The sequence below is a fragment of the Rhineura floridana genome, chromosome 7 (assembly GCF_030035675.1).
Source record: "Rhineura floridana isolate rRhiFlo1 chromosome 7, rRhiFlo1.hap2, whole genome shotgun sequence".
Classification (NCBI taxonomy): domain Eukaryota; kingdom Metazoa; phylum Chordata; class Lepidosauria; order Squamata; family Rhineuridae; genus Rhineura; species Rhineura floridana.
The window spans coordinates 2827006-2899094 of NC_084486.1; the positions used below are offsets into that span (position 1 = coordinate 2827006).

Here is a 72089-nt window from a genome sequence, read left to right on the forward strand (position 1 = left end):
TAATACCTATTATTAAAATGTATTCATTTGTGTACATTTGTATCCCAACTTTCCACCAAATGTTGTTCAGTGTTGTTGTTCCATCAAATGTTGTTCAATGCAGCTAAGAGCAATTAAATACACAGTAAAATATAAAATAGAAATCAAAAACATAAAAACAAGTGGAGTAAAATGAGGGATAGGGAAGCAAATTTGATTGTTTGTATTTATTTTATTTATTTTTTATTTATTATTTGATTTATATCCCGCCCTTCCTCCCAGCAGGAGCCCAGGGCGGCAAACCTACCTAATTCACACTTTCCAAAGCGATGTACCTCTCGACCCTTGCCCTTCTTGGCTTATTAAAGCTTGCTGAGGAGGTATGACCAAGTGGATCCAGGAAGTGGTCAACATGTCATTGTGGGAGGGAGTGGTCCCAGCCACCATGAAAGAAGTCCTGAAAAGCCCCACCCTAGACACAGTGGTTTGTTTGTGACAGCTACTGCCTGGTTGCAAATACCCCCTTTTTAGGGAAGGTGATTGAGAGGGTCGTGGCACAGCAATTGCAAGTACTCTTGGATGAAACGGATTATCTTAACCCATTGCAGTCTGGATTCAGGACCGGTTATGGGACTGAATCAGCATTGGTTGCCCTGTTGGATGACCTTTAGTGGGAGAAGGACAGGGGAAGTGCAACCCTGTTATTCTTATTTGATCTCTCAGTGGCTTTTGATACTATTGACCATGGTATCTTTCTGAGCCAACTTGGTGAGATGGATATTGGAAGCACTGTTGTACAGTGGTTCTGATCCTATCTCCAGGGTCGTTTTCAGAGAATAGTTTTGGGTGATTGTCTTTCACCCACTGCTGAAAGAATTGCACTGGCTGCCCATTAGCTACCCGGCTAAGTTCAAGGTTCTGGTTTTGGTGTACAAAGCCCTACACAGCATGCGACCAGGATACCTGAAAGATCGTCTTAGCCCTTATATACTTAGTCTGTCACTGTGCTCTGCAGGTGAGGGCCTCCTGCCAATACTGACTTATCAGGAGGTCCATTCTGCACAACATAGGAAGTGGACCTTTAGTGTAGTGGCACCTATCTTTTGCATGCAACCTCCCCTCTTCAGCCAACCCATGTGGCAGTCTCCCACTTATGAAGGATTGCACCTTATTCATACACATAGGACCATTTTTTCCATGAGCCTAATTGCTGTGCATAGGGGGATTTCTGGTGGGGAGGGGAGAGGGAGAGAGATGGGGCAGCAGACAGAGACAGAGAGAGAAACGGAGTGGTAGAAAACATGGGGGGCTGACTGCCATCATGGGCCTTGGCCATGTTTGGCTTCAGCCACATCCACCACTAGGGATGGATGAGAAATTCAATTCAGTTTGCATTTCAAGCTGAATCTATCAATATAATATAAGAACTGAAACACAGGCATTCTTCAGAATTCACATTTATTTGAATTTTCCAATGAGGTTCAACAACCAAACAATGTTTACAAAAATGCATTTGTTAGGGGAAAGTGTGCATAAAAATGAACATGTGAGCGAAAACAACATACAAAAATGCATTATATGTTGAGAAATTGCTAGCAAAAATGTGTGCATTAGTCAAAACTGCCTAACAAAAATGTGTTTATTAGAAGAAATTTGCATTAAAATGCTGGAGAATTTTCATGAGGATTTTTAAAAAGTAGTCAATTGCTGCAGAAATGTGGAGAACTGAATTTAAGATTGAAAAAATGAGAAACTGAGATAACTGAAATTGACAGAACTTTCCATCCCTATTCACCACTGACTCCAACTCCGCCCACCCCAGTTTGTACACCCTGACTGATTTCCCCCGAGGAAATGCAGCCCTTGACATTAAAAAGGTTCCCCACCTTTGCTATATACCACACTGAAGTGCTTCTTGTGAAGGTAGCAATCAAAGTTTGGTTCACTATTGGAGGTGGAATGCCTCTGAATGCCAGTTGCTGGGAACTACAAGTGGGAATTGCACTGTTGTATCCATGTCCTTCTTCTTGACTTCCCAGAGGCATCTTTTTGGCCACTGTGAGACTGGGATGCTGGACTAGATGGGTTTTTGGGCAGATCCAGCAGGCTCTTCTTATGTCATTTCATCTCTATAAAAATGTACAGTTTCTAACATTTCACTACCCCACAGACATATGTGATTTGTATATGGAATGGCATTAAATCTTCCTTCCAAAGCTGAGGGGATAACATTGATGTGAATCAACATAAATTCTTTCCTATATTTTGAAAAAAATAAGGAACTCAAAAGTGTGTTTAGAGTGGTATGCGTGTTTGCCATTCCATTTTTGGATATCAGTGAAATGTAAAATATTATTATTTTATATTATCCTGTCATCAACTTGAAGCAAAATGTGTTCACTGTTTCTATTTAAAAAAAATAAATAAAAAATATTCAAAAAACATAATGAATTCTAGTAATTAAAACAGTCTCCTTGTGGATCCACATAGCAACCCACAAAAATATGATGGAGAACAAGTCTTTGGGGCAGATGTTAAGATTCTGATCATCAATATCTGTGACGTAGGTACCAGAGAGTGGCATTGGGGGATGAGGGTTCGGATCCTTGGCCTCTCATTTGTGGGGTGCCACAGGGCTCCATCCTCTCCCCGATGCTATTTAACATCTATATAAAGCCGCTGGGGACTATCATCAGGAGATTTGGCCTGCAGTGTCACCAATATGCGGATGACACGCAGCTCTATCTCTCATTTAAATCTTCACCGAAGTTGGCTGTAGAAACTCTATCCAAGTGCCTGGAGTTGGCTGGATGGGAAACTCTATCCAAGTGGCTGGATGGGAAGGAATAAGCTGAAGCTGAACCCTGACAAAACCGAGGTACTGTTCGTGGGAGACAAGAAGAAGCTGGGGGAAGTTGACCTGATGCTCAATGGGGTATGATTGCCCCTGAAAGACCAGGTCCGCAGCCTGGGGGTCATTCTTGACTCCCAGCTGTCCATGGAGGCTCAAGTCTCGGCTGTGAGCCGGGTAGCTCTGTATGAACTCTATCTGATACAGAGGCTGCGCCCTACCTTCCCAACCATCTGCTCCCAGTGGTGGTACATGCCCTGGTCTCCTCTCGCCTAGACTACTGTAATGCACTCAACGTGGGGTTACCCTTGAAAACGGTCTGGAAGCTGCAACTGGTACAGAATGCGGCGGCTCGCCTGATTAAGCGGAGTCACCGGCAAGATCATATCACTCCAGTGCTGAAGGAGTTGCACTGGTTACCAGTTGCTTTCCAGGCCCAGTTCAAGGTCTTGGTTCTGACCTTTAAAACCCTATACGGTTTCGGCCCAGTCTATCTAAAGGAGCGCCTCCAGCATCATCAGCGATGCCGCTCAACAAGATCAGCCTCAAAAGACCTTCTCTCCATCCCACCAGTTAAAACAGCTAGACTGGTGAGGACTCGAGAGAGGGCTTTTTCAATTGTGGCCCCCACCCTGTGGAATTCCCTCCCAAATCATCTCCGCCATGCCCCCTCTATGATGAGCTTCCGCCAGGCCTTGAAGACCTGGCTCTTCAGGCAGGCTTTTGGGGTGGGTTAGGTTTTATTATCATTGGTTGAGATTTTTTAATGATCTAATGTAGATTGTATGTTTTTATGTTGTATGTCACCCAGAGTGGCTGGATAACCAGCAAGATGGGCGACTAATAAATTTAACAAATAAATAAATAAATAAAAGATTTCGTATTATTGTAGGCCAAGGAAAGAATGTCTGGTACTGACACACCATAAGTACAAAATATTTTTCCTAGGGAATTCTTCCAATCACATATAGGAATTTCCACACACTAAATACAACAAGTTGTAATATCCTCCAGAAAATATAAACTGCAGCCAATAAGTTCCAGCCGAAAGCAAAGACATTTGGGCTCACCAAGCATTTTAGGACAAAAAAACCTCTGACAGTACCCATTGAAGTGTAAAATTTACGCCAATGATCCACACCTGCACCCCAAACAAAAGTTGGATTTTGTACTGAAGACCTGAAGGATAGAAAGACAAAAATTGCCCCCTTTTGTAAAATAAAACCAAACCTGACTAAAGCCTTGACACCACTGGTGACAGCCTTGTGTAAAGCAGGGGTGAGGAACCTCAGGCCTGGGGGCCAAATGTGGCTCCTACAGGCCTCTCCATCCAGCCCTTGGGACGCCCTCTACGCCACACCCCTCTCCCCAAGCCACACTCGTCCCGCTCCATGCCCCCCTCAGTTGCTTTCGTCTAGCTGGAATGGGTCAGTGGCAAGGGCAGGGAGCCAGAGGTCCTCCAGATATTGCTGAACGCCAACTCCCATCTATTGCAGCCAGCATGCCCAATGGTTAGAAATGATGGGAGCTGCAGTCCATCAGTAAATGTAAGGCTACAGGTACTCCACCCCTAGTCCTGGATTGTGATCATTTATCTTGCTTGTTTGGATGGGAGATGTTTATGCATGTAGAAACCTCTGGCTTCTTTGTGGTGGTGGAATGTAGCCTGCTGTACAAAAGGAAAGAATGCCATCCAGGCTCTGCCCATTTTTGGTTCTGGTCTGAGCCATCTGGCCCCCCTCTGGCCCTGTTGACCACCACTGCTCTGAGGCTCCTGGCAGATTGCTCATGAGGGAATGTAGCCCTGGGGCTGAAAAAGAAAATGCTTATGAGCCAACCGAAGTATGAAAGACTGAAAGATGGAGGAAAAGTACTTAAATCTTGCACGGGATGCCCATCCGAGGCCAATTTGCCTTTCACAACACTTTTGGGAAGTATTGTAGTCTTCATTTTATCATAACTGATGTTTAATAGTTCTTTGTGACAGCAAGAAGAAGAAATATTAAGGCATGCCTCAGCCCTACCCCGTTATTGACAATAGTACTGTAACATCTGCAGATGGCCTTTAGCCCACTTTCACGTCTGGTCCTTAGAAAGGTGGAGGCTGGCAGGGCTGGGCAGAGGGACACCTTTGTCCAAGGAGCTAATCCCCTTCTGCCCACTGATACGAAGTGGGTTTGGTTTGCAGGGTTCATAATTTAAAATACAAATTAAGCAACATTGGTACAGCAGTGGCACACCCTTGCCACAGGCACATGAAGAGCACTGCTGGGTCAGACCAAAAGCCTTTCTAGTGCAGCGTTCTCACAGTGCCCAGCCAGATGCTTGTGGGAAGCCCACAGCCAGGAAAATGAGTACAAAAGCATGCTGCTGCTCATGTGCCTCAGCAACTGGAAGTGGCACATAGCATTATCCTCCATGAATTTGTATAATTCCCTTCTAAAGCTGTCCATGGACTGCGAAAAAGACAGATAATTGGGTGTTAGAACAAATTAAACCAGAACTGTCACTAGAAGCTAAAATGATGAAACTGAGGTTATCCTACTTTGGACACATCATGAGAAGACATGATTCATTAGAAAAGACAATAATGCTGGGGAAAACAGAAGGGAGTAGAATAAGAGGAAGGCCAAACAAGAGATGGATTGATTCCATAAAGGAAGCCACAGACCTGAACTTACAAGATCTGAACAGGGTGGTTCACGACAGATGCTCTTGGAGGTCACTGATTCATAGGGTCGCCTTAAGTCGCAATCGACTTGAAGGCACATAACAACAACAAAGCTGTTCAAGTCGGCAGCCATCAGTTACATCTAGTGGTAGTGAATTCCATAGGTTAGCTGTGTGTAGTGTGAAGAAGTACTTCCTATCTCCTCCTCTACTCTCTTTCCACTTTCTCCACACCATGAACAATTCCTCAGTCATATCTTCCCTTGCCTTTTTTTCTAAACTAATTTCAAAAGTCATATCGCAGCATATCCTACTTGTGATGTTCATACCAAGAGCTCTTGTAAGAAATAAGAGCCTTTTATCAATTGAGAGCTTAGACCACTTGTCCCAAAGCCTCTTCCTAGAAACAGAGTCTAGGGGTAGAAACATACTCACTGTTCTGCTGGTTCCAGTGCGTCTCCACCTCATTCTTTTGAAAACAGGGGCACATTATGCTAGTCAAACCCCACCCCTTTTTACTGTAAAACCTGGTGGGGGCAGCTTGAGTGCATTTAAAAAAAAGTCTTCAAAGAGATTCCACAAGTGATCGGCAGATCAACCCATTCCCCCTCCTGCTATGGCTAATGGAAACACTTTGATCTGATGATTAGTATGTTTACAGCGTAGAATATAAAAAAGGCTACAAAAAGTCTTGTCCTAGACGATCTGGAATATTTCTCCATCAAATGGGCTAAAACTACACAATAATCCACTGTGGATCTCCCTTGCTGAAATCTATTCCAAAAATACCAAGCTTCAATATTATTATATACAAATTGTGTACATAATATACCAATAACAGACAGAAGACTAATTTACCTATAATTATTGGGATCTGATTTAGTTCCTTTGTTAAAAATAGGAATAATTATTGCACCATTCCATGTCATAGTACCTTGATCCATTCTTCTTATGTGTGTAGAAAGAAGGGCCAGTGTAGAACCCACCATGATATATCCACTTTTAAGATTTCTAGTCAGATTTCTGGATCAGGCCCAGGCACTTTGCCTGTCTTTAGCTGCGATATAAGCTCTCTGGGTTCTTCTGTTTACATAGAAAGCAAGTTAGAAAGTATTCCCAGATTGGGAGCTGTTCCATTTGGGTGAATAGGGCACCATCCCAACCTTGCTGTGTTCTCTCTTACAGCCATTCCGGAGGGTGGCACTGCCTGTCAGCTTAGTGTTGCCCTTCAGGAACTGAGGAGAGAGGAGGAGGGAGACAACACTATAATTAGTTGGTTCTTTCTGTCATTGGCTCTGCCTTCCACACTACTGGTCCCAATGGGCATCCGACACCACTGAAGTTGTGGAAGTAACATTTGAATCGGAAGATTCCATCATTCTGTTAAATATTGTCTGAATTTTTTCCCCCAGACCTGCACTGAAATGTGATAGCAAACTGCCTGAGCATTCACTTAGAGACCCAGAAAGTTCCTGAACTAGTACTTATAGTGGCATTTACAAATATCTTCCACTGTTCTAATTGGACCTTATATTCCTTCCAACACATTGCTTTTTACATGAGCTTTTGTTTTTATTTTAGTACACATAACAATTCCTAAAGGAGTACTTCAGGTTACTTGATCTGCACTTGTGATATATTGTTTATGATTGCTTCTTAGCTAGGTCACATTCCGTATCAGACTCTTTACTTTTCCTATGCTGATTGCCTCTATCATTTAATATAAGATTTTTTTTCCTGGAGAAGCTGAGAATAATTTATTACAAACAAGGCAGTCTCTATGTTAGATGCCTCCATTACAGCACTTCTGTAGAAGAGTCTGAGAATTCAAAGTGAGAACAATAATGCAGGAACTATAGCATAACCCCACAGCATTTCAGCTGCAGGATCCACAATGGATCTCGTTCATAAAGGATGCTTTGGGCAATGGAGGCCACCAATCTCATGAAATGAAGGCTGAGATGGTATGATACATCCGTTTCAGACATCAAAATTCAGGTCATTGGTCCTCCATACTGTATTAATGAAACCATTTATTCTGCTCAGATTCAGAAAGAATGATAGCAGAGTGTGACAGACTTCAGAGACAGCCATCCCCCAATATCTAAGGTGGGCCAAAATACCCCCTTTTTTACAGCCTGCCACAGGGACACATGGTTAGTTGCACCACAATTCTCAAACACCCATCTCTTAAAGCATTGATGAAGGATTTATGTTATTTTGCCTTAACAGGGAACTTTCACTACAAGGTGAGAAAACCCTGTAGTATTTTGAGGATTACTTTCAAACTGTCCCCTTATTTGGTGAAACAGGGATAGTGTCCATTTTCTCAAGAAAGATTTCACACAACATGTTTCAGTAACTGTGCTTTTATAAGAACAATGACCAAGGAAAAATTGCCCTTCGCAAATTCAGACATGTCCAGAAAACTCGTGCTCTTTTCTAATATATTCCAACCCTTCATAATTGTTCAGAAGTTGTCAGGCTAAAAATCTAAATCAATAAATACTGCCAGACACCTCAACATTTATCAAACACACAGCTTTCAATTTATTTATTATAAGCTAGAGGTCTATTGGCCAGTAACAAGGAGCTAGAATGGCTGTAATACTGAAAATCAACAGCAAAAGCTGAAGTAACATAGATAAATTAATACCCTTAGGATTACCCATCTCAGTAGACCACATCCCATAGGAAATTTCCTGTGTACTATGACAAAAGTTGTGTTGTGTAACCCATGCACAGCAAGGAGCAAAAAAGGTTTTCTGTCCACAGTTACAAAGTTTTACTGAGGCTAATGAAGATATACAATCTAGATGGGCGAACAGTTATGGGTATATCACAGTTAAGTGTCCAATAAATAAAACTTCAAAGTGCTTTACTCTCCTATTTACAAACAATTAAATACCTTACTAATGTTATCCATGCCATCTACTAAGAGGAAGGATTTTGTAAGTAGGAGGAATAAGAAAGAGACTTTTAATAATATAGCTTTCATCATGCACTGGAATGACTGGATGGGAGTTGGGACGTAAGTATGGGCTGTGATTTTTCAAACTCCACTATCCAACCAATGTAGCAGTCTGCTTATGACAAACTGTGCCAGCAGTTGGCTCTCAGAACCACAGCTTCCAGATGCTTATAAGTCCCAACCACATCTCAGTTTGTTCTTCATAATGCTTGGCAATACAGACTAGCGGGGAGGGGACAATGCTCCTGTGACCAGTTCCTGGGAAGAAGCTGAGGGCTAGTTCTGTAATGTTTCTCTGGAAGATAAAGGGAGGAGAGTTGGTGAGGACCTTAAGGACAAAGAATATGCACCACTGAAAGCAAGAATAGATGCTACAGATGCACTGCAAAAACATGAGAGTGAGTCATGGGATCTCTAAATCAGTATGTTTGAGACAGCAGCTCATGAAGAAGGTCAAATAACACCCTGAAATTTCCCAGCCAGAGCCTCTAAAACCCTTATTCACACTGCACTGCACTGTTGAGAGCTGCAGAAATGATTAAAGAGGCAGAGGATTCTACTCAAAGACTAGCACAGAAGGTATGCCAGCCAAGAAGGGATGATAAGGGAGGAACTGCTGAAAGAAAAACCCTTATAATTCTTATAACAATACACTCCAAATATTAGCTAAATTTGGTTAATGTTTTTGGATCAAACTTTCCTTCTCAGAAGATGATATGAGATGTGCAATTTGTCTTTTTCATTTTCTGCTGAGGGCTTTCCAAATGATCCAAATTAGTTTTTATTCAGAACTACACTTTTGCTACCCATAATCTATCACCAATAGTGAAATATCTTATCCGTACATGATAATGGATAGGTGTGGAGCAGCCCTTGGTGAGGGAGTTGTGTTCTTTGTGAATACATCTGGTCTGGATGAGTATAGCTTGAGCTCATAACCATCAAGGAAATGAATGATTAGAGCAACCTATTTCCCTCCAGATTTTTGGATTACACCTCCCATCATTCCTTACCATTGACTATCTGTAGTTCAGTTGTAGTTCAAAATATCTGGAGACCATCAGGTTGGGGAAGGCTGGATGAGAATGGCATAACCTTATCTGGATGAACATTGCATCAGGGTGGTAATACACAGGATGCATGTGTGCACAGAATCTAAGAACATATTCACTAATAGGGAAAAACCTTGCGGTTTAAGAACGTATCTATAGCCAACAGATATTTCTATCAAACTTTAAAAAGCAGGGAAATTGAGCAACTACAGTGTATGCACCAGGGGAGCAGGAGGCCTCCTCTCTGAGATATTGTATTGCCCTACACATTTGTCAAAATGCAAACACAATTTGGGCTGGTTTTTCACAGTCCAATCCACTTCCTGTGTAGCTTGAAAAAATTTGGTAACATATGCTTCTGAGCATTTGGTGAGCTGTGGCAACACCTGCTATCTCCAAAGATGGAGAATTACATTTTTGTATGTTTGTTGGTGTTCATCTTACTTTGCTTCTTTTCTGTGTTACTAATGTTTCTACAGAGATTCTAACCAAGAAAATTATATTTCTCTCATTATTCATCCTAGAAATCTGTGTCAAATTTATTTTATTAATTTCAAAGCCTTTTTATTGTCAATGTCATATGATGCTGAAGACAGTTTTTTGTGTTTCAAACTGGAGGTTATGCTCAATTTCTATTCTGGGCGCATTAACAGTTGAATCTGAAACAGCAGTTGGATGTAAAATCAGACTGATTACAATATGTTGTTACTTAAACAATGACTCTAGCTGTTGGAAAAAAACAAACTTGGCCTGCCCAAGATGCATGTGTTCAGTCTGCTATGCTTAAACTGCTCCACCTAAGGAAAGGAGGACATGGTCAATTAAAAACATAGAGCACACTCAGAATTTTGCTAGAATATATTTCACCTCTCACTGTTTTATCTTGTGCAAACTGAGACACTCCTCATGTCCATTGGAAACTATTCTGCAGAATAGTCAGTGCCATTATTCCACAACTCTTTTTGGAGCTTTTTTTTAGTGTTGCAAACTGTAGCTGTACTTCACATATTCAGAGAAACAGAAGCAAAAGAAAATGATTTACTATAGGAAACAAAATTGCAAAGTAACTCAAACATATTTAAAGTGACTATCTGAACTATATCAACTGTTTTAATATTGTTGCTTCCTCCCGGCTAAAACAAGATCAGCACAGCACATGTCTTCTTTCTATTATTTGGGCTGATTGCAGGTGTTGCCACCAATCACCATATGCTCAGAGGGACATGTTACCAAATTCTTCCAAGCTACACAGGAAGTGGATTGGAGTGTGAAAGACCAACCCAAATTGTGTTGGCATTTTTACCAATTTGTAGGGCAGTACAATATCTCAGAGAGGAGGTCAGGTCTCCTGCTCCCCTGGTGCATTCACTATAGCTGCCGAATTTTCCTGCTTTTTAAAGTTTGATAGAAATATCTGTTGGCTATAGGTACGTTCTTAAACCGCAAGTTTTTTTGTGTATTAGTGATTTCTCTGCTTTTTAATCTGGGAGGTAAGAAATGGGATCCTATGCAAATTTGCTGAGAATGGATTGATCATTTGCATGCTTATTGAGTTCAGTGGGATTTACTCCCCTGCAATCATGCTTAGGATAGATGAAACTGACCACAGGTGATGGGGAGGAGAGGAGGGGGAGGGGAGCAGGCAGGAGGGGGAAGAGGAGGGGAGGTTTGATCATTTGCATATTTATTGAGTTCAGTGGGATTTACTCCTGTGCAATCATGCTTAGGATAGGTAAAACTGATCTTGGGGAGGGAGGCCTGGAGTGGCCAGGGGAGGAGGAAGAAGGAAGAAGGGAGGGGAGGAAGAAGGGAGGAGGAATGGAGAGGAGAGGGGAAGGAGGTGAAAGGCAGGTCTGATCATTTGCATGCTTATTGAGTTCAATGAGATTTACTCCCATGCAATCATACTTTGCATATGTAAAACTGACCGGGGGAGGGGAAGAGGAGAAGGAGAGGGAGGGAGGGTTGGAGTGGGCAGGGGAAGAGGAAGAAGGAAGAGAGGAGGGGAGGAAGAAGGGAGGAGAAAGGGAGAGGGGGTAAGGAAAGAAAGGCAGGTCTGATCTTTGCCTGATCATCTGAGTTCCATGGGATTTACTCTCATGCAATCATGGCTAAGATAGGTAAAACTGACCTTAGGGGAGAAGGGGGAGGGCAGAGTAGAGGGAAAAAGAAAGGGGGGAGAGGGGAGCAGAAGGAGGTGGGAAGGAGGGGATTAGAAGGGGAGGAGGAAGGGTAAAGGAAGGGGGAGGGGAGGGCAAAAGGGAGGTGATGGGAGAGAGGAGGAGGGGAGGGCAGGCTTGATCATTTGCATACTTATTAAGTTCAATGGGATTTACTCCTGTGGCTGTATATTAAGTTCATAAAATGGCAAAAGCCCTTTCCCTGTTTCAATCTCACTTTTCATTAGTGATGTCACTGTCTAAGTGGCATATGGCTCCCATTGCAATTGCTAAAAGCAACAATGCACTAACAGAAGAATTACATTTTCCAAGCGCAAAAAAAAATTACAACTTGAGTGCTAAGAAAATGTGATATCCCCACCATTGTAGAATTACATTGAGACAATGGCTTGATCTTATGATTGAATAAATAACAAATGTAGCATTATTGTGCAAAAAAAAAAATCATCCCCTGGAAAGGGCTCAGAGAATTTTTTTTTCTGATTTTAGGGAAGCACATGGGTTAAGAATTTTTCTTTTCAGCAAATCTATGTATGATAGATGTATATTTCCATTGGGGAATACCCAAAATAAAAGTTGTTATATTTCCCAACTTGTTTGTATCCTCCTTCCTTCACCTTCCACTTTAAAATTGCATTCTCTTCCAGTTGCAAATGGTTCTTGGTTCCTATTTCCTCCTTTAACATGCAGGTTAGTTTGCTACTCTAATTTCCTATTTCTCCTGACCCTTCAAGGGTTGTTTCAAAGTTCAAGAATGCCTCAATGACCTCTTCTAAGGAGCCTCTTAACACAATCAGGTTCCCTGAAACAAAATTCTTTAACTCACTTCAGTCCTTCCTGACCCACTTTCACAATAAAAGAGTAAATTGGATTCTGAAAGAGAGGTCATAGATAGATAAAAACACCTATTTTTAAAGGGGGGTGCTTTTGTCACATGTGGTTCTTTTGACAGAAAAATGGTTCTGATCCCAGGCATGCACTAGAATGTGGAGTTCAAAGCTAACAGCAAGGAGATGGAGAGAGGGCTGTGTGGCTAAAACATGCTTGGGATTCCTTGCCTATGTAAATTAGCAATGGGGAGTTGCTACCTCAGAATCCTGAGTTCCCCAGATTGGGTAAACAAGCCCTAAACCTGGGAAGCTGGTGAGGGTTCCCTAGAATGGATGGATGTGTCATAGTTCCTACTAAGGGTAGGATGGCCTCTGAGGTCCCAACTACAACACTGCGTTTCCTTGCTTTGAGAGGGGGGTGGAACGGACTCTTGGGTTTTAAAACAAATTCATTCCACAAAAGTCTGTGGGGGTTAGAGGGAAGTTTCATCTTTGCTTGAATGTCTGCAAGCTTCCCTCTCTGATCTTCCCGAACTGGGGTCATTATTCTAACTTAAATACTATACAGACAGAACCTTCCCACACATGGAAAATAAAGCAGAAGTGAAGGGGGGGGGAGATTGAAGAGGAAGTCGTCAGGGGTTGGCAAGAGTATTAGGGCTGCTTCCTTTTGAGTTTGCGGGAGGCTGCACTGACCCCACCGCGCTCCCGCTTCTCCTTGCGCACACAGTAATATTTGGTAACACGCTTGCGGCACTGTTCACAACGAACAGCACAACACCAGTGGAACTTGCAGTTGCAGCTGGACACCATCTCGGCTCGCCGTTCCTCCACAGCCAGCCCACAGTCTCCACACAAACGCTGGCAGCTGCGCTTCTCCCACTTGCTCAGGGCCTTACCCCTCTTCAGGCACTCTCTGCCTTCAGTCCCCAGCAGGCCCAAAGTCTTGTTCTCCAGGCAGTAATCAGGTGAGTCTTCTAGATGGACTAGCTCTTTCTTGGAGATGGAGCTGAAGGTTTCTGCAATTGCCCCCCGGCTAGCAGCACTGTTGCCTGCCCCTTGGAGTAAGTCCACTTTCAGTCCTTTGTGGTATTTCTCCTTTAGGTAGGTCCCCACTTCTCGAAACTCAGGCAGTTGCAGCCAACAAGTCTGGGTGGTGCAGCTGCCAGACACGCCGTGACATTTGCAGGTCCTCTTCATGGTCCCTTTCACTGCCTAATGATGAAGGAAAAGACAGAGTGATTTATGAAAAAGATCAGGTGATTGGGATGCCCTTCTTTTTCCCTGCAGAGTTCAACATGTAGAACTAAGAGACATTTTTCTGAAACGTGTCTTACTTTTCTAGCTGAAGGGACATATTTTGCAAATATTTTATCAAACATTTATTTATTCATTCATTTATATATCACCCTCTCACAAAACTTTAGTGTACAAAAAACTTTTAAAAGCAGTATAAAACAATTATTAAAATGACAGTACTCAATTTTTTTAAACAACTATCAGCAGTCAGATTCTTCCAATTTCATTTATTTATAAATACATTTATGAATGTTGCCATTAACTTCTTGAACCCACTATTTTGATTAACCTAAATAATCGTTCTCATTATTTTTGCAATGTATCCTAATCCTATGCTATATCAAAATAACCCTCTAAGGTCCACTTCAGTCATTATGTGTGAGTGGTGTGGTTACCACAGCAAAACTGTTGCCATAATGTATTTAAGTGCATTGATTGGCCAACTAAGATGAAAGACTCCAATCTAATGTAGTAGCTTCCTTGTTGCCCTTACTACTTGTATGGAAACATTTGTTAAAGGGCCAGTCTATGTGGTTGTTCACTAACACATAATATGTCAGACACAGAGAGCCTTCTCCATGTTCTGTGTCCATGCCTCAGGCCACCTTAAGAAGGTAGTTGTGGGTTCACTTCTAAAGAGACTCAGAAAACAAGTATAGAGCAGTAGCAAATGTTCCCATCCTGAGTAAAATTTGGGTGCTTGTGGTTGCTAACTAGATCCAAGTTCTCTGGGATGAAACTGATATTCTGGGTCCATTTCATTCTGGGTTTCCTGATTGTGCTGGTTTTGGTACAGAGACAACCTTGGTCACCCTCTGGGATGACCTATTTTGGGAAAGAGATAGGGGGAGCATGACCCTGTTGGTTCTCCTGGACCAATCAGTGACTTTCAGTACCATTGACCGTAGTATCCTATGCTTTGCAGTGTTTCACTTCCACTTGGACGGTTGGTTCCAGACCTCATAGAACTTACATTGTGCGGTTCTGTTAAACTTCTTGTTTGTCTTTGTTTTATGATGTCTAACTTAGGTATTTTAAAAATTGTATCTGTGGCATTATAAGTTTTGTTTTAATTGTAAGTTGCCTAGCAGTGTTTTTGCATAAACAATACAATAATAACAATAACAATGATGATGGTGGTGATGTATAAGGGACATAGTGTAACTGAAGGATATTATAACATAACTGCCATGGGGCAGAACAGGTATCCCAGCATTATCTTTTGAAAATGCCCATCAGATAGGTACAGAACCACTAGAACAAAATGTTCCCAATTCTAGTCATTGACAAATGCTCTCCAAGCATACCATGGTGGATGGTATCAAAGGCTACTGAGAGATCCAGGAGAAGGGATTGCACAGCCTGTGCCCTTCCCCTAGTAAAGATCATCAGGGTGACCAAATCCATTTCAGTGCCAAACCCAGGTGGTAAACCAGATAAAACTGCATCTCAATAATCAGTATCATCCAAGAGTATCTGATGTTAAATGGCAAGCATCCACTGAAGCACTATTTTGCAACTGCCTGCGTCCAGAGAATCATTTTTCAAGAGTAATCTTTCCTGACTGCCTCCTTTAAAGCAGTGAGGATAACCCCCTCTTGCAAAGAGGTGCTTATAATTTACTGGATCCAATTTGTCAACACTCTATTGCTTGATGTAGAAGGAATAAAGGTTAAGCAAATAAAAGATAGGCTGCACTCCTCCTATTACCTTGGCCACATCCTCAGTCTTTAATAACTGAAATTCACCCAACAACACTTGACTTGATTGTGTCATGGACAAATTCAGTTATTCAAATGCTTAGCAAACAAGTCACAGGAGGCATATGAGAGCTCTGACATTTCTGTGGTGGCCAAACTGAAGACTGTACACCACATGGAAACACTCTGCTGAGTGGCACTGCAAGTATGCAATAGTGACCAAGAATATTGCTACTTCCTCACCATCACTGCCACAGAATAGGTTCTAAAATAAGCACTCACCTGTGTTAGATCAGATTCATCTTCCCACAACCGACATTCCAGCCATAGTCATGTCAATTTCATTCCCCACCCCCAGCTCCCTGGTAAACCAGGGAGATGATAAGACTCTTGCAAAAGAACTTAGGGACAATTGTCAACTCCTGGGTTATCTCTGTATCCCACAGATCAACTAGGTCATCAACAGAATCACCAGCCATTGCCAACAGGAAACTTCCAAAGGAATTTCTTTGTATGAAGCCATTCAACGGAATTGCTTGCTCCAGAGATGGCTGTTGCATTAGGTAGGAGACTAAAGAGACCCATCTCATACTTCTACTGGCTTTTTCATTGTTGTAGATGAAAAAGGTGTTACCTTTCTACCAGCCTCATTGTTATGGAGGTTCATTGCTGCTCTGGCATCCTGCCCTGTCTCAAGTGCATCCACAAACTGCTTTGAAATGGCTTCCCCAAAGCCCACATTGTCACTGCAGCCTCCCCACAGCCATCCTTGTCCTCCTGTGGAGAGAAGCATGCCACCAGTTATTTGGAGTCAACTTGTGGGTGACTTGATAACTCCTCTCAATCCTGTCATCCTCATGAAAGGAATCATGAAAGGACTGTAAGGAAGTACAGCTGGAAGTATGAAATGTATTGTTGCAAGCAGTCAGCAAAGAATATCTAATAATAATTCTGATAATCCCAGGATAGATTATTTCACCCCCTTTAGGATGCACACCTTAACGTGGTGAGGGGGTTTGAGAGTGTTGAAGAAGCTGACAGCAATGCCGTCAGGAGTCTAAATCAAGAGGCTAGACTCCTAGCAGGGGAACCCATGGTGGAATGGTCAAAGCTGAGACACCAGACTAAGATGCATCCAAACTCAGAAGAAGGCAATGGTAAACCACCTCTGAATAGCTCTTACTATGAAAACCCTATGAACAGAGTATCCAAAATGCAACACGAGATAGTGCTGGAAGATGAGACCCCCAGGTCAGAAGGCACTCACCGAGCTATTGGGGAAGAACAAAGGACAAGTGCCAGTAGTGCTGTGACTAATGACGCAGCTGGGTCAAAGCCGAAAGGAAGCCCAGAGGCTGATGCGCACAGATGCGAAAGGAGAGTCCAGAGTTGTACGATGCACACAATAGGAACATGGAATGTGAGAAGCATGAACCAGGGAAAGTTAGAAATTGTCAAGCAAGAAATGGAGTGTATCAACATTACAATACTTGGCGTGAGTGAATTAAAATGGACTGGAGTGCGACATTTTCAATCAGGCAACTACAAAATATTTTATGCAGAAAATGAGAAATCAAGAAGAAATGGAGTTGTTTTAATAGTGAGAAGTGATATCAATGAGATTAAATGGGAAACCTATTAACATAACCATCAGCCAAGTCTACGCTCCAACATCAAACGCAGAAGAAGAAGAATTGGAGAGATTTTACACAGAAGTACAGGAGGAAATTGATCACACACCAAAACAAGATATGATGATAATCATGGGGAACTGGAATGCAAAAGTAGGGAACAGAGAAGAACTAGGAATTGTGGGGAAATGGGGCTTAGGTGACAGAAATGAAGCAGGAGAAAGACTTATTGAATTCTGTGAAGCCAATGATTTGTTTCTTGCCAACACATTTTTTGAGAAACCAAAAAGACGACTGTAGACGTGGACATCACCAGATGGTCAATATAGGAATCAAATTGATTATATAATTGGAAACAGAAGATGGAGAAGTTCCATACTTTCTGCAAAAACAAGACCAGGAGCAGACTGAGGTACAGATCATGAATTGATCGTATCGAAAATCAGAGTAAAGCTAAAGAAGAAGAACAAAGCACTCATAATGCCAAAATACAATTTAAATAACATCCCAGAAGAATATAAAGATCAAATAAGGAACAGGTTTGAGGCTTTAAACTTATTTGACAGAGAACCAGAAGAACTATTATCAGGGAAGAATGCCAAAAGACAATACCTCTTGTTAAAAAGAGAGAAAGACCTCAATGGATGACTGAAGAAACTCTTAAAATGGTTAAAGAGAGAAGGAAAGCAAAAGCAAAAGGAGATAGAAACACGATCAGAACCCTAAATGCAACTATACAACAACTAGTACGTAGGGACAAAGAAAACTATTCCAATAGTTATTGTATAGAAATAGAAAAGGACAACAAAATGGGAAGAACAAGAGCCCTATTCCAAAAGATTAGAGAAATGAAAGGGAAATTTAAACCAAGAGTAGGGATGTTGAATAATCAACAGGGAAACACACTGACCGAGATGAAATAAAAGGAAGATGGAAGCAATACACTGAAGAACTCTGTAAAAGAGATGACAGGATGACAGATTCATTCACGGAGGAACCATATGATGAAGAACCAGATATTTTAGAATGTGAGGTGAAGGCTGCTCTTAAAATTCTTGGAAGAAACAAATCACCAGGAATAGATGGCATACCAATAGAGTTACTACAAGCTACTGAGACTGAATCTGTCCAAATTTTGACTAAAATTTGTCAAGAAATATGGAAAACTAAACAATGGCCCACAGACTGGAAGCGTTCAATAAATATCCCACTACAAAAGAAAGGGGATCCCAGAGAATGCAGTAATTACCGAACTATTGCCTTAATATCCCATGCAAATAAAGTATTGCTCAAGATTCTACAACAAAGGCTCTTACCACATATGGAGCAAGAAATGCCAGACATCCAAGCTGGATTTAGAAAGGAAAGAGGCACCAGAGATCATATTGCAAACATACATTGGATAACGGAACAGACCAAGGAATTTCAGAAGAAAATCACCCTGTGCTTTATAGACTACAGCAAAGCCTTGGACTGTGTAGATCATGAAAAACTATGGAATGCTTTAAAAGAAATGGGGGTGCCACTGCATCTGATTGTCCTGATGCGCAACCTATACTCTGGAGAAGAGGCTACTGTAAGGACAGAATATTCAGAAACCGATTGGTTCCCCATCGGAAAGGGTGTGAGACAGGGGTGTATTTTATCACCCTATTTATTTAATCTATACGCAGAACATATCATACAGAAAGCAAGACTGGACCAAGATGAAGGAGGTGTGAAAACTGGAGGAAGAAATATCAATAATTTAAGATATGCAGACGATACCATACTACTAGCAGAAACCAGTTATGATTTGAAACGAATGCTGATGAAAGTTAAAGAGGAAAGCACAAAAGCAGGACTACGGCTGAACGTCAAAAAGACTAAAGTAATGACAACAGAAGATTTATGTAACTTTAAAGTTGACAATGAGGCCATTGAACTTGTCAAGGATTATCAATACCTCTGCACAGTCATTAACCAAAATGGAGACGATAGTCAAGAAATCAGAAGAAAGCTAGGACTGGGGAGGGCAGCTGTGAGAGAACTAGAAAAGGTCCTCAAATGTAAAGATGTATCACTGAACACTAAAGTCAGGATCATTCAGACCATGGTATTCCCGATCTCTATGTATGGATGCGAAAGTTGGACAGTGAAAAAGGCAGATAAGAGAAAAATCAACTCATTTGAAATGTGGTGCTGGAGGAGAGCTTTGCGGATACCATGGACTGCGAAAAAGACAAATAATTGGGTGTTAGAACAAATTAAACCAGAACTATCACTAGAAGCTAAAATGGTGAAACTGAGGTTATCATACTTTGGACACATCGTGAGAAGACGTGATTCATTAGAAAAGACAATAATGCTGGGGAAAACAGAAGGGAGTAGAATAAGAGGAAGGCCAAACAAGAGATGGATTGATTCCATAAAGGAAGCCACAGACCTGAACTTACAAGATCTGAACAGGGGGGTTCATGACAGATGCTCTTGGAGGTCGCTGATTCATAGGGTCGCCATAAGTCGTAATCGACTTGAAGGCACATAACAACAACAACAGATTATTTCAGGCAGAATCACATGGATTGCTTCAGAATTTAAGGCAACTACTTCTGTTCTATGTTGGCCAAAAACTATTGGCATTCCTGTCAAATACATCTGATCTGCAACATACTCTTATGCAATGTGGGAAAGCCCTCTCTAGCAAGATGCGGGAAGGAAAATGGATGGAAAGAAAAAAGTCATCATATGAGAAACAACGGTAGTATATAGATGAAACAGAAGTAGTTGCCATGCAGAGCCAGCCCAGTCCAAATGCTTCCAGGCTCTTTAGGAGCTTGGTTGGTCTTGACCTCAAAGCCCTTCACTGCTTGGGAACCGGGTTCCTGAAGGATTGATAGTCTGCTTCTCAGGGGTGTAGTTGTCCAGGGTCTTGGGGGGGTCTTAGAGCCCTTACTTTTTGGGGAGCGGGGTCCCAGCAGAGTCCCTCTGTCTCCAGTATCCTATGAGCCAATCAGCATGAAAGAGGAGTGTTTTAGCCACTGAGAAGAACCTGCTTCCTTGTCCTTTCCTGCTGATTGGAGCTAATCAGAGTAAAAGGAGGAGAGTAGGCTACTGAGCAGACTCTTTTCAGTAACTAACACTATCCCCTTTCATGCTTATTGGCTCCTAGTGATGTATGTTGTTGGGGGAGAAGGTGTTATCAAGGATCTCATTCTCAACCCTGCAGGAAAAAAAGGGAGGGGCATACCTGTGACTGTTATGAAGGGACCCTGCACTTCTGAATTTGCCGCTACACTACTGCTGCTTCTGTATGTGCCTAAGCCAGGGGTAGCCGATGTGGTGCCCTCCAAATGTTCTTGGGCTCCGATTTCCATCAACCCAACAAAAACAGCCAATGATCAGGGATAGTGGGAGATGGAATGCAATAACATATGGAGGAAACCAGGTTGGCTTGCACTGATGTCTTCATCTGTACCTGGCCCTTTTCCAGCCCCCTCCCCAATCATCTGGTATATTGTGACTGGTTACTGGGGAAAGGACCTTTTCAGTAAGGGCATGCCAGAATGGAAGGCTTTCCCCAGGAAAGCTCAGCCACTGCTGACTTTTATATAATTTCAGCATCAGACAAAGATATTTTTATTTTATTTTAAGTTGATTTATTTTATCTTGGCTGGTAAGTATTATGTTTTTATGTGGCAATTTGCCTGATTTTTATGTGTTTTATTCTGCTTTGTTATTTTGCAAGCCATCCTAAGAATTTGATTGAAAGGCAGAGTATACACCTTTATAAAAAACTAACAAATACCTGTCTGTCACAAGTAGCAGGATTACAGGAGTCCAATTTGGTCAGGAAAATTTCACTCTAGGCCCTTGGAATAATAAAGTCTGAGGTGTTGAGACAATTGTGTCGCACATACAGTTTTGTGCATGAAATGTAGTTTCTAAATATAATTAACAGATTATTTTGTCTCACTCCATACAAGTGAATGAAATGGAAACCTCTTCCTTTTGCTCCAGTCACTTGTATGGAACATGGAAAAGATGCTGCAATCAGGAAAACCTTTGAGGAACAGCATTCTTGATTACATACAGCAAGGTGAAAGCAGTAGGGACAATATTTAGTGCCGTGAAATAGCATGAGCTGGCTCAGTAACCATGGAGAGTGCTATATGAATAGGTTCAAATGCAGTTACTCTGGGGAAAAGAGTAAGAGCAAATGCTTCCACTTGCACTGGAGGTTAAACCTGACCACCTCCAAGGTGCCTCCCAGCTCTGTTATTCTGTGAAAATACTCCACTTCTTAAAGAATACTATATTTGGCTGCAGACTTCCCTGGGAGCAAGTTCCATTCAACTCAGTGGGGCTGACTTCTGACTAGGCATGCATAGAATTGTGCTAATTGTCATACCACATATAAGGAAAGAATAAATTCTCCAAAGTGAGGATGTGGAGCATGAGGATGGAAGGGTCTGTCAGTTCTGGTTCTCTCGGTGTCTCATTTTTCCAGTCTTAAAATTCAGTTCTCCACAAGTCTGCAGCAATTTGTAATATTTTTTTTTTTAAAAAATCTTCATGAAAAACTTTCAGCAATTTAGTGCAAATTTCTCCTAATAAACACATTTTTGTATGCAGTTTTGACTACTGTAATGTACAGATTTTTGCAAGGATTTTCTCTGAATATAATGCATTCTGCATGTTATTTTCACTAATATATTTATTTTTATGTACCCCAATGCATGATTTTTTTTAACCATTCTTTGGTTGGAGAACTGCATTGCAAGATTAAATATATGCATATTTTGAAGGATAAATGTTTTGTTTGGTTCTCATGTTGTTTCAGAAAGTGTGGATTTGATGAATTCAGCTTTAAATGCAAACTGAATCGAAATTCTCCCCTATCCCTGACCAACAAATATCTTGGTCAGATTCACAGTTTTGCTCCCCTTGCTATGAACATGGTTGCAACAGCCCCCACCCCCAAAGGTGCCTATTTTTTGTGTTCTTGGGAGGCTGGGCAAACATAGAAATATCACCTGCACACCTCTGTCCTGATATTTGATCCTTACCAAGTTGTCCGTTGCGGGAATCATCACATCCACAGTTGTCAAAGTCCCCAAGGCTGCAGTTGCGTGTCAGCGTGTACATGACTCCAGCAGAGCTGATTGCATGGACAAATGCTGTTTCTTGGTTTGCTGCCAAACAAAGACACAATCAAAGAAACTGCAAGACAAGATACAACAGCAGCTCCTGTGATTTGGAGCACCCTTGATTAGTAAGGCCAAATGGATATTGAACAGCATGGGAAGACCAACCCAGGGCTCTTCATCCAGCAGAAAGGAAAGGTAGACAAGTCTCTGCTAAAGAAAATGATGCCACTGTTGATTTGATATTTTCTGGGACCAGCGTATTACGAACTGCCAAATTAAAAACAAGAGAGTTAACTCCCACTATTGCCTCAGTGAGCTGATTTGATAAGCCTGCAACTTCAGAAGACACCCATGGGAGGGAGTGGGTTGGTAGACCTCTCCTCTGCCATTCTGTCCCATAGAGCTGCTGCAGACTTTTGCTCACACCATTCAAAAATTACTCAGAATCAAACTGTGGACTCATCTACACAGGGTTTTACTGTGTGTCTGGTGCTACTCACATCCCTTTTTAATTCGCATGATTCACATGACATTACTAGCAAACAGAAGCTATCACACGGTTTCCCCCCTGTAAATCTGTACTAACCCAATCCTCTGATAATTTGAAAATGGAAGGAAAAAATGTCTTCACTCCATATCTCTAGGGCTTGCAGACACTTTGCTCTGATGCTTTTAGGTGGGTGTGTCAATCGTTCCCCTCTCCACGCCCACTTCCTCCTTCTCCCTTCTTTCATTTCATTTCCTGTGAGCTGAAGAGAAACGTCGGCTGCTCTCTCCCATTCTGCAAGCCCTTTCTATGTTGCTGCAAACAGTGCTTTATTTTTCTTTTCCCCCTAACTTGTACACAAAAGCACAACACTGCTCAAAGAAAGATTTGTATTTCATCTGTATTGTACCAGTGAAAATACAAATAATCGCACTTCCTGGTTGGTGTTTTTTTAAAAATAAAACTTACTGGTAGAACAAACTGAGCATGCTCAGTTGCCAGGTAACCAGAGGGAGTGGAAAGTTAAATTAGAGGCATGGTCTTTAGGAAACTGCGTGATTGATGATTCCCCTAAAGTGTGACTAGAAAATATCATGTTTGTAGCTGGCATTGAGCCCTTACTGCTGAAATGGAAAATGGAGGTAAAAACAGCATCTTTAGCACGAAGTTATGCTCCCATGTGGATAAGCTCTGTATTTCCCATGTAGCTTATGTTACTGCTTTTTCCAATGACGTAGGTAGGGGTGTGTGTGCGCGTGTGTGCACTCTTGTGTGTGTGTTAAAAGCAAATCAGCTCCTAGTGGCTTCAGGGTGAGCAAACAATTGGTGGGGAAGGTCTGGTTCACCCTTTCCTTGCCAAGTGGAAACAGCAGACAGGAAAGCCACTTGGAGAAGATTTGACATGGAAAGGGTATAACAGCTCCTCCCCCCATCTTCTGTTTGCATTGCATTGAAAAAAATCCGTTAGGGAAAGCAATAGTGGAACTATGCATATTGCTTGGCTTTTAGTTCTCAACGATCTCTTGAGGGGAGGTGCCACTGAAAGGTCACATCTGGAGACTGGGGCCTCCACATTGTCCAAAGGTAAGCAAGGTAGCCATGTTTGGTAACCATATTTGGCTATGGCATCAGTCACCCTCAACTTTTTCTCCTCACCTTCCCGGTTAAGTAATATATCAGTTGTTGAGGAACTCGATTGCATTGGTGATTGTTGTGGGACCATGAAAGCTTCTTCATCATTGTGTTCTAAAACATTCTCACATTCTCAGGAGGCACCACAAAACTGACAGACAACAACATCCTATTGCAGCAGGGCCCCTTAACAACTCATACCAGGGCTGGCCCTATCATGAGGCTGAGTAAGGCGGCTGCCTCTGTTGATTTTGAGTGTCATGAATTGGCCACAAGTTGTTAATTATTTAATTTATTATTGTCATATTTTGATTGCCAGGAAGGGGGAGAGGTTTCCCCCCTCAGGTGCTAACATAATTTGGCCAGCATTTGAGTTGGCGTAAGGGGGCGCCATTTGCTGTACCACCTCAGGCAGCAGAATGTCTTGGGCAGTCCCTGACTACTATAGCCAGTTCTCACAACTTTTCTTACCACTGCGCAATCCTCCATGGCTGGAGAGTTGCAAAGCTCTCTCAGGACAGTTCCAGCGATCCCAAGCAAATTGGAACTTACATTCCTCGATACCACTCTGTGCACCGGCTGCAACACTGCTGGAATAGATGAGGTATGCCTGCAAGGGAAAGGCAGCAAGGACAAAGGAGGAGTTTCCACAAGCATAGGGAACATACAAAAATTACCAAGCCTTGTTTTTCAAAACCTGCCTCTAAGAGTTTACTGTTTGCCTGTGACAGGAACCTTTTTTTGTACCCAGAGCATGTAAGAATGCTGGCGTTACCAAGACCTGGGTGGACAGGCTGGGAGTTTTGGATTTTTCTCAGCTTTGTCCACCTGAATTCTCAATGCAGCATCAACATAGGTTGGAAGCAGAGCTTGGAAGATTACTTTTAAAAAGTAATAAATTACAGTTACAATTACATGGTCCCCAAAAGTAGTAATTACCGTTACAATTACAATTGCTCTGAAAGTAACTGATTACTTTACTTTTTCTCAAAAGTAATCACTACAATTACATTTGTTACTTTTAAAAAATGCGTAAAGGTATTGGCCTTGGCTGCTGCACATCTAAGTAGCCTAAAACAACATTAAAAATAAACACACACATACAGAGGTAGTAGAATAATTCTTTTTATCCATAAGATAGCAATGGTGGTCTCTCCTCTGGTAAGGGAGGTGGGGAGGGAGGCAGAGGCCACTACTCAGATCTTTGCACGTCAAACCAAGGGCAACCCCCCCCTCAGCTAGCAAGCATAATCTCTCTCACTTAACCACCTCCCGGATCCTGCCTTGCCACCAACTAAGGGCCACTCACCCAAGCAAACATTTTCCCCTGAGATGCAAAAAAGTTAAAATACTGCAAATGCAGCACAGTAGCCAGAGAGGGTGGTGGAGGCCACTTTGTGTGCCAAGTGCAAACACAGTATTAACACACACACACACACACACACACACACACACACACACACACACACACGTTGTCATCTTCCACCTCCACAGTTCTTTATCTCCATTCTGCTGCTGCCTCCTTCTCTTCCTTTATCCATGTTCTTGCCCTCCGGCTTCTTTTTCCCTCCACTCCATTTTTCACCACCACCATCCATTTTTTAAAACAATTGTTTTCTCTACTCTGCCCCATCTCTCTCCACCTCCTCCCTCATCGCCTCCTACCCACCCACAGAGTATGAGGGAAGAGCGATGCTGCACAGAAGCCCAGTTTTGAGGCACATGATTTTCATCCACAGGTCAGAGGAGCAGAAGTCTTCCCCTGCTTCCCCCCCCCCAAGTAATGCCCCAAAGTAATGCTGGAAACATTACAATTACTCCACAAAAATAATAAAATTACTCCTAGTGCTATTACAATCAAAATGTAAAGGAATTACCCACTTGTTCCTCAAAAAAGTAATGAATTACAAGTAATTTGTTACTTGTAACAAATTACTTCCAAGCTCTGATTGGAAGGTCCAGGAAGAGGGTGTGTGTGCTCTCTCTCTCCTCAGAATTCCTGCCTCATTGAACCAAGGGTTTGAGTGGGCTTACTTCTTAGCAGAGAAGGATAAGACAGTGCTGTTTGTGTATCTAACCTTTTGGCGAGGTCTCCATATCTAACATGTGGTTAGTAAGACCAGAATTCACAGAATCATTCTTAAGACTGTTAGAAGATGAAAAGGAAAACCAAGCATGATTTTAATATAAGACACTAAAGTGAAAAAGTATAGCTTCCTAAACTACTCATTCCATGGACTCCAAGGTTTTCACTATGTCCAGTATGCTATCTCTCCCTTGGATCACCAAGAGTATTTTCCTTCTTTTAACTATGTCTCTTGAGTGGCTCTTGAGCTCTGCAAGAGAGGCGCTGCTGGCAGTTCTGCTGCCATCAGAGGTTCATGGGGATGGTAGCATGTGAGAGGGCCTTTTCTGTGGGGCACCAAGAGTGTGGAATGCCCTCTCCTCCAAGGTATGGCTGGCCTTGTCAGGGGGTGCATTTTGTCATCAGGTCAAGAAGACACACTTTTTGAGGGGTGGAAGTTGTTACATGGTTTAATTGCATTGAGCTGTATGTAATCCACCCTAACATCAAAAGTGCGGGCTATAAATGCCTATAAACAGTAATAATTATTTATTACACAGATTTTGTTCCTTATAAGTTGTAGCTGCAATCTTCTAATTGCTTTGGAGTCTGTTAATACTCACTTCTAACCACGTCTACTCAGACGTAAGTCCACAGTGGGGCTTATTCCCAGGTAAATGGGGTTAGGATTGCAGCCTAAGGGTCAAACTCCACATTATGCTATGCAGACTGGCCTCTTCTCTTATTTACAAAAAGCAGCCGTAGGGCTCCTCCAATCTGAATTGAGACCATAGCACAGGGAGACAGGGTTAGCCCTTCCCCTTGGCATTGTTCTCCTACCACCACCACCACCCCAAAAAACTATAGCACCTTCAGGGGCAAACAGCAGCTTTTGGAGGTAGTGATGAATTTTTTTAGTGGAAAATGGTTTGGGAGGAAGAAGTTAACTTCTCCCTCCATTGCATCATTATCCCAATCTAGATGAGTCCTGCATTGGCCTGATGTGGCAGGTCCCAAAAGCATAAATGGCTTAAGGTACAGTGGTTTGCCCGTAAATGTTTACACTGGGGGACACCCTACCCCTGAAGCACCCTGCTCTGAGGGATGGTGGCTGGCTAGGCTTTCCTCCTCGGGGCATTGGGTGTTGCAGTAAATACACAGAAAGGTGTTGCAGAAGATCAAAACATTCTTGCCCATGCATAAAAGAGTCCCCTGCATTTTGGGGGCTCTTCCTTCTTTTATCATATCCATTCACAGTATCAGGACTAAACTACATCTGACATTTATCATGTGTTTAAATAAGCATGTTTAACTGAGCAGCTTTTATTTTGGAGAAAAAGCAGATGTAGGCCCCTAATCCAGGGCAAGATCCATGTTGGCTTTCGATAAAATGTTTTTCTCTCCTGGCTGCTCCCCACACTATCAAAAATACTGTTGTTTCTTACAAAAAGCACCTTCCAATGCAACCAGGGAGAGATTCTTTAGCAAAAAAAACCCTATGTGGGGCCTCAGTCCTGATGGGCTTTTTCTCCAAAATAAGAATGATGATGTCAAGCACACTTGCTTAAATATGCAACTAACATCATGTGAAATTTGATCCTCAGTTTCCAAGCAATCTCACATGTACAGTAACATTTTCCACACTTGAAGGTCCACAGCCAAATCAATGGAGCCACGATAAGGGACTTCAGGGCTGGGCGGTGGGCAGCAAACTAGAAAGGGAGACTGTCATTTCGTGGGGTGGAGGTCAGCAGCTCCTAACAACAACAAGTTCCATTGGGGTTAGAGGAGTTCTTGTCAAGTTGCTCATTGCCTGCTACATAGCCTGACAGTTACTTCAACTCTGTTCTGCCTGCAGATGGTGGTTGCTAGCTGGGCAGCTTGGAATGTAGCGGCCTCTCCACATGCATCTTTTAAGTACAGGAGTGAGGAGGAGTGGATGGAGGAGAAATTTGGATGAACCTGCCTAATTCACACTTCCTGAAACAATACATGAATATGCAGCTGTCCTTTAAAATGTGTGCTTCTCTGAATTTGGCAATGCAGTTTTCCATACCAAAAAATATGTACAAAAATACTAGGGGAAAGTGTGCATAAAAATGTATGTATTAGAAAAACTAACATACAAAAATGTATTATATTAGAGTGTGTAATAGCAGAAAGGAACACTAAAATTAGAATAATTTTTTATTAGGAGGTGTGTTTTTTTAAAAAATTGCAAACGGATGCAGAAATGTGGAGAATAAGGCTAAGACTGGAAAAATGAGAAACTGAAATTGACTGATTCACCTTTCTCTTCTGGTGCAGTCCTGTGCTACTGGGCAATGTGTGCTAATGTACTTGTAGCCGCATTGGTAGAATCAACATTTTGATCTTTCCCACCTGATTGGCATCCCCAGCAATGGCAAATATTGGATGGGTAAGACATGTGTGATTGGCTTCACCCACATGCACCACTGTGGATGTGTGTAGAGGGAAATAATTATAAGTTACCCTGCTGCCATGCAGGGCTGTAGTTGTCCAGAGTCTCGGGGGGGGAGGGCTTAGATCTCTTACTTTTTTAGGAGCAAGGTTCTAGCAGGGTCCCTATGTCTCTAGTGTCCTACGAGCCACTCAGCATGAAAGGCGAGTGTGTTAGTGTCTGAGAAGAGTCTTCTAACGTGCTTCCTTGTCCTTTCCTGCTGATTGGAGCCAATTAGAGTGAAAGGAAGTGAGTCAGTCACTGAGAAGACTCTTCTCAGTAGCTAACACTCTCCCCTTTCATGCTTATTGGCTCCTGTTGTTGTGGGAGAAGGCATTAACGATCTAATTCTCAACCTGTCAGCAGAAAAATGGGGGAGGGGCTGTGACTATCAAGGGACCCTGCACTTCTGAATTTGCCACTACACTACTGCTGTCATGGCTAAGGCAGCTGGAACTTGTGGAGACTTCAGGCATAAAATCAGGGAGTATGTTCCTTTTTTCTAAGGTGGAAGAGCTATGTGTGAAAACCTGTTCCTGTTGAGATGACTTGAAATTTGTAAGCCGCCTTGTACTATGTAAATCACTTTGAGAACTTTTTTAGGGATATAAATAGTCTAAATAAAATAACTTGTGGTAAGGGATAAATGCATAAGTGGGGCAATCTGTGTTTGTGTAGCAGCAAAACAATCCCATCAACCAGCAGTGATACCTTTATCAACTACAGCAAGGGCTGCATTTCTCTTGTAAGGCAGGGAATAGAATCAGGGTGGCCACTGGATAGGAAAGAAGACAAGGCTCCTGCAGCTTTAATAGCAGCTGAAATCCCCTCTTCTGCACAAAGTTATGTTAACGGAGCAGGAGCCCAGTCTTCCTTCTCATCTAGTAGCTACTCTATCCTAAAATATCTAGCGGTTTGGAAGGAGCCACAAATATCTGTCCAATGTGTAGGCAATTCAGTCAGCATTACCTCCTGGTAATACATTAAAGGTACACAAGCAGGGAACAGTATGTATGTATACATGTATAAATAAATAAATCCATCAAATTGGTAACTCTTGCGCTAGTGGTCACTGGGCCGCACATGGGCCAGGGATCACAAGGAGCCTGCCTGTTCAAGGTACCAGCTACTGAGGTGTAGAAGAACTGCATCTAGATCAGGACAATCTGAATTCAAATCTCTGCAACCTGTTCCACTATGAAGTTCCTGGATGGCTTTGGGCAAGGAACACTCTCAGCTAAATACCTCACAAGGGATTTTGTGATGATAAAATGGGGGAAATACTGCCCTGAGCTCCTTAGAGAAAGAGTGAAACAGAAATGCAGCTTTTGTTGCTTTTTGCACGTAAGGGTTAGCACTCAAGAAATGGAGAGTGCAGGAAGCCTCTGTCCAGTCCTTACCAAACCTGAGAGACTCAAAACAGGTGACTTCCAGCTGACCTGGGCTTATTGGAATTAGAAACACAGATCAAAGGAAATGCACTTACCTTGGGACCAGTCATCAGGAAATTATTCACTGACCTGGAAGGGAGAAAAGGGATCATCAATGGAGAGAAACAGGGCATGCCTGGAATTCCTCTGCACCATTCCTGCCCATGCACTCATCACCCACTCACTCTGCCCAGCCCTCAGAGAGATGTGTCCAAGCACATAAGGGGAACAGCTGAAGCACTGAGGGACTGGAAAAGACCTGCCCCGGGAGTGAGAGCCTGAGCATTTGGGTGCTTGCTTGCTCACTCCTCTGGGTTGCTGTCTCGAGACAGCTGAGGCCCCTGGTAAGTGCTGCAGGGACTGGGGGGCCCTGCTTGACCCTGACTCCAGAGAGAGGCTGCAGTCAATCTTGCAGCCTCTTGCATCAGCTCCTGGCTGGGTCAGGGGGCATAAACACCTGGCTGCTCTTGGGGAGCCCCTTAGGGAGTCCTGAGGATGAAGGTGCTACTCCCTTCTATCTAGAGGAGATTGGTAATGAGGAGGGAGTATGGTGCATGTGTAGTGCCTGTGCAGGGTAAGAGCCTGTGCAGTGAACTGAATGATAGCAGAAAGTTGCCAGATGCCTTCAGAGTGAGAGTCTGCAACTGGCAGAAGGCTGGCCCTCCCTGGGGGTGAGAGAGGAGGAGAGGAGATGCACCCTGTATGAAAGTTATTCAGTGGGTCTGACTATTACCATTCCCCCCAGAGGCCTACTAGGATAACTGGTTCAGGTAGGTTTTGTTGGTGGGCTCTTGTGGGGCCCATATTGGGTGTTTAGGGACAGTCTTACTAGGGAGGAACATAGGTGATGCCACCCCAATTTCAGTGCTCATGGCTATAGCCAAGGAGAGGTGATGAACTACCACAGAGGTCAAAGGCAAGGCTACCTAAGCTTTGTTCCTTACTCCCACTCCTCCTATGGACGGGTTCCTTGTTGCTCATTTGCTGTGCCCACTGGCCTGTGTGTGCTGTTATTTAACGCCAGATTTTATCATGGATGAGGGCGCTGATTTGGTGTGCATTACCGAGACCTGGGTAGGTGAGCTGGGAGGAGTTGATCTGACCCAGCTTTGATCACCTGGATACTCGGTGCCCACCTGGATACTCCGTGCAACACAGGCTGCAGGGACAGGGGGGAGGGATTGCTGTGGTCTACAGACCTTCCATCTCTGTCACCAGGAAACCACTCTGTCTTGGAGGGGGCTGTGAGGGCCTGCACCTGGTGTCGGGCCAAGGAGACAGTAAACTAGGGTTGCTGCTGGTGTACCATCCACCCTGCTGCCCGGCAGCTTCTCTGACTGAGCTGGCGGAGGCCGTCTCGGCTGTGGTATTGGAGAAGCCCAGAATGATAGTCCCGGGCGATTTCAGTGTCCATGCTAAGGCTGCCTCTAGTGTTCTCGCTTGGAATTTCATAGCCTCCATGATGACCATGGGGCTGTCTCAAGTTGTCACTGGCTCAATGCATAGGGCAGGGCACACTCTCAACTTGGTATTTGCTCCAGATGGAGCAAGGGATGGTTTGGAGATGGGGTGGTGGTGGATGTCATCCCATTGTCATGGTCAGAGTACTTCCTGGTGAAGTTTAGACTTATGGCTCTGATTCTACCCTGCACGGATGGTGGACAGATTAAGATGGTCCACCCCTGGAGACTGATGGAATCCACTGGATTCCTGAATGCCCTGGAGGAGTTCCCAGTAGATAAAGCAAGTGACCCTGTTGAAGTCTTTGCCACATTGTGGAATGATAAGGCGCATCGGGCTCTTCACATGATTGCTTCTGAGCACTCTCTCCAGCATTGTGGAGCCTGGTTTGCACCTTGGTACACCAGTGAGCTAAAGGCAATGAAAAGGCTGGATGACGGCTAGAGCACAAGTGGCGAAAGACATGCTGTGAGGCTGATCAGGCCTGAGTAAAACATAACCGTGCCTACTGTCTGGTGGCGAGGGTGGTGAAGAAGGCCCACTTCTCTGCCACCATCACATCCTCAAGCAGCCATCCAGTGGAGCTTTTCCGTATTGTCAGGGGTCTGTTGACATCAGTTCCAGGAAATGGAGTTTTAGACCCTTCAGAGGCTCACTGTGAATTGTTTGCAAGGCACTTTGAGGGTAAAGTTGTTCTCCTCCATAGCAATCTTGATGCCCCATGCACATCTAGTGTAGTTCCCAGTGAGGAGTCCAATGCAATGTTTTCTGCAACTGCATGGGATTGGTTTCAGTTGATGCAACCTGATGATATGGACAAGGTGCTTGCAATGATGCTGCCACCAATGTGTCCTCTCAACCCTTGCCCTTCTTGGCTTACTAAAGTTTGCCGAGGGGGTTTGACCAAGTGGATGCAAGGTGTGGTCAATGTGTTGTTGTGGGAGTGGTTCCAGCCACCATGAAAGAGGCGGTGATCCGACCGCTCCTAAAAATGCCCACCCTGGACCCCTAGATTGTGACAACTACTGCCCGGTCACAAAAAAAACCCCTTTTTAGGGAAGGTGATTGAGATAGTTGTGGCGGAGCAATTGCAAGTACTCTTGGATGAAACAGATTATCTTGATCCATTCCAATCTGGGTTCAGGCCTGGTTATGGGACTGAATCGGCCTTGGCTGCCCTGATGGATGACCTTTATCGGGAGAAGGACAGGGTGAGTGTGACCCTGTTATTCTTGCTTGATCTCTTGGTGGCTTTTGATACTATTGATCATGGTATCCTTCTGAGCCAACTTGGAATTGGAGGCACTGTTCTGATCCTACCTCCAGGGTTGTTTTCAGAGAATAGCATTGGGTGATTGTCTTTCGGCCCCCTGGCAGTTATGCTGTGGGGTGCCGCAGAGTACCATCTTGTCCCTGCTGCTGTTTAACATATGAATCCCTTGGGAGTGGTCATCAGGAGATTTGGGATGAGGTTTTACCAGTATGCTGATGATACCCAGCTCTATTTCTCTGTAACATCTGAATTGGGAGAGGCTGTGCAAGCCCTGGACCAGTGCCTGTGGTGTGCTGGATGAGGGTCAATAAACTGAGTCTGAATCTAGCAAGATAGAGGCGCTGTGGTTTGGTAGTTCCCAAATATGTATAGTTGATCAATTGCCTGATTTGGATGGGGTCTTACGCCCTCTGAAAAAGCAGGTTTGTAGTTTGGGAGTGCTCCTGGATCCATCTTTTCACTAGAAGCCCAGGTGACCTCAGTGCTTAGGATCTTTGGCTGGTAAGACAGCTGTGGCTTTTTCTGGACCAAGATAGCCTGACCACTGTTGTCCATGCACTGGTAACCTCTAGGCTGGATTGCTGTAATTCGCTTTATGTGGGGCTGCCCTTGAGCTTTGTCCAGAAGCTGCAGCTGGTGCAAAATGCAGAGGCACAACTGCTCACTGGGGCAGGATGTTGCCAACATGTTAACTCAGCTGCTGAAATAATTGCACTGGCTGCCCATTAGCTACCAGGCTACGTTCAAGGTTCTGGTTTTGATGTACAAAGTCATATGCAGCTTGGGACAAGGATACCTGAAAGATAGTCTTACCCCTTATATACCCACTCAGTCACTATGCTCTGCAGGCGAGGGCCTCCTGCAGATACCATCTTATCAGGAAGTCTGTTCTGCACAACATAGGAAGCAGACCTTTAGTGTGATGGCACCTGCCCTTTGGAATTGTCCAAGCTGGATTTAGAAAGGGAAGAGGTACAAGAAATCATATTGCAAACATACATTGGATAATGGAACGGAGCAAGGAATTTCAGAAGAAAATCACCCTGTGCTTTATAGACTACAGCAAAGCCTTTGACTGTGTAGATCATGAAAAACTATGGAATGCTTTGAAAGAAATGGGGGTTCCACAGCATCTGATTGTCCTGATGCGCAACCTATACTCTGGAGAAGAGGCTACTGTAAGGACAGAATATTCAGAAACCGATTGGTTCCCCATCAGAAAGGGTGTGAGACAGGGGTGTATTTTATCACCCTATTTGTTTAATCTGTACGCAGAACATATCATACGGAAAGCGGGATTGGACCAAGAGGAAGGAGGTGTGAAAATTGGAGGGAGAAATATCAATCATTTCAGATATGCAGATAATACCATACTACTAGCAGAAGCCAGTAATGATTTGAAACGAATGCTGATGAAAGTTAAAGAGGAAAGCACAAAAGCAGGACTACAGCTGAATGTCAAAAAGACTAAAGTAATGACAACAGAAGATTTATGTAACTTTAAAGTTGACAATGAGGACATTGAACTTGTCAAGGATTATCAATATCTTGGCACAATCATTAACCAAAATGGAGAGAATAGTCAAGAAACCAGAAGAAGGCTAGGACTGGGGAGGGCAGCTGTGAGAGAACTAGAAAAGGTCATCAAATGCAAAGATGTATCACTGAACACGAAAGTCAGGATCATTCAGACCATGGTATTCCCGATCTCTATGTATGGATGTGAAAGTTGTACAGTGAAAAACGTGATAAGAGAAAAATCAACTCATTTGAAATGTGGTGTTGAAGGAGAGCTTTGTGCATACCATGGACTGCAAAAAAAGACAAATAATTGGGTGTTAGAACAAATTAAACCAGAACTATCACTAGAAGCTAAAATGGTGAAACTGAGGTTATCATACTTTGGACGCATAATGAGAAGACATGATTCAATGGAAAAGACAATGATGCTGGGGAAAACAGAAGGGAGTATAAGAGGAAGGACAAACAACAGATTCATTGATTCCATAAAGGAAGCCACAGACCTGAACTTACAAGATCTGAACAGGGTGGTTCACGACAGATGCTCTTGGTGGTCACTGATTCATATGGTCGCCATAAGTTGTAATTGACTTGAAGGCACATAACAACAACAATTAGACAGGCAGCATCTCTGTTAGCGCCTACTGAAGACCTTCCTCTTTCAACAAGCCTTTTAAATGGAGACCTTATCCCAGTCTGCATCTGTGTTGAATTGCTTTTTAAGATGTTTTTAAAGCTTTTTTAAAAAGATGTTTTGTTTTAATATATTTTAATGTCTGTTTTTATGATGTTGTAGAGTGTTTTTGTTTGCCCCCCTGGGCTCCTACTGGGAGGAAGTGTGGGATATAAATTATTATTATTATTATTATTATTACCCTATTGTTGCCCAATAAGCTGCTGCTGAGGATTCATGGACCTAACCTCTCCCTGCCTGATTCATTACTCAATGATTGTTGAATTATGGTTAAATATTTGCATTTGGTTTTTGAAAAAAACAAAAATAGGACAGGGTTATGATTGGCAGTGTACTTATGGCTGCAAAAAAAGAGTATTGTACAAAAATGAGGGGAAACCAAAGCTAGAATACTGACTCTGAAAGAAACTCCTTGGCATTGCGAATGTGTAAAATTACTGTGACAGGGCACACAGGAGCAGGCAGAGAAAATCCTTGGCAAAATTTGTGGAGAGGTGGAAGTATTTTGTGGATTTTTAGAAACCTATTTATAGAGCCTGGTGCAAAACAGCAGATATTATTTGATATGGCTAACTATGTAGGATTTTATGTACATTTGACTTGTATTTTTATTTGCCTTCTTTTTGTTTAGCCTTGGCCCGTTGGATACGTATTTCTATTTTGTATTCTGAATACAAAAAAAAAAGAAAAAGCTTTTTGTAGAGCTGAAATTAGAAAATTGATAACAGAAATAAAAGTAATATTTGCTGTCTGAACAACCAAAAATCTAAGTACTGAACACATAAGAAATTGGACCATGCCCAGATATACAATTCAATAGAGAAAACAAAATAACATATAAAATTGTCAGAAAATGTTAAAAAAAATCCCTTCCTTTTCCTGTTTAAACGTGGTATCAAAAATTGAGTTTTCCTACTGATGTGTGAGCACTTCCATATCACAGAAAGGTATAAAAACTGGAGAGGTGATAGTGTCATTGTACCCCAGTGAGACCTCATTTGCAGGGCTTGTTCGATCAGATAGGAGAGGGAAAACTATTCCCCCTCCCCCATTCACTGTGGATGGGACAAGAAGGAGCTAAAATATCTATGTGGAAAGTGTTCCCCACTATAAGATCTGGGTACTCACTGCAGATCCATTTTAACTTAATAGGTGCATCTGTTGATGTGGAAAGTGTGCCTCTGACCAGATCCACCAACCAAGTTTAATGCATGTGCACTTAGAGGTCAGTGAGAGCCAGAGAATGTTATCCCGGAACATATGGCTATTTGCAGAGCTCTGGAAAATGAACCTATACATCTTTGCGTCTCCACCATAAAACTGAAATAAAGTTAATGCAAGACATGCAAAGAGTAGAAAGCAAGAACCAACTGTAAAACTCAAGAACGCCCCTACTATCTCAGGTGATTCACTGCCCCCAACCCAATCTCTCAGGTTTTCTTTTTGAGTATTATCACCCCCACTTATTAGGTTAGTTCACATGATCATATGTTAGCTTAATCAGATGAGATATGAAGAAGTCTTTTGCCCGTGTGTGAAGCCCCTTTGCCCCTCCCTACAAGGCAGGAGCAGTCAAATCGGGAACCCTTTAAACCTTACCATTTGTGTCCAAACTGGGAAAGTGGTTAATGGCTACCAGTTTAGGACCATACCAGGATATTAAAACCATCATTTGAAGTTGGTAATTGGTACCCAGTTTTCCAGCCTGGAAAAAATGGGAAAGTGGTTAATTACAGGCTTCTTGATCTGATTGCTTGTGCCATGAAGGAAAGAGCAAAGGGGCTGCATGTGCAGGCAAAGTGAGCGGAGAGACAGAGATACAATCACCCAGATGCAGCCGGTCTCATCTTTTTTAAACGAAGAGTTCCATCTTTATTGTGAGCTTGAAATTCAGTCATACACACACACACACACACACACACACACAGAGAGAGAGAGAGAGAGAGAGAGAGATCCATATTTATTTTGTAAAATACATTTGAAGCAGTCAAATGACTGGCTTTATCTCCATTCACAGGCAAGGGCAGAGAAAACAGAGCACCCAAATTCAAGTTTACCAGAGACATCAGATTAATTCCTGGTGCAAAATAAGCACCTGTATGTGGAAATGTTCCCTTTAACAATAAAACTTGTATTTTTTTAAACAGTTGATTTCAATTTCTGTCAGTTCCCTATTTGCAACTGAGTGAACAGGGCAGCCATAGTCTCCGAATTGGACAGACTAAGCAGATTCTAAGCGGAAGAGACAGACCACCCTGATCCCTTTCCCAAGACTATGGGATCAAAGATCTGAATGGCCTTGAAACTAAGATATGAAGTAGAACTGTCAGGTTTAAAAAAGGTGTTTTATTTTGTTTTTTACTGATTAAATAATCTTGCTTTTCATCAATGTACTAGTTAATGATCAGCCCTGGCCAGAACCAGCAAGCCAATTGTTATGTTATGATTTTATTGATAACAGAGGGTCAAAATATTATTTTCACTTACCTTGAATCTTTTGTGTTTTATTTCTGCTTGGCTGAGTTGCAGATCAGATCTGATCATTCTTCTCAATTATGCTGAGAAGATTAACTATTTCAGGTTTTGAAAAAAATGATGGTAGAGAAAATATTGCTGGATTTCTGGAATAGTTGCTGCTGGCAAAGCCATAACATATTTAATTGTGATTGGCAATCTTAACAAGATGGTATGCGCATATTAATCACTTCTTAAAGGCCAAGGCGCAGTCTGAAAGCAAAACCTCTGAAAGTAACACTGGAGCTTCCTAAAATCTCTTGATCTGATGATGATGATGTATATTTTAGTCTGCCCTTCATAATAATAGATCCAAGGACAGGTTACATAAATTACATAAAATTACATAAAAATTAACTAAAGCAATCAAAACTATAAATCAGCGTAAGAAGAACAGCTAAAATACGCAATGAAGACTACAGACACTACTAAAAACTGCAAGGCAGGCTACTCACTCTCAGTTATTATCTAATGCCCTACAAATCGATATCCTATTTATGGATATATCTATAGATGTCACATGAGTGAATGAGTCACTCAGACAATCTCTTGCGTTACAATCTCATGAAATGCAACTCTACAGCTGCTCAAGCTGAGCACATAAGTTGTTCTCACAACACACAAACACAGTCAAAGGAATCACTCCTGGACTTATCCCATGCTTGGAAAATGTTATTCAATCAAGAACCACCCTAATTTTCCTGCTACCTTATTCTCAGCACTGCTGTAGAACTTACTGATTTCCTTGTACCTATCCCTGGTGTATCTATGGGAAATATATGGAAAGGCTCACTCTTTCCCTGATTGCACAAAGACTGGCAGCTTTAACTGATAAATCTGCTAATCAATAAAAGCTCAAACAGTGTACAAATTTGCCCATTGATGACTTGGTAGACCTGAGATAGAGAGGCACAGGGCCATACGTGTGTCACAGATGCACAGGACACCTCCACACAGTGCCACAACTGATGAAAAAGAGCGCCTTCCAGATTAATGTCTCTTCTCAATAGTATCCAAAGACAGCAGATATTTTGCATTTTTGGTCTTCCTTCTAGCCATACCAGCAAGATTTTAATGCATCCTTTTTAAGCCATTATGGTGTTAGTGTGTGTGGAATATGAGTTGGAGGCCTGCAGGAATTGTGTATGTGGGTTATGTGATAAGTTATCAGAAACTGATTCCACAGAGCACAATAGATGATATGACGGAAGGTACCTCTTTGCTGTCTTTTCAAAAGAGATATATCTTTTGTGAAAAGCATTTGACTGAAGACCTACTTCTGCAGCTGGTTAGATTTTCATTGTGTTGATATTGTTCTTAGTGTCATTTTTTTTTAAAAAAAAAATAGTTTTTGATATAAACATCTTTGAACTTTTAGAAAACCACTCTGCCCCCCTCCACCTGCAAAATGGGTGAAGGGCAGTTTTTCTGGCAGCCTCTGGAAAGATGCTGGGTAGGCCTCATCCTCCTTTGGGCCCAGCAGATTGTGTTGGCTGGCCAATCCAGGAAATGGATGCTGGACACAATAAAAGGCCAGTGCATGTTCTCCCTGGCTGCATTTACAGCACAAAATCAGCACCCACCCACCTATTGGACAATTATTGGCTTTCCCTGGGGGAGAAGTAGGTTCTTCCCCTCCATCAGCCTGAATTGGCCTGGGAACTGTTGTTATTTGAGCAGGGGTGGGCTGTAGTCAGGCTTAATAGATCTTACTTTGTTTTTCACTTGAACCCCAACATCTACCAATCAGAGTCAAGCACAAAAGACATACTGGGCACATTTCTAAGCCTAAGAGTTTGTTTTCAGTACCAGAACTCAACTCACAGTTCTTTCACAGAAATATCCACTCCCAGTTACCCCAAGCTTTCTTCATTGCAGAATTAGCCTCATTTTGGAGGAGGGGGACTTTTGTTGTTGTTGCCATTGTTACACAATTGGGAGTCAAAAATCTTTATAGATCTACTACAAGTCTACAAATCACTCAGATCTACCAGCAGATTGTGATCTACATTCTGCCCATCCCTGGCCTACTGAAATATAGGATGCAGTTTTTTTACAGACTGGCTGCAATTTGATTTGGAGTCCTAAATAGGTCACTACAGCTGGCGGGCTCTGCACAAGGAGTTGCTTCGGTGTGAGGGAGTTGGAGGGCATCCCAGAAGTATCATTTAGTTGGATTTCTATAGAGTAGCCTCTCAGGATGACCAATGGATTTGGTGGCTTTGACCAGGATAGGAGCCCTTCATGGCTAGGAGGTGCCAGGATCAGGTATTATACTGATCATCCATACTGAGAAAAGATGGAGTTACCCTAACAAGTAGGGTCTATGACCCATAAGAAGATGATGCATGCCTCCCCAAACCAAATAGTTGCCTGGATGGAGGGGGGGGGCGGGGAGAGTTGTTACTTTGTGGTGGTGTTGTTGTTTCAGTTATGAATTGCTTCTTATGAAGCATCTCGAAGTGATTTCACAATACAATAAAAAAACCATATGCAAAACAGTTGTGTATAAAAGGAATTAAAACAATTACATGTATAAAAAACAACTGTATATATAAAACAATGTCAAACAAATTGTAGCTGATGTTATTTCAGTGCAGATTCTGTTAGCAAAAATAATAAAGTTGTGGCCCTTATTTACAGGGATGGTGCATATTAATAAATGAGTCCAAGCCCAAAAGCAGTCCAAACATGTTTTAACCAGTAAACAGCTCAGTTGCTGTAGAGTTCTGAGGCTACAAGAGTAGTTTCCTGAACCTTGCAGTCTAGTGCTATAGTACAATTGCCCTGTAGTGCTGGCTGTTGAGGTTTGGTGTTAGGCAGCTAGCAAGCTGCTCATCTAGTCCTGAATCTAATCCATACAGAGCTATGGTCCATACAGAGGGGTATTCCTGCCTATGGTATATATGTATATAGAGAAATGAATGTAGAGAGTTTGAGAAGGGGAGAACTGGGGTTTAGGACTGTTGGGCTCATATCCCTTAATTTTCCTCCTAAAATACTTCAAGCAGTTGGAGCTCTGCCTCCTCAGCTTAAAGAGCCCTTGGAGGGATGATTCATTCAGATATAAGGAAACACTTTTACTAGTATCAAAATTAATTCCCGCTAGACATTTTTAGCTTTAAAGTGGTCAGAGCTCTTAAAAGCATATACCAACCTCATGGTGTATACACACACACACACACACACACACTTCCCTACCCTGCCCTGCCCAGCACTCAGTTGTTCTTGCGGCTCTTGGATGCCACTGAGCCATTGGGTGGGGGTTCTTCATCTTTTAATTAACAAATTAATGTTTTTTCTACATATCGGAAATGCAGATGTGCAGCCACTATTACCATAATTGTGGGTGGCCCCATTTCCTTGCCAAACAGATTAGTGTAAGGCCACCAAGTTTGCCTTTAGAAGAAAGAAGGGGCCCATAATCTGTGAGCTTCATTCAGATGGTCTGCAATTAGGCCACATTAAATGTGCATGTTGATTTGTAATTGTATTTTATTGCTTCTTTAGTTTCTTATTTTGTAATTGATTGTATTACAATTTGAATTCTATGGAATGCAACAAAATACATTATAGGTAATAAAAGAAGCAATTCAATTACAATTAAAAATCAAACAGTACAGCATTGCAATTGCTACAACAGGCAGAAAAATAATGAAATGGTCTACCAAGACCTTCAGCAATTTTTAAGTGGTCCATGGGGAAAGAAAGGTTGGCTGTTGTAGAGTATCCTCAACCCAATCAAATACTTGTTCAAGGCGCTGTAGGATTGTTTGGGTCTTGTAGGATTGTTTGGGTCTTTCCTTTTTTCCTCCAGAAGCCTCCCCATATAATGCAGGAAGATAAGGTTTTAACCTTATGGTTATGGTACACACCTCCCTCCCCAGCTCTAATTCCCCCTCCAATGTTCATCCCACTAAAACAACTGTGGCTTAACCATGAGTGGCTTCAGACATTTCAACAGACACCAACAAACAGAAGCCTGAATGACTTGCACTTACACCTTTTGCACTTCTACTGTTAACATCCAAAGAGCAAATTGTATGGAGGAAATATATAAACTAAAGACATGGATACAGCTTCTTTCTATTCCCCATACAAGATCTCCTTTAGATTTTAAAGCAGAAGGAAGTCACTACGGCAGAAGTCTGAACCTCTCCAAGTTGTGGAATGGGCTCAAAACGTACCTCCCTAGATTATTCTCCTGTTTTAATTATCACTCTGCTTGTCCTTGGGTAAAGAGCAATAGGAATGAGTAAAAAAAACCTATTCCCCATGCATTACTTGATTATTTTTACACTAACAGTGTACTGGAATCCCAGTTGAGTTTTTTCAGACAGTCTAACTCAACAGGGCTTAATTTTTAACTCATCAGAGACAGTATGCAATGCTCTTGTAAGATTTAGCCCCATGCTTTCAACAAGTTGCAGAAATCTAGTTTGCTGATAGCATGGCAAGAACAGAGTCTATCAAACTCTGAACTCTCTTGGAAAAATTAGTTCCACTGAGATGAGAGGATGGCAAGCAAGTTCAAGTGATGGGGAGGGGACCCCTGTTGGCAAAATTCACTCTGCCTAATTTCAGTGTAATCTGAAAACGTACCTGGACATACACCAATGAACACAGATGTAGTGAAGTATAACAAATTGCCTGTTATCTCGTGAATGCAGCGTGTCTGTTTCTCTGACATACTTTCCAGATTTTTAAAAATGGTTTTTGACTTGAGTTACATGGACTTCATATTTTCTGGGTCCCACGGTACAAAACCTTAGCCTTTATTAATATTTTCAAGCTAAACAACAAAATCATAGATAACACAACAGAAAAGTCAACAGAATTGATTGCAAATTTATCTAAGAATGATCAACTATTATTGGCTGCCGTGGAGAGCCACCTGGAAGATATTAATCAGCAAACTGATATTTAAAGATGCAACCAAATTTCAGAAGTTTCTCCCGTGCGGTTTTCTTTTTTATACTCCTTCCTACTCTCCCTTACTATTGAACTGTCAAACCACCAGCGCTATTTACCCATTTCAGAGGATAGCAGCTGAATTGCTGACTTCTCTGGTTAGGATCATAAAGGACGTAGAAAATAAAAGGAAAGGAGAGAATAAAGGTGAGTGCTGCATAGCCTAGGAACCTTCAAAAAGCAGAAGCCCAGCTCAGTAATAAGTTCATCTTACAAATTGGAAGTGATGCCCCAGAACCTTTACAAGAGGCGTAAAGTGGATTCCTGCTGATTTTATCCAAGCAGCCCTCTGGGCTTTTCAAATTCTGTAGGATCTGCCTCTGAGTAAGCTCAGAATTCAAAAATCTAAGATATCACAACAATCCAAGGGAAAGAGAAAGGGATGAAGGTTGCTCATAGCAAGGCACAAAAGTACTTGATTCTACATAAAACTGTCCCATCTGCCTGTCTACAGCGCAAAGGAAGGAACTCAGCATACTCACCAAGGGTGGCTGAAGTGGAAGAAGGACACAAGGAACAAGGTGCCTGGATAAGAGCCCATCTGAAACATAATCCCACCCCAACCCCCTACAAAAAAAGAAAAGAAAGTAAGACTGCAAAAGAAGATCTTAAAATATTAGGATGGTAATTTGAGGAGGGGGCGAAACAAACTAAGAGAAGAGCAAAATAAGCTTCTAGTCTCTGCTCCTAAAGTATGCAGAGAAGTTAAAAGACCCCAAATCCAAACTACACTGGAGGACAATCAATCCTGAAGTGCAAGCAAAGGGGATTGGTGAAATGGAGCCACTGAAATTTGTAAGAAGAGATTATCTACTTAATTGAAGATTTTTTCCCCTTCTAAGTCCTTCAGCCAATCAGGACTCAAGTGCCAGAGAGAGACTGAACTGATCAAAAGAACACCCCAGGTCCCTCAAAGACAAACGCACCAAGAAAAAGGATTGGGGGGGTGGACAGAGATAAAAAGACAGAAAGAGACAAAGCAAATCCCTCCAATGGTCATTGGATGCAGTCTCTACCCATCAGCTTCCCTGCAACATCCCCAAAAGCAACTTGGAAAGACTTATTACAAATCTTTGATCTTTCATCTTGGAAACTTCCGTTGCAACTAATGCAACGTGCATGAGTGCTTTCTGTGATCATGAGAAGAGTTATATTTGTTCTTATGCACTGAGGAGATGGAGTTGCTTTGGAAAGGGGCTACAAGAGAACGACTGGAGAATCAAGGATCTTTACAATTCATACCTCAAAGAGCTAGACTGAAACCAAGTTGGTATCAAAAGACAGGTGACCTTCTCCTTTCTATAAGGCTTTCTTTCTGGCTTTTTCAGTCCCTTTTGACACATACACTCTAGGCAGAATGATAGGAACTCATGATCCACCCTCTACAGTTCCTCTGTACAGACATGAATATAAGACCAGACCCCCAAAAAGCGCTTCTATGCATTAACAGTGATGTTCTAATAGGGTCTAAGCAAACATGCGCAAGTGGGTTAATTTGCAACTCAATGAAAGTGTAGCTCTTGTTTCCTTCTTAAAATATTATTCGGCAAAGAAAAGACATGAAGAAGCAAGATATTACAAACAAAAGACATTTAAGATGAGATGTTTCTCACATGTTTGTGGGCTCCCTTTTCACCCCATATTTCTGCCTTTAAAGTGCATCCTGTACATTAGACTGGGCACAGGAGCATTTCCCACTTTTAATTTCTTAGCTCTCACAAGCATGCAGCATTGTGCTTATCCCTATGTGCCTAGAAATGAATGATATTGCCATGGAACTAGTTGATGCCACAATGGCTCATCTGCAAAATCCTGTGAGGCTGTACAGCTGGCTAATGCTGCGATCAGAAAAAAATTAAGAGTGGTAAGCAGCGGTAATGCAGCCAAAGCTCTGCTCACGGCCGGAGTTCGATTCTAATGGAAGGAGGAAGTCGAATCTCCGGTAAAAGGGGTCGAGGTCCATTCAGTCTTCCATCCATCCGTGGTCGGTAAAATGAGTACCCGGCATATGCTGGGGGTAAGAAAAGGCTGGGGACGGAACTGGCAATCCCACCCCATACATACGGTCTGTCTAGTAAACGTCACAAGACGTCATCCTAAGAGTCGGAAACGACTTGCACTACAAGTGCGGGGATACCTTTACCTTTTACCTATAAGAGATCCACTGGCTTAAAAGCTTCATAATTTATCAGAAGCCCTGCTTTGATGTTGGAACACAAGATATGCCACTACAGTGACATATATGACCTATGGAACCCTTTCCTGCTGGTGGACCTCAGAGTCTGGAGAAACTGGAAGGCAACTACTGGGAGGAAGGGCGGGATATAAATCAAATAATAAATAAATAAAATAAGCCTCTTCATAGTCCCCCCTACTGCCTATTTTGAGCCATTCCCTATTCCATCACCGGATAAATGGACTCAATTCAGGGACTGGGACACCAAGGCTTCTTCCCCAATGCCACACGAGCACACAACTCAAAACCAAAGTCAGAACACTCCCGTGCACATGATTACAACTCCATCAAGTGCAACACTTCCTCAACATCCCTGTGGTCAAGCCACAGGCCATTTGACCATTAACTCATTTGAAAACCACATCAAACAACACTCCTTCAGGGACAAGGGCCTCCCATTAAACATAGATAGCTTTGGGAACAAGATACAAATACAGAAATTGACCCAATAAAAGGGAATAGAATATGGGAGAAAGAACCATTTCACTCATCCTCGGCCTCATTAAAAGAAAACTGGATGCAACCTGATAGTTGTTTATTTATTATTTGATTTATATCCCACCCTTCCTCCCAGCAGGAGCCCATCCAGCTCACATTTAGCTAGCTTGCCAATCAGAATGTCATGGGGCACTTTGCTGAAGTCAAAATATATTATATCCACAGCATTCCCACAGTCTACCAGGGAGGTTACCCAATCAAAAAGTGAGATAAGATTAGTCTGGCAGGATTTGTCCTTGATAAATCCATGTTGGCTCCTAGTAATCACTGCATTGTTTTCAAGGTGCTTACAGACTGAGTGCTTACAGATTGATCTGCTCCAGAATGTCAGACTGACTGGCTTATAGTTCCCAGGTTCCTCTTTTTTGCATTTTTTTGAAGATAGCGACAACATTATCCCTCCTCCAGTCATCCGGCATTTCATCCACCCTCCAAGATTTCGCAAAGATAATAGAGAGCGGTTCCGAGAGTTCTTCAGCCAGTTACTTCAATACTCTAGGGTGCAGTTCATTGGGCCCTGGAGATCTGAGCATTCCTGTATCCTTGTATGTTTACAATAATATACTAGCAAAGCTACAGCTGCAGAACATTTGGAAATGGGTGGAATGAGGGCAGCACAGCGGAGGAGCACAATTGCGCTGGATTCTATATTCAGTCATTTAGCCATGGTACAACTTTAGATCTGTCCATGATACAACTTTAAATCTGACTAGAGATGTGCTAAAATTCTGCCCAATTCAGATGTGGTACCGAATTCTCCACCAGTTTGCTTGTTTGCTACTGTTGCGGATCATGTTTTTATGCAGTGATTTTCCGCCGCTATTTTCAGAAACTGATTTTTTTTTAAAGAATTCCACATCTAAAATATTGATGTTATTACTATTTTACTGATATTTCCTTTATTATTTCCCTTAGTTTATCAACCTTTCCTTTCAAAAAATTGATATTTACTTTCAAAATATCAATATGAATATCAATATTTTTCCAAGGGGGAAAGACGGTTCGGTAAAAGCAGCGGCTAGTGGACAAAGGACGAACTCAGATCAATACCAGCCTGTTAGGTCGACGGATTGCTTCTGAACTGGCACTGGCCAACAGATCCCATCCCTAAATAAACTTCCCTCCCATTGTCTCCAATAGGAGGGAGAAACCGGAAAACACAACTGCTCCATGTTGACAACCACATAGCCTGCAGCGCCACAATTGCGTATGGGATATGGTATAATACAACTCCCAATCATAGCACATCACCACCAGCATGTTTCTCTGGCCTCATGTCACAGAGCTCACAAGGAAAAACTCTAGTGGTCGGAAGCTATGGGGAAAGGATGCTTAAAAACATAAGAGGACCAGGCCAAAGGCCCATCTAGTCCAGCATCCTTTTCACAGTGTGGCCAACCAGATGCCTGTGAGAAACCCACAAGCAGGACCTCAGAGCACTCTCCGGACTTGGATTCTCAGCAATTGGCATTCAGAGGCATACTGCCTCCAGCACCGGAGGTAGAACACAGCCACCATGGCTAATAGCTATCGATGGCCTTGTCCTCCATGAATTTGGCTAGTCCTCTTTGCACAAAACAGTCTGGGGTGTGGCTTCACAACACCCATGGGAACTTACACATATTTCTAAGCAGAGAATTGTTAGCATCCTAACAGGTACCCCTGCCCAGACCTCCAGACACAAACACCAACAGCAACTGCCAATTGACTCCAACAATTGAGGGTGCTGGCCAGGGCAGATCGCCCCACATAGCATCTCATTATAATGAGGGAGGACTTAATTTAATTATATATTGCAGTGCATGTCCAGGGTGGGGGAGGACCTGACTGAGGAGGGCATTGGCCTGCTTTGGCTCTTGCATCTGGCACATATAACCAAGTATATTGGGTCTTACTTAGGGTAAAATTAAGTTTTACAAGACAGGTTTCCAGTGTTTAAAAATGAAATGCAGATCTAGGAGAAAAAGATATAGGTAAACATGATATTGAGATGAAGGATCAGCACCTGGTAAGTGCAAAAGTGGGTGAACATAGAATCATAGAACAGTAGAGTTAGAAAGGGGCCTATAAGGCCATCAAGTCCAACCCCCTGCTCAATGCAGGAATCCAAACTAAAGCATACCTGACAGGTGGCTATCCAGCTGCCTCTTGAATGCTTCCAGTGTTGGAGAGCCCACCATCTCCCTAGCTAATTGGTTCCATTTCCGTACTGCTCTAACAGTTAGGAAGTTTTTTCTGATGTCCAGTTGAAATCTGGCTTCCTGCAACTTGAGCCCATTCTGTGTCCTGCACTCTGGGATGATTGAGAAGAGGTCCTGGCCCTCCTACATGTAACAACCTTTCAAGTACTTGAAGAGTGCTATCATATCTCCCCTCACCTAAGTTAACAGTTAACCCACATCCTTCCTTGGAAGCTGATGGATCCAGATGTTTTCTGGTGGCCCTTGGAGGGATTTATTGTTGACATGGGCTAGCACTCCTGTGGAAACCCCATTTGTTCTACAGACCAGCATAATTGCCACAATTGCTTCCCAAACTTTCTATGCATCTGGATAGAGCCCAGTCAGTTCCATTGGACTCCAAGGAGCTGGCGGAGGGAGAAGAAAGGAAGTGGCAGAGAGGTTGGTTGGGACACAAGTGGAGGAAGACTCTGGGTGCTTCCAGATAGGGGCTTAATTTGCAAATGGGTTGCTGAGATAGCATAAACATGTTAGTGGCAATAGGTTGTTGTCATTTTTAACTTATTGGATTTCCCCTGGTAAAGGTAACATCTAAATTGCAGAGCTGGCATTTTTATGCCAACAACGTGTGGACACTGTGAAAACGTGCGTGCTTGAGGAGCATCTATCCTGTCTGGAAGCATTCAGGGCTCCTCCAGACAACTTGTTTCTTTATCAGTCTTCCTTATTTGCTTGCACAAAGCTTATGCAGAAGTTGCATTATATCCATTCTTTACTGAACATTTGTTTTGATTTATTTACAAGACAGTTGTGGAAACAATGAGCATTCATCCTGATTTGCTTACAGTGGCTTCCTGTTAGTCATCCCACACTTTTCAATGCATTTCCCCATCACTTTCCAAACTGCAAAAAGTCATCTTTTTAAAATGGATTCATCGTGCTAGGGTGGCACAGCCCTTTAATCCACTTTAACTGGGCAAACCTAAAATTCTGGTATGCGCTTGAATCCCTCCTGCAAAATACTACAGTCTGGAGGCACCCCCAGAGTCTGGAGTCATAGTCTGAATGCCAAAAAGAGAAGATTCTCTTCTGCAAACTGTAAAGTTATTGCCATCACTGCCAACAGGGAATACTTTTCTGTCCCCATTGTGTCTCTCCAGGACTATTTAGAGGAATTGTTTAGAGTGTACTGGGTCTGATTTATGTGGGCCCCTAAGGAGATCATAATGAACTCAGGAAAAAAAAATGAGAAGAGCTGTATGCCCTCAGGACCTAGACTTCCACCATTTAATAAGGGAAAGACTGCAAGGTAAGTATGGGGGAGAAATTCAGATCAGTTCACATTGAAAGGCAAACTCATCTAATTTGCACTTACCGAAACAATGGAACTGGAATACAGCCATCCTTCAAAATTCTCCAAATTTTGCAGTGCAATTCTCCAGTTGGTAAAGATGTATATACTAGGGTAAAGTGTCCATAAAAATGCATATATTCATGATAATAACATACAAAAATGCATCATTGTAAGAGAAATTGCTTTGCAAAAATGTGAATGTTAGGAGAAATTGCATATATTCTATTCTATGGTATATTAGGGGAAATTCACACTAAAATGCTGAGGCCTTTTTTAAAAAATCTCAAACTGAGGTGTAAACATTTATTTATTCATTCATTCATTCATTCATTGTACTTATATACCACCCTATAGCAGAAGCTCTCTGAGTGGTTTATAGTAACATGGAGAACTGAACTTTTGAATGGAAAAATGAGAAATTGTGAGAAGCCGAAATTGACAGATTCATCCATACCCTACTGGGAAGTGATTGTGAATCAATCAATCAAGAAGCTTTATCAGCATGATTTGCAAGCTTACGTGGTCTAGGTCCAGTCTTTATTGAACATTCATTCAGATTTCTTTGCAGGGCGGTTACATGATAATGACCATCCATCCTGATTGGCTTATGGGGTATTTATATGTCTTCCCATTAATTGTTTCTTCATGTCACACTTACCAGTGCATTTCCCTGTCACTTTTCTAACCACCAAAAAAGTCCATTAAAAAATAAGTTGATTTGTTGTGCTAGGTTGACAGAGTGCTTTAATCCATTTCAGTTGTGCAATCCTAACTTTCCAGTATACTCTTCAATCCCTCCCAGAAATAGTGACAGTCTGGAGGCATCCTTGGGAGTCATTCTAGATCAGGCTTCCCCAGCCTGGTACTCTAAGACCCATGTGGGATGAAGCGTTATATAATAAGTAGGGAAATAGTGGCCCTCCAGAGGTTGTTGGACCACAACACCTATCATCCCTAACCATTGACTATGTTGGCAGGGGCTGAGGGGGAGCTGTAATCCAAACGATTCTGGAGGCACGAGCCTGAGGAAGCATGGTGTAAATGGGCAGCAATCCAACACAGAGGAGGTAGACAGCAGTGGAGCCGGCAGAAGGTAAGGCGATGTGAGGGGCCACCACATCCTACTGCAGTTCAGAAGGCCTGGAAGGGGAGTACGCTTGCTGTGCAGGCAGGGCTCAGTGGAAGGAGACAACATGCATGTTTCCTTTTGTCACCCTTTCCCCCTAGTGTAGCATCTGCCCGGACCAGAAGATGCAGGACAGAGCCAAATGGGGCCAGGATGTAACGCAAGTCCCTCTCCCCTCAGTTCCACCCCAGGAATGCCTCAGCTGTGCCCAGTTGGCAGCAGAGTTCCCTTGCTGCATCTTGGCTGTGCTCAGGTGAGGGACTTGTGCCAGCACAGCCTGGCTGCCCTGACACCATCCCTCCTCCCCTGGACATACCATTGGCAATAACTCCTTACCGAGCAAGACTGTCTTCCAAGATAATGTCTTTAACAGTGGGTCCGTAAGTGACTGTGGAGGCCAATCCTATATCCACACAGTCTCCCACAATAAGGACATAGGTTTCCAGATGGAAGACAGTCACAATGGGGATTTGCTTGACGTGCCTCCGGCTTAGCTCTTTTGCCCTGTACTCATGCTTCTTCAAAGTCCATAGCACCTTTGATAATAGTTGACCTCCAACTGGGACGCTCATGGGCCAAAACTTTTTGCTTTCATTCTACTGAGATTAAAAAGCTTTCCATCTGTTTTGATATATGATTTCCACACCAGTGGGAAGTTTCCCGTCAATAAGGTATAGAATCATACCAATGAAAATAGCAAATAAGGTCAGAGCAATGACTCATCCCTGTTTTACACCTGATCCAACTCTGAATGGATCAGCGGCGTCACTAGCGGGAGTGCGGGAGGGGTGCAGACATCTGGTGCGTGCCCTCTCAGGGGCATGGACGAGGTGGCCGGGCTTGTGTGTGCGCGCGTGCATGCGCATGCACTCGAGGCCAGCCACCCCGTCCATGCCCCTGGGAGGGTGCGTGCCAGAGGGGCACCCAGCCGGAGAAGGCCTGGGAACGATGGCGCACCTCCCTCGCCCCGCCGACGCTGCTCCCAGTCTTGCCCACCCGCCCGCCTCCGAGGAGGAGGAGTTGGAGCAGCCTTGCCAGGCAATGGCGCAGGGCGGGGCGGCTCTGGCTCCCTCCGCACCCTGGTAGTGACGCCCCTGGAATGGATCACTCTGAAAACCATTGTTATCCAAAATTGTCACCGTCATGTTGTTATGAAGGAGTTGCAAAATATTCACAAATTTATCAGGGCACCCAGTTTTCAGAAGGATGGTCCAGAGAACAGTTTGGTTCACAGTATCAAAGGCCTTAGTCAGATCAATAAACGCCATATGTAAAGGTCGGTTTTGCTCCTGGCATTTTTCTTGAAGCTGTCGTGCAATGAAGATCATGTCCACTGTCCCCCTGGAAGGGTGGAAACCATTTTGGGATTCGGGGAGAATATCTTCTGAGATAGGTAGGAGGCAATTTGCAAGGATCCTTGCAAGGATTTTACCTGCAGTAGCAAAAAGAGAGATGCCTCAATAGTTCCCACAATCTGTTCTATCATCCTTCTTTAAAAGGGTGATAATTATGGTGTCCCTAAAGTCTTCTGGGATCTCCTCCCTCATCCAGATCTTTTCAATGAGTTGATGAAGTTGTTGTGTAAGTTCAGACCTACCTTCTTTAAAGGCTTCAGCAGGAATCCCATCAGGTCCAGTAGCTTTGTTATTCTTCATTTGATTAATGGCTTTACTGACTTCATCCAAATTAGGGGATACTGCAAGCTGGTCTCTAGTTTGTTGATGTGCAATTTGTGAGAAGACCTCACCAGCCACAATAGTGTTATGTTTAAGGAGGTTGTGGTAATGCTCTTTCCAATGCAGTGCAATAGACTCTTTATCCTTTAAGAAGTTTGGTACCATCCATTGAACATAAGGGATTCGTACCATAATTTGTTGGTCCATAGATGGCCTTTGTGACATTAAAAAAGCCCCATATATCATGAGCATCTGCAAAATGCTGGATTTCTTGAACTTTTTTTTATCTACTAGGCGATCTTAAGTTCTTCGTTGGATCTCAGCCTTTGCACTGGCATAGATTTTCTTCTTAGTAGCACAGTCAATGTCTTTCAGCCATATCCAGAAGGCTTTCCTTTTCTTGTTGATGATATGTTCAATCTCAATATCATTCTCATCAAACCAATCCTGATGTTTCTTAGTTTGGTATCCAATAGTTTGTTCACATGCTGCAATAATGGAAGTCTTCACTTTAATCCAGTGCTCCTTGACATTTTCAAGGAGTTCCATAGGTAGATATTTCTTAAGTGTTGTTTGAAAACAAGCTTGCTTAATAGGATCTTGAAGGGTGTGGACAGAGGCATCACTAGGGCGGTGCGGCGGGTGCGGGCCGCACCGGGTGACACCACGAGCTGCCCTCCCCCACCCTAGGCACCGCCACTGGGAAGCGGCAGGCGCGGCCAAGGAGGAGAGAGAGAGAGAGATCAGGAGTGAGCGTGGCAACTGCCCTCTTCCCTCAGCGCCCACCCTGCCACCTCACAGGCTGGCTCCTTCGCACTCCCTCGAGCTAGATTTGGTCTCAAATTGAGTGACGAATGTGAGAGCGAGCGGCTCCTCCGGTGGAGGAAAAGGCCAACGGAACTCTAATGGTTAATGGGCCAAAGGGGTAGGGTGGTCCTTAGACTCCGAAACACTTCCGGTTCCCAAACGAGAGCAGCAATGCAGAAGGGTGCCGGTCCAAAGAAACACAAGGAGGGGGGATGAAAGAGGTATGATGGCAATGAAACCAGTTCCAGACTCCAAATGAGGACTGGAAGGCTGCATGTCTTCCACCGCTTTTCTGAGTCTCTGGTCGTTGCACCTCCCTGTTCCGGCCTGGTCAGTTTCCTTCGCAAAGAAGGTGGGGAAAGCGGGGATGGAGGAGGGGGGGAATAAACTCCCAGGCTCCACCCCTTTTAAGAACCTGAGGGCTTCTCCGTGCAATCAACTCCAATCCAATTTCATGCAAAACAGAGCCCAAACTCCATTGCTTCCATTGCCTGGTTTTCTTGCAACCTCCAGATTTTTTGGGGGGGTGGCTGTCCTGGTGCAGAGTAAGCCGCCTTGCATGGGGCGGGTGGGAACAGCGGCTGCACTTTGGGATGCCAAAGAGGGTTGGACTTGATGGCTTTATAGGCCCCTTCCAACTCTACTATTCTATGATTCTATGCCCTCCAACTTGGATGGCTTTCAAAGCGGGTTGCACACATTTCTAGAGGCTCAATGGCTGCTGACCATGATGGCTCTGTTGCTCCCTCCGCTGTCGGAGGCAGGAAATGTCTCTGAATACCAGTTGCTGGGAATGTCATTTGGGGGTGAGTGTTGCTGTTGCCCTCGAGGCCTGCTGTCAGGCTTCCCAGTGGGGCCTCTGGTTGGCCACTGAGGGCATGATGCTGGGCTCTTGGCCTGACCCAGCAGCAAGGCTCCTCTGATGTTATGAGAGGGGTTGGTCTAGGGCTGGCACCAGACTTTTGGGGGGCTGTGAGCCCAGGGCCAGTAATGGCCCCCACGAACACCTGCCTCCAACAAGGCCAAGGCCCGCCCTTTCTCTGCCCCTGCTTTGACATTGAGGCTGCTCACCCCCTTCCACCCCCTGGATACACTTCAGCAGTGGACAGGTGGTGGCTCTTTTGAATGGGGGCTCACCATTTGGGGAACGAAACAAAGCTCATTAGAAGAGAACCTCCTTGGATGCAGAAGGGCCCAGGTTCGATCGCCAACATTTCTGGGAAAGACCCCCTGCCTGAAATCTTGGAGAGCTGCTGCCAGTCAGGGCAGACAATACTGAACTAGATGAACCAATGATCCTCAGTCTAAAGCAGCTTCCTGCGTTTCAAGGTTTTTGTTGTTATGTGCCTTCAAATCAATTATAACTTACGGCAACCCAATGAATAACCAACCTCCAGTAACATCTGTTGTAAACCGCCCTGTTCAGATCTTGTAAGTTCAGGTCTGCGGCTTCCTTTATGGAATCAATCCATCTCTTGTTTGGCCTTCCTCTTTTTCTACTCCCTTCTGTTTTTCCCAGCATTATTGTCTTTTCTAGTGAATCATGTCTTCTCATGATGTGTCCAAGGTATGATAACCTCAGTTTCATCATTTTAGCTTCTAGTGATAGTTCTGATTTAATTTGTTCTAACACCCAATTATTTGTCTTTTTCGCAGTCCATGGTATGCGCAAAGTTCTCCAACACCACATTTCAAATAAGTTGATTTTTCTCTTATCCATTTTTTCACTGTTTAACTTTCACATCCATACATAGAGATGGGGAATACCATGATCTGAATGATCCTGACTTTAGTGTTCAGTGATACATATTTGCATGTGAGTTCTCCAATAGCTGCCCTCCCCAGTCCTAGCCTAATTTCTTGACTATTGTCTCCCTTTTGGTTAATGACTGTGCCAAGGTATTGATAATCCTTGACAAGTCCAGTGTCCTCATTGTCAACTTTAAAGTAGGGAAGGGCTAAGCTGGGGTTGAGGGAGGGGGGATTTGCTGCTCCCCCCCACCTTGCAATCCTGTGCATGTTTACTCAGAAGTAAATCCCACCCTGTTGAATGGGGCTTACCCACTAGGACTGGCGTCAGTTTTGCTGAGACGGCACCTCGGCATTGCACCTGCGCTCTTTGCCCACTCACTTCTCCCTGCCTCCCATCACATCTGTGGTTCCCACTGGCCTTCAGAATTATCCCCAGGCCAGCAGAACAGTGAGTGGTTTTCCAGGCTGTCCATGGAGGCTCAGATTTCGGCAGTGAGCCGGGCAGCCTGGTATCAACTACACCTTATACGAAGGCTGCAACCCTACCTTCCTGTCCATCAGCTCCCACTGGTAGTACACGCCCTGGTCACCTCTCATTTGGATTACTGTAATGCGCTCTACTTGGGGTTACCCTTGAAAACGGTCCGGAAACTACAACTTATACAAAATGCGGCGGCTCGACTACTCACGAATAGTCGCCGCCGGGATCACATCACACCAGTGTTGTTCGATCTACACGGGCTTCCAGTTGTCTTCCGGGCCCAATTCAAGGTGTTGATATTAACCTTTAAATCCCTATACGGTCTCGGCCCAGTTTATCATACGGAGCGCCTTCAATGCCACCAATTATGCCGCCCGACAAGATCAGCCACACAGGGCCTTCTCTCAATCCCGCCGACAAAAACAGCTAGATTGGCGGGAACTAGAGAGAGGGCATTCTCAGTGGCGGCCCCCACTCTCTGGAACTCCCTCCCACAAGATCTCCGGCACGCCTCTTCCCTAAATGTATTCCGTAAAGCCTTAAAGACCTGGCTCTTTCAACAGGCCTTTGGGATCTCCGGGGAGGGTTAATTGTTATGACTGAAATGCCTCTTACCCTGCATTAGTGCTGTTGTTGCTGCTGTATTGTTTATATATTGTATTATTGTATTTTATCACATTGTGTTTTAACTGTTTACATGTACGTCGCCTAGAGTGGCCATCGGCCAGATAGGCGACACAGAAATTAAATTATTATTATTATTATTATTATTATTATTATTATTATTATTTCTACCCTATATCTCAGTGGTAGGCTGAGCATGTGCTTTGCATGCAGAAGGTCCTGAGTTCAATCTTTTGCATGTCCTTGTGAAAGGGAAAAAATGTTCTAGGTTGTTTGTGTGACGATCCCACAGCTGGCTCTCTCTGTGTGTGCTATTACATTCAGCGATATACAGGAATTACGATTTACGAGTAAAATTAGTACAAAAAACATTACTAAGGATTCTGTATGGTCTGGTACGGGAGGAGGTCCATGGGGGTGACACCATGAGTTACCGCACCGGGTGATACCAACCCTAGTGACGCCACTGGGTGTGGATGTTCATTTTACGCCTTGGTTTTCTTCCTTGGAGCCTACATTGAGGATCGATATTAATGGCCATAGTGGGTTGAATTAATCGGTGATCTGTCCAGCAGTCATCAGAACTCCTCATGGCCCTAGTGAGGAGTACGATCTCTAGCACGGACAATTATGTAATCCAGGAGATGCCAGTGTTTTGACTGAGGGTGCTTCCATGATGTTTTAAATTTATTTTTCTGGTGAAAGAGTGTGTTTGTGATAACAAGATTATGCTCTGCACATTTAGTCAGAAGGAGAATTGCATTCAGGTTGCTACTGCCAACTCCTTCTTTCCCAATGGTTTCTGGCCATAAATCAAAATCACACCCAACTCTTGCACTGAAATCACTCAGGTATCTCTGATAAGATGGTGTCCAGCTGGGTAAAAAACTTTTCCTTGATGTGTTCATGAGCATCTAAAGTTGGTGCATAAGCACTTACAATAGTTGCCTGCTTTTTGGTGAGTTGACAGCCATTCATTAATGCCAATAGGAACTTCTGACAAGAGCTTCACAAGATTATTTTTAATAGCAAAGCCTACTCCATGTATTCATCATTCTTGTTCAGGCAGTACTTTCCAGCAGAAGGTATAACCTCTTTTTTCTTCCTTCAGTTGTCCTTCTCCTGCTCTTTGAGTTTCTTGGAGTACTGCTATGTCAATATTAAAACGTCTCAACTTCCGTGCAATAATGACAGTCCTGTGTTCAGGACATTCACTATCTGCATTGTCCAGCAATTTCCCATATATTCCATGTTCTAAAATTCAATTGTCTTTCGCGACCGCTAAGTGGTGACGCATCAGCGAGTCCAGTCAGGGAGAGATTAGGCAGACTATGTTTAGGGCACCTTTATTAGCCCCCTCCCCATACAGGATGAGCAGAGTGGATCCTGAATAGGACTGCTCAGTCATGGATATAGCTGCCAAACTACTCAACTGCCTGGGTCCTTGAGCCAGGACGACTGAATCTGTATCCAGTGCTCATGTTCTAATCCATGACTAGGGGCTTCTGGATTTCACAGTCCTGCCCTCGTTGCCATTCGCCAATCACCACAGGTTTTTTGGGGGGGGGGTTTGGTTGGAAGATGCCTGTGCGTGAATCCATTTTATGTGGGGAGATCAGTGCACAACAATGAACACACAATTTTGATAGAAAAAGGCTTTGATCCAATGGCATGGATACCACAATGATTGGAAGTCTTTTATCTGCTGCAGCGTTCATCCGCCTTCACAGCCGTTGTAACATACACATTGTTATCCTCTGCCTGTTCTGCTGTTGAGGATATTCTTGGATCGTTCTTTGTCTGGTTCCTCTCCCTTGACCTTACTGCCATGGGTGACCCTGCCGGCATCGCTCACAGGGTTCATTGGAACACTCAAGCCTGCTTACCACTACAAGGTGACGATCCAGCAAGTGGGCATACACCACATCCTGATTCCTCAACATAAACACCAGGAGGAATGAGCCCTCTAGGCATTTAGATGCTCTATTATGTTTCAGATGGTTTTAAAATTGTTTAAAATGTTTTAGATGGTTTAAAAATTGCTTTTGAATGTTTTCAATATGTACTTACTTTATTTTAAATTTTGCTGAACTTTTTAATATTTGTCTCCCTAGGCTCCTTTGAGAGGAAGGGCAGGATAGAAATAATATGATAAATAAATAAGGCAGTTGTGGCTCCCCATCTGCAGAATACTCTCCCTAGGGAGCCCGGCACCTTCATTCACATCTTGTTGGCACATGATACCTTTTCCCCCCTGGCTTTTGATAGAATGAAATGGTGATGTTTTGTTATTCATGTGCTGCTTAACTTTCCTGTGGCTTGTGTGTGACTTGTTTTTGTTCTGTTTTTATGGTATAATTTATTTTATTTATTTATTTTATTTTATTACATTTTTAGACCGCCCTATAGCAATAAGCTCCCAGGGCGGTGTACAGCATAATAAAACAGGTTAAAATACAAAAACACAATAAAACATAATTAAAAATTTTCAATTTTAAATCCAAATTTTAAAATTTTTAAAATTTTTAAAATGCCTGGGCGAAGAGGTAGGTCTTTACCTGGCGCCGAAAAGATAGCAAAGAAGGCGCCAGGCGTATCTCATCAGGGAGGGCGTTCCATAGTTCGGGGGCCACCACTGAGAAGGCCCTAGCTCTAGTTATCGTTCTCCGTGCCTCCCTATGCGTTGGGACATGGAGAAGGGCCTTCGATGTCGAGCGCAGCGACCGGGTAGGTACATAGCGGGAGAGGCGTTCCGCCAGGTATTGCGGTCCGATGCTGTTAAGGGCTTTATAGGTAAGAACCAACACTTTGAATCTGGCCCGGAAACATATTGGTAGCCATTGCAGCTGGGCCAGGACAGGTGTTATATGATCAAAATTTTTTGTCCCAGTAAGAACTCTGGCCGCAGCATTCTGCACCAGCTGAAGTTTCCGAACCGTCTTCAGAGGTAACCCTACGTAGAGTGCATTACAGTAGTCCAATCTAGAGGTTACCAGAGCATGGATAACTGTGGCAAGGTTCTCCCTATCCAGATAGTGTCGTAGTTGGGCTACCAGCCGAAGCTGGTAGAACGCATTCCGTGCCACCGAGGCTACTTGAGCCTCCAGTGACAGGAGCGGATCTAATAAGACCCCCAAACTACGGACCTGCTCCTTTAGGGGGAGTGTAACCCCATCTAGGGCAGGTCGGACATCAACCATCTGGGCAGAGAGCCCCCCCACCAACAGCATCTCAGTCTTGTCAGGATTGAGTCTCAGTTTATTAGCTCTCATCCAGTCCATTATCGCGGCCAGGCAGTGGTTTAGTAATGTGTTTATTTATGTTTTTAAATGTGTTGTAAGTCGCTTGGAGACCTCTGGGTAACAAGAGACTAGCTAGTCTGAAGAATAATAACAACAACAACAACAGCAAGAGCAACAATATTAAAATAGCAACACAGAAGGGATCCCCTTCACAGGCCCCGTTATAGAGATGGATCCACTTGTGTTGAGATAATTTATTCATTCATTTCATACTTTTTTAAAAAATATGGTGAATGTTTATAAGGGATTATGAACAACCCAGTCCTATACATGCTTTCTCAGAAACAAGACTGAGTTCAGTAGCGCTTACTTCCAAGGGGAAGAAATTCCATTCAGTTCATATTTAAAGGTGAATTAACCTAGTTCACACTTTCTGAAACCATGCACAAATAAGAACACAGCCGTCCTTTGGGATTCACACTTCAAGTAATATAAACAAAAATGCATATACTGAGGCAAAGTGCGCATTCAAATGTTTATGTGCATGAAAATAGCATGCAAAATACATTATATCAGAGAAAATTGCTTTGCAAAAATGTACATATTGGGCCAAATCGTATACAAATATATTTGTATTAGTAGAAATTCAAATGAAAATGCTGATGAATTTTCATAAATACTTTTTTTAAATAATTTTTATTCAAATTTTTCAAAAGACAAACAAAACAAAGTCAAAAAACATAACAATACAACAAAAAAATAAAAATAAAATAGTTGACTTCCGATTTGTCGCAGATCAGCTATAAGTATATAATATACATCAAACCTGTCCCTTAATATATACATACAGGATCACTTTTCTCCATAGGCTATCTTAGTTAATTGTCAAATCCCAATATCATTTTAGTTTGATCTTTCAACAAAAAGTCTAAGAGAGGCTTCCATTCCTTAAGAAATGTGTCTGTCGATTTTTCTCTAAGTAGACATGTCAATTTATCCATCTCTACTAAGTCCATTAATTTCAATAGCCATTCTTCCGTTGTTGGTGTTGATTCCATTTTCCACTTTTGTGCATATAATAATCTTGCTGCCGTAATCATATATAATATTATTCTTCCATATTTCTTTTCTATTTGTTTATCCATAAAACCCAGTAAAAAAAATTCTGGTTTTGACTGAATATTTATCTTTAGAATTTTTTGCATCATCCTACCTATCTGTGCCCAAAATGATTTTGCCTTTTTACACAGCCACCACATATGATAAAATGATCCTTCTTGTTGTTTACATTTCCAACAAACATTAGAAACATTACTATACATTTTTGACAACTTTTCTGGAGTCATGTACCAACGGTACATCATTTTATAGAAATTTTCTTTAAGATTATAGCATAATGTAAATCTCAAGCCTTTTTTCCACATATTTTCACATTGATCCATTTGTATGTTATAACCAAAATTTTTTGCCCACTTTACCATACACTCTTTTACTTGTTCTTCTTCCATATCCATTTTCAGTAAGAGTTTATACATTTTCGCAATTATATTTTCATCATTTGTACACAAACCTATTTCAAAATCAGATTTACTTATTTCAAACCCATACATTTTCTTGTCCATTTTATATCTTTCTAACAATTGTAAATAGGCAAACCATTGAGAACTATATCCTTCCTTTATCAGTTGTTCTCTCTCTTTCATTATATATTCTCCATGTACATTTTCTAACAGTTCTTGATAAGTTAACCATTTCTCTTTTCCAGTCATTTCTCTTCTATAAAACGCTTCTTGACTTGAGACACATAATGGTATTTTCGAATAGAACCTTGGTTTGTATCTATTGCATATTTTCAACAGAGGACGTCTTATAAAATGATTGTTAAAGTCTACATTTACTTTTACTTTGTCATACCATAGATATCCATGCCATCCCCACTTCAAATTATGGCCCTCCAAATCCAATAGTCTTTTATTCCTCAATAAAATCCATTCCTTTATCCAGACTAAACAGCAGGCAGCAAAATAAAGTCTCAGATTTGGTAATCCCAGTCCTCCTCTTTCTTTGGCGTTTTGTAGTAATTTAAATTTAACTCTTGGTTTTTTTCCTTGCCATACAAATTTAGAGATATCTTTTTGCCATTGTTTAAAAGGTAAATCAGAGGATATTACAGGTATTGTTTGAAACAAAAACATCATTCTCGGTAATACATTCATTTTTATCACAGATATTCTACCCATTAATGACAATTGTAGTTTATCCCATCTTAGCAGATCTTTCTTAATCTCTGTCCATAATTTTTCATAATTATTATGAAACAACTTTGAATTTTTATTTGTCATAATGATACCTAAATATTTCAACTTTTTCTCTATTGTAAAATCTGTCTTGTCCATTAACTCTTTCTGTTCTCTTAAAGTTAAATTTTTCACCAACATCTTTGTTTTTTGATTGTTGAACTTAAATCCTGCTAACGGTCCAAATTCTTTTAATTTGTCCATCAATACATTAATTCCTTCCAAAGGGTTTTCTAATACAATTATCAAATCATCAGCAAATGCTCTCAGTTTATATTCTTCTTTTTTTATCTTTAATCCCGAAATCCTTTTATCTTGCCTTATATCTCTAAGCAGCACTTCTAAGACCAGAATAAATAGAAGGGGAGATAATGGACATCCCTGTCTTGTACCCTTTTGTATTTCACATGAATCCGTTAAATCTCCATTAACAATTATCTGAGCCTTCTGAGATGTATAAATCGATCTAATCCATTTTATAAAATTGTCTCCAAAATCCATTTGCTCCAAAACCTGAAACATAAATTTCCAATTCAAATTATCAAATGCTTTCTCAGCATCTAAGAAAATCAAAGCTGCTTGTTTATCATTTCGTTGTTCTAAATATTCCAACACATTCAAGACATTCCTGACGTTGTCACGTAATTGTCTTTTAGGTAAAAACCCCGATTGATCTTCCTGGATAAATTGTTGCAATATTATTTTCATTCTTTCTGCCAAGATCATTGTAAAAAATTTATAGTCATTATTCAATAGAGATATCGGCCGATAATTTTTTGTTTTAGTTAAATCTTGCTCCTCTTTAGGTATTAATGTTGTGTTAGCATTTTTCCAACTATCCGGTATCTTTCCCTCTTGCAAAATAAAATTCATTGTATACTGTAAAGGTAGCAAGAGTTCTTCCTCCAAACATTTATAGTACATTGCAGATAACCCATCTGGTCCTGGTGCCTTTCCTGATTTAATTTTGTTTATAGCTTCAGATATCTCTCTTGACGTGATAGGGCCATTAATAGCTTGTCTCTGAAAGTCTGTAATTTTAGGCAAATTCTGTTTAGATATATACTCTTCTATTTTTTCAGATGGGATTTCCTGACACTTGTACAATGATGAATAATATTGATGAAAAATCTTTTTGATTTTTACATTATCTGTCAGCATCTCATCTCCTTCTTGTATCTTTAAAATAATATTTTTTGACGTTCTTTTCTTAATTTATATGCTAACCATTTCCCCGGTTTATTTGCAAATTCAAAAGTCCTTTGTTTAGCAAAATTTAGTTTCCTTTCAATTTGATACTTGATTCTGTAACATTTTAATTTGATTTACAATAGAAACTTTAGTTGGATTCTTTTTCAATTCTTCCTCTTTTTGTTTTATTTCTTCCAAAATTAATTGCATTTTCTGTTGTTTCTTTTTTTTTAATTCAGAGTTACATTTAATAAAATATCCCCTCATAAATGCCTTACTTGTATCCCAAACAATATTTTCATTTGTTCCTTTATGTAAATTATATTCAAAAAACTCTTTTAATTTCTTCTTACATTCTTGTACTACTTTGTCATTCTGTAATAAAGATTCATTTAATCTCCATCTAAATCCAAGATTTTTTTAAAAAAAAGTTAATATCACAGGATTGTGGTCCGAAAAAGTTTTTGGTAATATATCCATTTTAAAAATATATTTCACTAGATTTTTAGACATCCAAATCATATCAATCCTCGAGAATGTTTTATGTCTTTCTGAAAAATAAGTAAATTCCTTTGCGTTATCATTTATATATCTCCAGGTATCCACCAATTCTAAATTTTCCATCCAAAGCAAATCTTCGGTAATTTACCCTGTGTTTCTTTAATATTTTTTTCAGAAAGTCTATCAATTTTTGGTGAGATTACCCCATTCCAATCACCCATGATGAATTTTCATAAATATTTTTTTAAAAAACACCCCAAATATGGAAAACAGAATTTAAGACTAGAAAAATGAGAAGGTGAAAGAAACCAAAAGGGACAGATTTGCCCATCCCAATTTCCAAGTAATCGTGCACAGGTTTGCATCCCTAGACTTAGAAGATTCTTATGCAGGTTTTAAAAAGTGTTTCATAATCAATATAATATACAATACAAAACCTTGAATCAGACATTTCTTATTTATTTATTACATTTCTACCCGACCTTTCTTTTCATGAGAGAAACCCAAGGCAGCTTACATAAGGTCCCATCCAATCTCCCATCCAGGCACTGACCAGACCCGACCCTGCTGAGCTAGGCTCATGTGCCTTCAGACCTTCAATATATATCAATATTAGGGTTCTCATAACCATACAAAAATGTGTTGCCCCTTACTCATTTACTTATCAAAAGACATCCATTATTAAATTCACTAATAGGCAAAAAAACTTGCGGTTTAAGAATGTACCTATAGCCCACAGATATTTCTACCAAACTTTAAAAAGCAGGGAAATTGGGCAGCTATAGTGAATGCACCAGGGGAGCAGGAGACCTGAACTCCTCTCTGAGATATTGTACTGCCCTACAAAGTTGTCAAAATGCAAACACAATTTGGGTTGGTCTTTCACAGTCCAATCCACTTGCTGTGTAGTTTGGAAGAATTTGGTAACATGTGCCTCTGAGCATATGGTGAGTGGTGGCAACACCTGCCATTTCCAAAGATGGAGAATTATATTTTTGTATGTTTGTTGGTGTTCTTCTTACTTTGGTACTAATGTTTCTACAGAGAATCTAAACCAGAAAATTTTATTTCCCTCATTATTCATCCTACAAATCTGTCAAATTTATTTTTATTAATTTCAAAGCCTTTTTATTGGTCAATGTCATATGATGGTGAAGATAGCCTTTTTTGTTTCAAACTGGAGGTTATGGTCTATTTCTATTTTGGATGCATTAACAGTTGGACCTGAAACTGCAGTTTAATGTAAAATCAGACTGATTCCAATATGCTGCTACTTTAGCAATGGCTCTAGCTGATGGAAAAAAGAGGACGCATGTTTTCAGCCTGCTATGTTTAAACCACTTTATTTAAGGCAAGGTGTTCACAATCAATTAAAAACATAGAGCACACCTAGAATTTTTCTAGAATATATTTCACCTCCCACTGTTTTATCTTGTGCAAATTGAGACACTTCTGAGGTCCACTGGAGATTATTTTCCAGATGTCAGTGCCATTATTCCACAATTATGTTTGGAGTTCTTTTAGTATAAATTTGGCAAAGTGTTGCTGTACTTCACATATTCATAGAAACAAAAGCAAAAGAAAATGATTTCCTATAGAAAACTTCACTAAAATTGCAAAGTAAATCAGACATATTTAAAGTGACCATCTGGACTATATCAACTGTCTTAATAATGTTGCTTCCTCCCGGCTAAAACAAGATCAGCACAGGACATATCTTCTTTCTATTATTTGGGCTGATTACAGGTGTTGCCACCACTCACCATATGCTCAGAGACACATGTTACCAAATTCTTCCAAACTACACAGCAAGTGGATTGGACTGTGAAAGACCAACCCAAATTGTGTTTGCATTTTGACAACTTTGTGGGGCAGTACAATATCTCAGAGAGGAGTTCAGGTCTCCTGCTCCCCTGGTGCATTCACTATAGCTGCCCAATATCCCTGCTTTTTAAAGTTTGGTAGAAATATCTGTGGGCTATAGGTACATTCTTAAACCGCAAGGTTTTTTGCCTATTAGTGAATTTCCCTGCTTTTTAATCCGGGAGGTAAGAAATGGGATCCTGCACAAGTTTGCTGAGAATGGATTGACCATTTGCATGCTTATTGAGTTAAGTGGGATTTACACACACACACACACGGCAATCATGCTTAGGATAGGTGAAACTGACCACAGGGGATGGGGAAGGGAGGAGGGGGAGGAGGGAGGGGTGGAAAGGCAGAGGGGAGGACTGGGATGGGAGCAGGCAGGAGGGGGAGGGGAGAAGAAGGACAGATGCGGTCATTTGCATGTTTATTATTGAGTTCAGTGGGATTTACTCCTGTGCAATCATGCTTAGGATAGGTAAACCTGACTGGGACGGAGGGCTGGAGGGCTGGAGTGGGCAAGGAAGGCGGAAGAAGGAAGAGGGGAGGAGAAAGGGAGAGGAAAGGGGAAGGAGGGAAAAGGCAGGTCTGATCATTTGTATGATTACTGAGTTGAATCGGATATACTCCTATGCAATCATGATTAGGATAGGTAAAACTGACCAGGCTGGGCCTGCCAACCAAGACATCTTCTGTATCTTTCACAGTTGGGCAGGGGTAAGGGAGAATTCTACCTTGTGGTTTTTCCCATTACAATGTTGCAAGAACACCTGCACTTGGCTGACTTTCTCTTCTCCTAAAGATACAGGATCAGCCTCAGGTCCTGAACCTGGCAACCCTACCTCCCACCCAAATTTAAAACAAAGCTGTCCCTGGCCACATCCACACCAGGCCTCTATTACACTTTGGACAATCATTATTTATTTATCTATTTATTTAGTGTATTTATATACCACCCCATAGCCAGAGCTCTCTGGGTGGTTTACAATAAATAAAAACATTAAAAACAAATATACAAATTTAAAAACACATCTTTAAAAAACAATTTAAAACAATTTATCATGGCTTCTCAAAGCCATGGCTCAAAGCCAATCATGGCTTCTCTCAAAGAATCCTGGGAAGTGTAGTTAGTGAAGGGTGCTGAGAGTTGCTAGGAGACGCCCTGTTCCTCTCACAGACCTTCAATCAGGGTGGCTGACTGTTAAACCATTCTCTCAGGGGAATAGGAGTCTCCTCTCAGCACCCTTCACAAACTACACTTCCCAGGAGTCTTTGAGGGAAGCCATGACTGTCAAGTGAAATCAAGTCTGGTATGGGTGTGGCCCTCTGATTAGCCAAGCCCAGCAGCTGTGAGGCTTTTAGAACACGGACAGTTGGTCCTTACTGAGCATGCTCTGCGCTATCATTGGGTCCCAGCCAAAATTTCTTAAATTAATTAAAAATCAACCAGGCATTTTTTTAACTTTTAAACTGTAGTAGATGAAGGTCAGAGTATGGGGCAAGGTCAGTATTAGGATTACAGGTACTCTGTGAACATGGCTGATTTTTAATGAATTTCAACAGATTATGAGAACTCACAGAAAAAAGTCCAAAAGGGCTCTGAGTTTTTTTCTCTCTTTTTAGACTTTGAACTCTCGATTCTCTCTGACTGTTTTGTGTATCACCATGAAAATTGACAGGGTTGTTAAGCAAGCGTTTCTGAGTTCAGAACTATAAGTTTTGTAAGGTTTTGTTTTGAAATGAGCTTATGGGAAGCATCAGAATGGCATGGGGGGTATTTTCCATTTAACATTGTGGAATGCGAAAAATCCCCGCTGACTATAGTATACAGCCACTCTTGTGGCTGTATAATTAAATCTCTATATAGAAAAAAATGACATATCTGTCACTATCTAGATTATATGTCATTCATAAAATGGAGCCCTCAAAGTTCTGTCTAAACGTTATTACATGCTATTTCCCCTCTCTAAAGCAACAAACAAACGGTCAGCTTAAACATCTCTGCTATATTCCAGACATTAAAAATAAGCCTTACTTTTACTGACCATTCTTTGACAGAAATGACAGCAGGATCTCAATGTTTTGCAGTTAAGGTTTTAATGCCCTTAACAGATCCCATGCTATTTACGGATGTTTTATCACAACACTCACCTTTTGGGCCCTGTGGGTTGGGTCCAGGGTATCTGAAGGACCACTTGCACCCATACCATACTGCCCACCTGCTGAGATCTGCTGTGTGTGCCAATATTGTTGGGGGTTATATTTGTGAGTATGTGTTGCAGGTCCTTCTTAGCAGTAGCCTCTTAACTCTGAAACTCCTAGCCTCAGGAGGTACTCCTGGACCCCACCCTTTTTCTTCTTTCAGTGGATGGTAAAGGCCATTGTTTCCTCTCTGGCTGATTACAATGACTGAAGTTTTCCCCCTCCCCCATTTTTGTCCTTACGCTGGTTGCTTAAATACATAGAAAACTATCTCACTGACTTTTGATTTGTTTTTATATTAATTATGATGTATTTTGTATTTCTATTGGACCATTTATTTGCATGGTACTTTAAAAAGAACAAGTATGACAGACCCCTGCCCCACATGGCTTACAATCTGAAATAGACACAGGGAAACAACCAAGGAAGGGGGGAAATGGAGGCAAGGGTAGGCAGGGGGGATATATGTGAATACAATGACACATACTGAACTTGAGTTCCAGTTATGCATATGGACAAGAGAAGGATGAGGGAGAAGCAAATCCAGAGAGAACAGGAGAAGGGAAGTGGGGTGTATGTGAGCAGGAGACAATGAATAGGAATGGCACGAGAAGCAAGCTAGCAGAATCAGACCTACTTCAAAGGTCTGTTACAGTGAACAAATTGGAGAGGGGGAAGGAAGAAAGCAAACCATATTCACCATCCTAAGATCCTAATCCTAAGGCAGGATAATAATAATAATAAATAAATAAATATAACATGGGAGTTGGAGACTTGTTTGAGTTAGAACTAGAGCTGGCAGGGACCTGAACCTGTTCAGATAGTGGAATGACTATGGAATAGCAATAAGATTGTGTGTGGGTCTCTGGCCCAGCCAGTTACTAGGAAGGACAGGAGACAAGCATGCAAAAGTGCCACCCAGCCCATTTGGGGAAGCACTGGTGAGATTAGTGTGCCTTTACAAAGAGAGTAGAGCTGAAATCCTGCATGTCTGAGAATGCCACCAGTTTTAGGAGGAATCAAAGAGTTTTACTCCTGAAAGTTAACACACTAGTTTTTTCAGTTTCAGTTTTTACACACTAGAAGCAGAAATAATGGGACTACCCTCTTCGCTGGGCACACAGTTGAACTAGCCAGGGGTGCCCTCTGGTGGGCCAGACTGGGATGTGAACAACCAAGGTGAATAAATAAATAAGGGGTTGAAGTAGAGCTGTGCACCTGATTTGGCCACACACCAAACTGGACCAATTTGGGCCAGTTTGTATCCTGACTGGATTGTGGTGAAGCAGCCACAAATTTCTACAGAGCGTATAATCTTGTCCCAAATTGATTTGGAGAGATTTTCACAGATCTGTAGCTCAAAACAGTTTCTAATAAAGCCAGGGAGGGTGTCTCTGAAATGCAGCAAAACCATATAAGGAGAACGCCAGGGTGGGGAGAGGGGGAGGAAGGCTAGAACGTGATCACTGGATGTAAGAACATAAGAACATAAGAAGAGCCTGCTGGATCAGGCCAGTGGCCCATCTAGTCCAGCATCCTGTTCTCACAGTGGCCAACCAGGTGCCTGGGGGAAGCCCGCAAGCAGGACCCGAGTGCAAGAACACTCTCCCCTCCTGAGGCTTCCGGCAACTGGTTTTCAGAAGCATGCTGCCTCTGACTAGGGTGGCAGAGCACAGCCATCATGGCTAGTAGCCATTGATAGCCCTGTCCTCCATGAATTTGTCTAATCTTCTTTTAAAGCCATCCAAGCTGGTGGCCATTACTGCATCCTGTGGGAGCAAATTCCATAGTTTAACTATGCGCTGAGTAAAGAAGTACTTCCTTTTGTCTGTCCTGAATCTTCCAACATTCAGCTTCTTTGAATGTCCACGAGTTCTAGTATTATGAGAGAGGGAGAAGAACTTTTCTCTATCCACTTTCTCAATGCCATGCATAATTTTCTACACTTCCATCATGTCTCCTCTGACCCGCCTTTTCTCTAAACTAAAAAGCCCCAAATGCTGCAACCTTTCCTTGTAAGGGAGTCGCTCCATCCCCTTGATCATTCTGGTTGCCCTCCTCTGAACCTTTTCCAACTCTATAATATCCTTTTTGAGATGAGGCGACCAGAACTGTACACAGTATTCCAAATGCGGCCACACCATAGATTTAAACAACGGCATGTTGATATCGGCTGTTTTATTTTCAATACCTTTCCTAATTATGGCTAGCATGGAATTTGCCTTTTTCACAGCTGCCGCACACTGGGTCGACATTTTCATCGTGCTGTCCACTACAACCCCGAGGTCTCTCTCCTGGTCGGTCACCGCCAGTTCAGACCCCATGAGCGTATATGTGAAATTAAGATTTTTTGCTCCAATATGCATAATTTTACACTTGTTTATATTGAATTGCATTTGCCATTTTTCTGCCCATTCACTCAGTTTGGAGAGGTCTTTTTGGAGCTCTTCGCAATCCCTTTTTGTTTTAACAACCCTGAACAATTTAGTGTCATCAGCAAACTTGGCCACTTGACTGCTCATTCCTAATTCTAGGTCATTAATGAACAAGTTGAAAAGTACAGGTCCCAATACCGATCCTTGAGGGACTCCACTTTCTACAGCCCTCCATTGGGAGAACTGTCCGTTTATTCCTACTCTCTGCTTTCTGCTTCTTAACCAATTCCTTATCCACAAGAGGACCTCTCCTCTTATTCCATGACTGCTAAGCTTCCTCAGAAGCCTTTGGTGAGGTACCTTGTCAAACGCTTTTTGAAAGTCTAAGTACACTATGTCCACTGGATCACCTCTATCTATATGCTTGTTGACACTCTCAAAGAATTCTAATAGGTTACTGAGACAGGACTTTCCCTTGCAGAAGCCATGCTGGCTCTGCTTCAGCAAGGCTTGTTCTTCTATGTGCTTAGTTAATCTAGCTTTAATAATACTTTCTACCAGTTTTCCAGGGACAGAAGTTAAGCTAACTGGCCTGTAATTTCCGGGATCCCCTCTGGATCCCTTTTTGAAGATTGGCGTTACATTTGCCACTTTCCAGTCCTCAGGCACGGAGGAGGACCCAAGGGACAAGTTACATATTTTAGTTAGCAGATCAGCAATTTCACCTTTGAGTTCTTTGAGAACTCTCGGGTGGATGCCATCCGGGCCCGGTGATTTGTCAGTTTTTATATTGTCCATTAAGCTTAGAACTTCCTCTCTCGTTACCACTATTTGTCTCAGTTCCTCAGAATCCCTTCCTGCAAATGTTAGTTCAGGTTCAGGGATCTGCCCTATGTCTTCCACTGTGAAGACAGATGCAAAGAATTCATTTAGCTTCTCTGCAATCTCCTTATCGTTCTTTAGTACACCTTTGACTCCCTTATCATCCAAGGGTCCAATTGTCTCCCTAGATGGTCTCCTGCTTTGAATGTATTTATAGAATGTTTTGTTGTTGGTTTTTATGTTCTTAGCAATGTGCTCCTCAAATTCTTTTTTAGCATCCCTTATTGTCTTCTTGCATTTCTTTTGCCAGAGTTTGTGTTCTTTTTTATTTTCTTCATTTGGACAAGACTTCCATTTTTTGAAGGAAGACTTTTTGCCTCTAAGAGCTTCCTTGACTTTGCTCGTTAACCATGCTGGCATCTTCTTGGCCCTGGCGGTACCTTTTCTGATCTGCGGTATGCACTCCAGTTGAGCTTCTAATATAGTGTTTTTAAACAACTTCCAAGCATTTTCGAGTGATGTGACCCTCTGGACTTTGTTTTTCAGCTTTCTTTTTACCAATCCCCTCATTTTTGTGAAGTTTCCTCTTTTGAAGTCAAATGTGACCGTGTTGGATTTTCTTGGCAATTGGCCATTTACATGTATGTTTAATTTAAAGCACTGTGGTCACTGCTCCCAATCGGTTCAACAACACTTACATCTCGCACCAGGTCCCGGTCCCCACTGAGGATTAAGTCCAGGGTTGCCATCCCTCTGGTAAGCATTGAACACTCTCCACTTATGGTGCTTGGTGAGGGTGAAGTTTTAAAATGCAGAAATCTGTTGTAGATTTTGTCCATAGAAACTGTTTGGTGAGGGCTGGGTGGTATTTGGTGGGGGTTTGGTGTCTTGTGTTTGTTTTATAACCTTTCCCAGTCAATCCCAGTCCATTTTTAAAAAATGTTTGTCTGTTTTATTTATTTTATTTTCTTCTCTTCTCATGGCTAATAATTATTATTAAAGCTTGTGGGCATATTTTGCCACAGCTTTTATAATAATAATAATAATAATAAATAATAATAATAAACAATAATAATAAACAATAACAATGCTAAGCACAAAAAATAAACAGCAGCCAGCTTGTGTGATTACACAATTTTATTTTTTTATTAACCAGCCAGCCAGGCAAACCTTGTGGGCATATCAGCCAGCATTCTGGGTTCGGAGTTATTATTTCCAATGACTAACCACAGTGAATATTATTAATATTAAATAATATTTTTCCCCACTCACTACTGCTGTTTTCTCTATATTACAGGTTTTTCCCCCAAAAAGTATTTCTTGGAGAAACTAACATTTTAAGGTGCCTAGTGTGAAAATCCCTTGAGCTGTCCACCTGAAATTTGGAATGGCTAATCCCCTGTATAGGAGTTACCATGCCCTCAGATTTCACGTCCCTACATGCATAATCTCCATGGTGCTGCCAGCCCATACCTGCCTGATGCAACATGTCTAGTATTGCAAACCTTTTTTCAGTTCTCAAAGGAAAGAACAGGACCATGAAAACTGGCATGACTGAGCACTCAAAGTCTTCATAAAAAACATTTTTGGAAAAAAGCACACTCTAAAATGTAGTGGTTAAGGTGTTGGACTATGACCTGGGAGACCAGGGTTTGAATCCCCACATAGCCATGAAGCTCACTGGGTGACCTTGAGCCAGTCACTGCCTCTCAGCCTCATGAAAACCCTGTTAATAGGGCCGCCATAAGTCAGGATCGACTTGAAGGTAGTACATTTACATTTTAAAAGTGGTTAGCATGAAATTCTCTGAAGCTATCCACCAGAAATTTGGTAGGGTTAATCCTCTCCACAGGGGCTACCATGTCCCCAAATGTTATGACCCTATGTGAAAAAACAAAACCATGTTTCAATTTTAAACTTTAAAGGTGGCTAGCATGAAAACACCTGGAGCTACCCCCTGAAACCTGGTAGGGTTAACCCCATGTATAGGGGCTACCATGTCCCAAATTTCATGTCCTTATATAAATAAACAAGTTATATAAATAAAGTTATGACTATGTTTTGCAACCTAAAGTTAATGGGATTTCCAGAGATTGGTAATATCCGGATTGTGATCCGGATTCGAATACAGATTGGGTTGGATCAGATGCAAATCTGTCCAGACCACATTGGGCTTGTTCTATATTTACAAATCAGAACCACAAATTGGATCAGGGGGTGCGTGCACAGCCGCTAGCTGAAAGTCCATGTGAATTTCAGCACAGTGGAGCACAAAACTGATACATTTCTATCTAGTGTGGTGTAATTAAATTCCTGGAAAACACCATCTTTCATCAAAATACTTGAACCATCTATTCAATCCCTTTCCATCATTAGTCCATTGGACTTTCTTATCTGCTGAAGAATGGTAATATAACATATATTATGTCTAAGGGCTATCTGTATCTTGCTAACAACATACTGAAGCTGTCTGTGTGTCTCGGTCGGCTTTTGTTCCTGCTGTTGCATTGTTGGACACTCTAGGCTTCTTCAGCTGAGTCACAGTTGCTACCTTTTCTT

At 42.2% G+C, this 72089-nt stretch overlaps 1 protein-coding gene across 1 annotated transcript; it reads right to left on the bottom strand.

Moving 5' to 3' along the window:
• Positions 1-13187: 13187 nt before the first annotated feature.
• WNT8B (Wnt family member 8B) lies at positions 13188-42850 on the bottom strand. Its single transcript, XM_061634288.1, has 6 exons — positions 42783-42850; positions 29923-29956; positions 24382-24520; positions 22212-22337; positions 16167-16309; positions 13188-13748 (listed from the first exon to the last, which is right to left on the bottom strand). Exons 1-6 carry the CDS (start codon positions 42848-42850, stop codon positions 13188-13190), a joined length of 1071 nt encoding a protein of 356 aa, XP_061490272.1.
• Positions 42851-72089: the final 29239 nt, after the last annotated feature.

What these genes read in the sequence shown, in the direction of transcription:
- WNT8B (XM_061634288.1), bottom strand. Translation starts at nt 42,850, where the DNA reads ATGTTTCAGATGGGCTCTTATCCAGGCACCTTGTTCCTTGTGTCCTTC. An exon ending in TCCTGATGACTGGTCCCAAG is followed by an intron (nt 24,521 to 29,922) that starts GTAAGTGCATTT and finishes TTTCCCTTGCAG; the next exon opens with GCATACCTCATCTATTCCAG. An exon ending in TTCCCGCAACGGACAACTTG is followed by an intron (nt 16,310 to 22,211) that starts GTAAGGATCAAA and finishes TTCTCTCCACAG; the next exon opens with GAGGACAAGGATGGCTGTGG.